Genomic DNA, 53758 nt, shown 5'->3' with positions numbered 1-53758 from the left:
GACGCTAGTACGCATGCGTGCGCTGCGCGAGTGCACGAGGACGCCGCCGACCCCGTTCCAACCGAACCGGTTGGAACGGGGCGAGAAACCAACCGCTGATCACAAGTTATGGCCGTGATGGGCTGGCACCATTTTTGTTCATAACTCAAGGACTACCTGTACCTTAAAATATCACTGCGAGAATTGGATGCCAAGAACCCTGCTTTTGCCTCAGATATCATAACGAAAATGCCCTGAATCCAGGCTGAAAGTTCATATTTCTTCTGCTTTATCTTAATCGCGTCGCCTCCTCTTCATTTTCCCACTTCGGTCCTTTATTGTATCTTGCAAGAAATCAAAGAAGTTTTAACTCTAAACTCTGTTCATTGCTAACCACAAAGAACCAAATGGAAAGAAAACAGGTCACAGAATCAGCAGAGTGGGAGAACCTCCATTTCTCAGAGATTCAATCTAAAGGGTTTGGTTTTTTTTGCCATATATGGAGGTGGGGGAAAAAACAGAGGAAAAACTGATGACATCACACCTGAAGATCTTTTCAACTTTAAAATGAAGAGAGGATATTGTGAAGGAGAGGAAGACAGTTCAGCCACTTTCCATCTCTGTGTGTTTACTTTTCTCTGGCTAGCCATTTTTTTGCTTCGCCTAACTAACTTGATATCTGAATAGATTAATGCACTAATGATGAGAGATCTTTATTTGCGGCTGGACTGATTCAAGACAAAGAGAAAGAACTGGAAAAAATCACAAAATACGAAAACTTGTAAATAGATGTGGAAGGCAAAAAGAAAACCTAATAAAGACACCTTAGATGTAATTCCAAAACATCTGGAGCCCCGCTTGAACATCACTGGCATTGACAAAAATCTCCATCAGTCAATTGCAAAAGGCAGCTTTATTTGGAACGGTTTACATCATATAATGATACCTTTAAGATGATCAAACAAGAGCAACATCTGTCTATCCGAGGTTCTTCAGAAAGATTCAATAGGTGGAGAAAAATGACTAATCAGTCTAAACATCTGGTTGATTTGCAACCAACCCTAATTATAATTATAATTTATTAGCACCCAGGACTGAAAAATCCATAAAAGCAAGTAAAGAGTTGTGGTGGGGTAGTTTCTAAAATACAGAACTGCAGGTTACTTCTGCTAACTGCCAGCTGCCGACAGTTCAATTCTCACTGGTTCAAGGTTAACTCAGCCTCCTGTCTTTCCAAGGATGGTAAAATGAGGAGCCAGATTGTTGGGGGCAATAGGCTGACTCTGTAAATTGCTTAGAGAGGGCTGTAAAGCACTGTGAAACAGTATATGTCTAATTGCTATTGCTATTGCTAAAACATTAAACTAAATGTTTCAGCCCAGACTAAAATAATCTTAAAAACAACACAGAGGTCTCACGGGACTCCACCCTAAAGAGAAAAGGCATCTATTAAAAAGAGCATCAAAATCTCTTTAGCAATCCTTATTTAACTTTTTTTTAAAAAACAAATAAGCGATTTTAACAATTATTTTCTTTTAAATGGAGCTTCCACAAAGGATCTATCAGAGATCCAAAGGTGCTTTTTCAAGAGGCAACTGGACTGATTCATAATTTATAATCCTTCCATTCCCCACTATCCAGTAAGAGCCGAAGAAGCTTCTTGGATGAGAAGCAAAACGTCTTCAAAGAAAAACAGTCCAAGTTGCCTCTTGAAAAAGCATCTTTGGGACATCAATGGCCTAGATGACTGAGAAATCTCCATAGACAGATCTATCAGAGAAGAAAACATAGTTTGGGCTCATCGTTTTATTTTGTACTGAAAGCAGTCCCTTTTGTGTTGAGAGCAGATTTGAATTAGGCAATGCCAATCAGCATAGGCAGCATGTAAAAGCCAGCACTTTTTCTCCTCTCTTCCCTTCCTTCTCTTCGCTTTTCGCTTTCATTCCTCCTTAGCTTTCTCACTTTCCCTTTTTGTTTCTGCTTTGATTTCTGCTCTGTGCATGGAGATAGAAAAACACCGTGTTTATGAGACTGAAGCTGGCCTCTTGGTTAACGTTGCAGCTAAAGTGGAATGACGCAGAGAACTTAAAAAGAACCGAAAAGGGACAAAATGAGGGGGTGCTTCCACAGGGGTCTCCAAAAAATATATCAAAATAGCAATGGATGTTTTGCTGAAAATGGAGAGAGAAAGAAATGAATTGGTGAATTTATGGTTTTGATGATGAGAAAGAAAGAATATGGGAAGAAAGGAGCCATGAGGTAACCTTATAGAGAGAGAGAGACGATAAAGTATAAATGCATCTATAACCCATTAGCACTGATAATGTTACCTAATTGGGTAATGAAATGCCTGCAAACTAACAACAGAGCTCAAAGAACTCTGCAATTATAACTAATGTAAAATGAGATTGGAAGCCACTTTTTATAGCTATTTTTCATCTTCCTGTTTTCTCTTTGTCTTTTTTCTTTAATTTCTTTTCTATTTTACTGATGACTTTTCTTTACTTTCTTGTTTAAATTTGTATGATTTTTGCAAAAAAATTTTTTCATAAAAATTAATTTAAAGAAATCAAAATGGCAGCCAAGATTGCCTCTTCAAAACCCTGCCCACTTTTTAGATGTATTGTAGCTGACATTTTGTATTTTTGAAACCCCTGATCCTTCTGACAAAATGCCCTCGTGTGTGTAATTGTGACTGTAAGACAATATGATTGTTTGCTATGCAGTATGTATATGTTTAAGAGAAATGTTTGTGGCATGGTTAACCATACCTTTGCGTTGCGATTTATGCATGTGATGACTTTGCTTTTAAAATGAGTAAGTGGTGAGTCACAAACATAGAAGAATTAATAAACTCCAGAACAGTAATATCTCGCATTTATCATGCACTTATAAAAAAATAACGATCCACTATAGCATTATAGCATTGCTTTAAAAAAACATTTCCTAGGGACTGTTAATCTTTTCCCTAGCGATAAATACTTTGTGGCTGGGGAATTGTGGGTAGTTGAGCATGGCTGACTGGGGAATTCTGGAAGTTGAAGTCCCTGCTTTATTAAGTAGTGAGGCTTCTTTATGATGAATAGGGAATATCATATATCATGTATTGATTTATAATATGTTGCTTTTGAATTCTACTTTGCAAGATTTTGTGCAAGTTTATTAGTTTCTACATTTTATCAAATCTAGACAGCATACTAAAAAGCAGAGACATCACCCTGCCAACAAAAATGTGTACAGTCAAGACTATGGTTTTTCCAGTTGCAATGTATGGCTGTGATGGTTGGACCATAAGAAAGGCTGAGCGCCAAAGAATGGAGGCCTTTGAACTCTGGTGCTGGAGAAGACTCCTGCGAGGCCCTTGGACTGCAAGGCAATCAAACCGGTCAGTCCTAGAGGAGATCAACCCTGACTGCTCTTTAGAAGGCCAGATCCTGAAGAGGAAACTCAAATACTTTGGCCACCTAATGAGAAGGAAGGACTCACTGGAAAAGAGCCTAATGCTGGGAAAGATTGAGGGCAAAATAAGAAGGGGATGACAGAGAATGAGGTGGCTGGATGGAGTCACTGAAGCAGTCGGCGTGATCTTAAATGGACTCCAGAGGATGGTAGAGGACAGGAAGACCTGGAGGTATGTTGTCCATGGGGTCACAATGGGTCAGACATGACTTCACAACTAATAATAACACATTTTACCACTCTGGGGAGGTGGCTGTTATAATTTTTGGCCTGATGGGTCACAGAAATTATAAACAATTACAAATGTTTTGTTTTTTTTGCAAATATTAGAAACACAGATGTCCTGATTTGGTCTAGTTTAAACTCAGTTCCCATTTTATTAATTGGTCTGACTAGAAAAGGCAGAGACGGAAAAGTTATAACCCATGCTGGGTTATAAGGAGAAACTGTCTCCCTCTTGAGTTATGTTCAAGGTTCAATTGGCAAGACAAGCTGAAAAATCCATGGGATAAATATAGAGCTTTTTGTGAAGCGATACTGATGTCACTTTGGGACAGTGTTCAGAACATAAAACATAGAATTGGAAGAGGTCTTGGAGGTCTTCTAGTCCAACCCCCTGCTCGAGAAGGAGACCCAGTGATACCAGTGGAAGCTAACCTTTTTGCCATTGAGTGCCCAAAGTGGGGGGAGTCTGGGGGCCATGCGTGCATGTGCCCACACCCATAATTCTATGTGCACCCGCACATGCATGTGTGACCCCCCCATGTGCTCCCCCCACCTTTGGCATGCAATGGCACGGTGGACCGTTTTTCGCTCTCCCCAGGCTCCAGACCCTTTCTAGGAGCCTGGGAAGGGCCCACCAGGAGGCTGAAAACAGCCTGTTTCCTGACTTCTGGTGGGCCCAGAAGGCCTGAAAATCAGCTGGCCGGGGTGCGCATGCTTGCCAGAGCTAAGCTCACGTGCCTACCGATATGACTTCACCTGTGGCACGTGTGCCATATGTTCTCCATCATGGCCCTATATCATTTCAGACAAATAGTTGTCCCAACTCCTTCTAAGCCTCCAGTAGTGGAGCACCCACAGCTTCCGAAGTAATGTGGAGACTCTAGAAAGAGTGCAGAGAAGAGCAACAAAGATGATTAGGGGACTGGAGACTAAAACATATGAAAAATGGTTGCAGGAACTGGGTATGTCTAGTTTAATGAAAATAAGGACTAGGGGAGACATGATAGCAGTCTTCCAATATCTCAGGGGTTGCTACAAAGAAGAGGGAGTCAAACTATACTCTAAAGCACCTGAGGGTAGAACAAGAAGCAATGGGTGGAAACTAATCAAGGAGAGAAGCAACTTAGAACTGAAGAGAAATTTCCTAACAGTTAGAACAATTAACCAGTGGAACTGCTTGCCTCCAGAATTTGTGAATGCCCCAACACTGGAAGTCTTTAAGATGTTGGATAGCCATTTGTCTGGAACGGTATAGGGTTTCCTGCTTAGGCAGGGGGTTGGACTAGAAGACCTCCAAGGTCCCTTCCAACTCTGCTATTTGTATTGTATTGTATTGCATTGTATTGTATTATTGTATTGTATTGTATTGTATTGTATTGTATTGTATTGTATTGTATTGTAAATTGTCCACATGTTGATCGCTCTTACTATTAGGAAATTTCTTCTTAACCTTTCTCCTTGACCTCCCCTCTTCTTTGTGGGAACCCCCCAAATATCGGAACAATGCTATTATGTCTCCCGTAGTACTTTTCATTAGACTAGGCATACCCAATTCCTGTAAACATTCCTCATGTGTTTTAGCCTCCAGCCCTCTGGTTATTGTTTTTTTTTTAGAAGGTACCATCAGGCTTCCTTTAATGATCATTTTACCCGAAGAATGAAGATGCCTACTTGAAATTTGCATTTAATCTAGTTCTATGGGCAATTATACAGCAGCAGACTTTTATAGACAAACTATCTCCCACGTTTCTTTCTTAAGGCGAATTTACTGGCAATCCCTTTGCGTTAAACCAGATTACTTTGGAAACAGCCCTCTTGTTGCTGTTCGTGTAGACATTTTATCTATTCAAAAGTGGGAATTAGTAAATTGCCACTCAGGAAGATCAAATGTGTTCTCAAAGTCCTTTTGGACTCCTTATTACCATCACCCTGAGAACCTATTGCTGGATGTGTAATATTAAACCTATTGGTGGAAAGAAGGACTAGGGATGACGTGTTCCAATATTTGAGGGGTTGCCATGAAGAAGTGGGGGTCAACCTATTCTCCAAAGCACCTGAAGGCAGAACAAGAAGCAATGGGTGGAAACCAATCAAAGAGAGAAGCCACCTAGAACTAAGGAGAAATTTCCTGACAGTTAGAAGAATTAATCAGTAGAACAACTTGCCTCCAGAAGTTGTGAATGCCCCAACACTGGAGGTTTTAAAGAAGATGTTGGATAGCCATTTGTCTGAAGTGGTATAGGGTTTCCTGCCTGAGCAGGAGGTTGGATGAGAAGACCTCCAAGGTCCCTTCCAACTCTGTTATTCTAGATCAAGAACAGTGATTCAGTGATAAACTATGTTTGCACAAACATCCATTACCTTTAGACTGAACTAGCCCATTTGCAGAGTGAAAATACAATATACTAAAACATAATTCAACAAATCATGAACTCATCACAGGGGCTTGATTTTTTTCAACACAACACACTACAAAATATTAATCAAGCTAAAAATTAGGTGGTTTCAGAAGGATCTGTACATATAGCTGCAGGACTCCAAGTAATTTGATTCAACGAGGTGAGTGATCATAGCCACTGTCTAAAAACTTAGTTAACACTAGAAAATCCGGTTCCACCACAAAACCGTGTTCGACTAAAGCGCGCTCGACGAAACCGCGTAGCTGACGTCATCACAGCGCGACAACAGCGCGGAGAAAAAAGCACGCTGTGAACGCTAAAGCTAAAATTAACCCCTAAACCTAAACCTAACCCTCCTAAACCTAATCCTAAACCTAATCCTAAACCTAACCCTTAACCTAACCCTTAACCTAACGCTAAATCTAATCCTAACCCTTAACCTAACCCTAAACCTAACCCTAACCCTTAACCTAACCCTAAACCTAACCCTAACCCTTAACCTAACCCTAAACCTAACCCTAACCCTAAACCCTTAACCTAACCCTAAACCTAACCCTAAACCTAACCCTTACCTTAACTTGAATCGGCTTGCTTTTAAAGCGCTATTTAAAGCGCCCTTTTTTCTCCGCAGTCGCTGTTGTCGCCCTGCTGATGACGTCAGCGACGCGGTTTAATCGGGCGCGCTTTAGTGGAGCGCGGTTTTGTCGTGCCACGGAAAATCCTTCCTTCCAGAGCCTATCTGGCTGCAAATTCTAGAAGAAAGTGACTGGTCCAATGCGTCTCGAGAACATCAGGTTGAGGACAACCATTGAACTAAAATGGCTTGAGCAGTGGGTTGGACCAGTGATGGGATTCAGCCAGTTCGGGCAAACCGGTTGTTAAATTGCTGGCTGGCCCCACCCCTTCCAGGAGTCCCCATGCGCTCTGTTTTGGTTCCCAGGAGGCAGAGTGATGCCTGCCACACACCCTGGCCACACCCATCATGGCCATGCCCACCCAGCTGGTCATTAGGGCAGAGAACCGGTTGTTAAATTATTTGAATCCCACCACTGGGTTGGACTAGAAAGCTTCCAAAGTCTCTCCCAATAACAGTCTTATTCTGGGCTGATGTTGAGAGCAGCTTCCTGCTTCTCCGAAGAGAAAATTTAGCTGCCTATCTGGCGGAAGCAGAGGACACATCTGCTAAGGCTTCATGTGTTCAGAGAAGTATAGATGGCTCTCCTTCCCTCCCTCCCCACCTTCTCTCTTGCCTTCTTCTCTGTAAGCCCAACAGAGCTAAAAGAAGGGGGTGGGGGAAACCTCACAGCTTGGATACGGATGTATTTATTAATTTGTTAAATTTATTTGCAACCTATTTGCTACAGGGCTACTCTGGGCAGCTTACAATAAGAAGAAGGGAAGAAAAATGAAGAATAGAAACAGAAGTAAAATAATAGAACAATAAAATAAAGTGTATGATAGCTTTGAATATTTACATGGGTTGTGGTATGTTTCTATGCATGTGGGCACTTCATTTCTATGTGTTTTTTTAAACCGCAGTGTGTGTTTGTGTCTGTGTTACACAAGACATAAAAAACAAGTATTCTTGATAATGCTGTTTGTTCAATTGTGTCCGATTCTCACTGATTCTATGGACTGGTTTTCTGCGCAGTTTCCAATCTTCTATGACGTCTTTCATTTCTTTCTGCGCTCTGCTTTCTTATGCTTTGATGTTGTCTAGCCACTGTGTTTTTTTGACGGTCTCATTTCCTTTTACCGCTGGCTCTTCCGAACTTAACTGCCTTTTCCAACGAGTTTGCTCGATTGACATGGCGAAAATAACTTAAGGTGAAATAAATTTTGTGATTTTGCCTTCCAGAGTTTTTAAAAGACGCATTACTTATATTCTCTGTAAGAGAGATAGGTGGTTCCCAAGTTTGATAAAAATAATAAATAAAATAATAAGTAAAGTATAGTAAAGATAGAATCAAGATCACATGAAGTGTTAATACAACTTGATAGTATAGGTGGTACCTTGCTCAATAGTAGTAACTGTGAGAGGGATCTTGGAGTCCTATTGGCAAACCATTTAAATATGAGCCAGCCGTGTGCAGCAGCTGCCAAAAAAGCCAACACAGTTCTAGGCTGCATAAACAGAGGGATAGAATCAAAATCACATGAAGTGTTAATACCACTTTATAATGCCTTGGTAAGGCCACACTTGGAATACTGCATTCAGTTTCGGTCACCACGATGTAGAAAAGATGTGAAGACTCTAGAAAGAGTGCAGAGAAGAGCAACAAAGATGATTAGGGGACTGGAGGCTAAAACATATGAAGAACGGTTGCAGGAACTGGGTATGTCTAGTTTAATAGAAAGAAGGACTAGGAGAGACATGATAACAGTCTTCCAATATCTCAGGGGTTGCCATAAAGAAGAGGGAGTCCAACTATTCTCCAAGGCACCTGAGGGTAGAACAAGAAGCAATGGGTGGAAACTAATCAAGGAGAAAAGCAACTTAGAACTGAGGAGAAATTTCCTGACAGTTAGAACAATTAATCAGTGGAACAACTTGCCTCCAGAAATTGTGAATGCCCCAACACTGGAAGTCTTTAAGAAGATGTTGGATAGCCATTTGTCTGAAACGGTATAGGGTTTCCTGCCTAGGCAGGGGGTTGGACTAGAAGACCTCCAAGGTCCCTTCCAACTCTGCTATTGTACTTGTATTTGTATTTGTAAAGTGAAATAAAATTAAATTTCTTACAGCATTACAAATACCCCGTTCTTCGTTTTAACACACATTCGGAAATTGGTGTGTGTGTTTTTTAGTGATTTATTTATTTATTTGTTTGTTTGTTAAATTTCTAGGCCATCCAATCCCGGAGGATTTGGTAGCATTTTCTGTTGACAAACATCTCTGCTTTCCATTTAGAGTTTGTTTTGTGAAGAAAAGCTTAATAAATAATTATAAATAAATAGAACAAAGTTAAGTATAGAAAGGGGTTAGTTAGAGTAATCAACAAAATGAACTCCAAACCACAGCTAGAATTGGGTAGAATTCCATTCCCTCATGCACACAAAAAGAACCTGGATGAATGCTTAAAAATTTGGCCTTCTACAAGGATAGAAAAATAAGTGTAAGTACGTCTGGAGAATGAAATGCAAAAATGTCCCACGGGTAACTGGTGCCTCACCCAGGACCATGAACCCTTCAGTCTCCCTAGAGAGGCTGGCGGCAACTAAACTGCATTTGAAGGAAAGGAAACGCTGAGAAACAGGAGACTTTTAGCGGGAATTAAGTGGGAGCATCTTTTAGATCCTGTTACCTCATCACGAGTTTTAAATCTTTTAAAAGCAGACGTGAATTCCATTTGGAACTCAGTTCCTTCCAATAAGTCCATTAAGCAGTTATGAAACAAATTACTCATTTGTTTGCTAGGAAGAGTTGATGGGTCTCTCTATTCACTACACCACCACCACCACCCCGGTGTAAAAAAAAACAAAACCCCTGGTGAACTTCAGGCTGACTCAGAAGTTGAGATCAACTGAAATTCAAAAGAAACGTAAGAGTAAAGGCTGGGTTTTGAACCCCCGTTCCAGAGAATTTTAGCATTGATTAAAGAAGAAGCACAGAATAAATGGGATGGTATTCGCCTTTCAAAATTCTCTAACCAGAGTAATGATGGTAGAGTAATTAGTTATTTCCTTCAATTTCCTGAGGAAAAGGAAAGATTCTCTATCAATCTATTTAAGTAAGTTGCCATTGTTATTATAGTAGTAGTAGTAGTAGTAGCAGTTAGACTTATATACCGCTTCATAGGGCTTTCAGCCCTCTCTAAGCGGTTTACAGAGTCAGCATATTGCCCCCAACAACAATCTGGCTGGGGGATTCTGGGAGTTGAAGTCCACAGGACTTAAAGTCACCAAGGTTGAGAAACACTGCCCTAGGGATTCCATCTGGGGCTTTGGGAGCCTGGCTTGTTTCCAGTCCCACCTCCAGTCCACCCTTGCCAGCCTGTTTGAGACCCTTCCCTGTATCTAGGGACTAGGGCAAGGGAATTCCAGCTCAGCTGCTTTAGGGGTTGATTTCCAAAAGTACTCATCTTTTCTTGCCTCTGCTGCTGGGGAAGACATCGCTGCTTGGCATTGCCGCATACCTCCAGCTGTAATCAGTCTTTTTCTTCAGCCTCCTGTTGCCTGATTTTCCCTCCAAGCACCCCAAATATTGAGTGAGTGTTCAGAAAGCCCAGGATTCAGGAGATCCAGAAATCTTAATAGATTTTAAAAAGTCAGTTTCAGCTCTCTGTGAAGTTTCCAAGAGATGACCTAATTAATTTACGAGCCTTGAGACAAAGTTCAAAAAAACCCCATTCATTTATTAGGACTAACATCTTGGCACGGACTTCTGTGGAGCTGAAACTAAATCACACTTAATGGCGTCTGAATTTTACCCCTGTGTCCCCTCCCCTCTGCCTGAAGTCATCAATCACATTCTCCAACAGGATGTTACGGCAGGGTTCTGGACATGCGCATTCACATCCCAGTTACAGAAATATGAGACTTTTTACTCTGGCCAAAAGTATGCATGGCATTTCCCCCCCTTAAGTTGATAGTAGTCATGGAAACGCTGTGAGCTGTGATGGCGAACCTATGGCATGCATGCCAGAGGTGGCACACAGAACCTTTACTCTGGGCATGTGTGCCAGCCAGCTGCTCTCTTCTGGGTTCCAGCACGCGCATGTACACCGCAACCTGAAAGAAAGCAGCTGGCCGGTGTGCATGTGTGCTGGACCAGCTGTCCAGCATGCGTGCCAGTGGTGGGTTTCAAATTTTTTTAGAACCTCTTCTGTAGGTGTGGCCTGCTTTGTGGGAGTGGCTTGCTGGCCATGTCACTGTGGGCATGGCCAACTTGTACAATGTAATGAAACTCACTTAACAACGCTTTTGCTTAGCAACCAAAACCAAGCAACCAAAAAGTTGGCTCAGAAACTCTGGCATTTGAAGCACACAAGTCTTAAAGCTGTCAAGTTACAAGACCCTTGCACCCTTAACCCTTTAGAAAAAAAAACCCAGGGGTGTTCAAACTTGACAGCTTTAAGATTTGTGGACTTCAACTCCCATAATTCCTCCTCTCGCTCTTCATCTTGATGATGTGTGGACGGGCGGTGGGGGGAGGAAGCTGGAACCGGTTCTAAACGGCACGATCGATTTGTGGAACCTCTTCTATAGAAGAGGTTAGAACTGGCAGTTAACCATCACTGTCTGCCTGCCCTGCAGTTTTTGTGGCAAGATTTTGGAAGGTTTGCCATTGCTTTCTGGATTTAAAGAGGCAATTGCGAAGTGTAAACAATGCCCGCCTCTCAGAACATCAAAGCTGCCATCTCCTCTACAAAGATGGATGCAATTGTCTAGAGAGGTTATCCGTGAAAGTGTATGCAGCATCATTACACTATCGCTGTTTGCGAGTGGTGTTGGTGGAAGCGTTGTCTACACATGCACAACGTAAGATAGATAGCGATGGTCTCTAGAACAATGTGTCAAACTTTCCAGAGGTTGTGGCTGCTTTGATGCTTTGAGGAAATGTGTCCTGATTCTTCGAACATTCTTGTCATGGCCCCATCGGAGCCTGAATCCATGGATGAGCCAGTGCTGGGATTGACGGAGGTCAAGAGGGCGGCCTCGTTGGCTTGGAGGAATGCCAGGAGCAGGACGAGGCAGCCCCAAGGCCCTCAGGTTTGGGACGGCTTGCCAGCAGGAAAGAATGGGGGCAGGACGACCGAGAGAGGGCAGGCAATGGAAATGAGGAACGACGGAGCGACGGAGTTCAGGCAAAGAGCAAGAACCGCCTTCTCCTGATCCCAAGCACAGAGAGAGGAGAGGCAGGAACAGCTCAGTCAGACCTGACAACTCGGGAAGAAAGCTCCCCTCCCACCTGGGGAGTGGGACTTACGGAGACCCTGTGGGGAGGGGTGTTTGAATTTGTGCAGTTTTGTATGCTGTTGCCAACATCTGGAGTTTGCAGGACTGCTTGCCTCATTCCTTGCTTGGTGGCCTCATTGCCTTGTTCCTTGACCTCACTGGACTTCTTGTTTTGAATCCATTGTGCTAACAGTGTTTTGCTAGAGTACTCGCAACCCAGTGGTGGGTTTCAAAAATTTTTCGAACCTACTATGTGGGTGTGGCCTCCTTTGTGGGAATGGCTTGCCAGCCATGTGACCTGGTGGGAGTGGCTTGCCAGCCATATGTTTTCTTTCTCTCTCACACTTTTTCTTTCTTTTTTTATTTCTTTCTCTCTTCCTTTCTTTCTCTTTCTCTCTCTGTGTGAGTGTGTGTGTGTGTGTGTGTGTGTGTGTCTGTCTGTCTGTCTGTCTATCTGTCTGTCAGTGGTGGGTTTCAAAAATTTTTGGAACCTCTTCTGTAGGTGTGGCCTGCTTTCCAGGTCCACTGGTGGAACCTCTTCTAACCGGTTCGGTAGATTTGACGAACCGGTTGTACCGAACTGGTGCGAACCGGCAGGAACCCACCTCTGTCGCAACCAGAGGCTGGTGTGTGTGTGTGTGTGTGTGTGTGTGTGTGAGAGAGAGAGAGAGAGAGAGAGAGAGAGAGCTTTGCTCCAGGACTTGCCATAAACGTGGGAGCGTTTGGGGGAAAGTTGGAGCAATAATGGGGAGTTTAAAGTATCAGCTGGCTGTGTGGCTGTGTTGCCTTGATGCCTTGTCGCACGTCATCACAATTCTTGGCGTAGTTTGAATGCTTTACAAACTGGTCATCATACTAGTAAAACCAAAAATAGATGCAGTCCAGTCTGCCATGTCTATAAGAACTCACCAAGTCTATTTAGAAAACAAAGCTCTTTATACAGTTAATCCTTGACTTACCACTATTTGTTCAGCAACTTTCTGAACGTATAATGGCGCTGAAAAAAAAAAGTCACTTACAATTGATCCTCACAATTACAACCACTGCCTTTCTTGCGATCAAAATTTGGGAGCTTGGCAACCGGCATGTACCGAATTTTTCAGAGTATAAGATGCACCTATTTCCCTAAAAAAAGGTTGATAATCTGGGTGCGTTTTTATATAGCATTTTTAGCCTACTGAAACCCCGCCCCCTTTGCAAAAAAAAATGCATGTGCAGATGGTTTGGGAGGCCTGCAAAGTGCTCCTGAGGGCTGCGGAGGGCAAACAAAAGCAAAAATCGGGCCGTTTTTGCCCCCCCCCAGCCCCCAGGAACACTCTACAATCCTCCCAAAGCCTCTACATGCCTTTTTTTTTTTTTTTTTTTTTGCAAAAAACGAGGCTTGCAGAGGGTTTGGGAGGCCTGCAGAGTGCAAAACCTTTTTTTTTTTAATTTACCTCTTCAAAATCATGGTGCGTCTTATACTCCGGTGGGTCTTATAGTTCGAAAAATACGGTAGTTATGGTGGTTGCAGCATCCTAGAGTCATGTGATCACCATTCGTGAACTTGCCAGATAGGTTCTGACAAACTGGATTCACATAACAATCAGCGGTGGGTTTCACATTTTGTTACAACTGGTTTGCCCCATGCGTGACCACTCGCCCCGCATGAATATGCACCCAGCAATCCATGCATGCGCTTTGCTGGCATGTGCGCCTTCTGCACATGCGCCTGGCCTCAAAAACGTGCCTAAATAGGATGGCATATAGAGCCAGGGCAGGCGGGCAGGCCCACCCACAATTTCTGCTACCGGTTCGAGCGAACCGGTCCGAACCGGCTGAATACCTGATAACAATGATGTGATTCATTTGACTGCAGTGATTCACTGAAGAAGGGTGGCAAAGTAAGTTGTAAAGTCCGGCCCAACTCACTTAAAAACTGCTTTGCTTAGCAACAGAAACTCAATTGTGGCTGCACGTCAAGGACCACCTGTATTACTCCCCCTGCTATGCACGGAATGAGAGTGGATCTAATCACAGGTAATTGACTTACAACCTTTTTGCTGACTGTTTGAAGTTACCACAGCACGGAAAAAAATTACTTATGACCATTTTTTACACTTACGACTGTTGCAGTGTTTTCATGACCATGTGATCAAAATCTGGATGCTTGGAAACTGGCAAGTATTTATGACAGTTGCAATGTCTGGGGGCTCATGCTTTTGGGACTTTCTGACAAGCAAAATCAATGGCGAAGCCAGATTCATTTAACAACCATGTTACTAACTTGACAACTGCAGTAATTCACTTAATAACTGTGGCGAGAAGGGTCATAAAACGAAGCAAAACTCACTTAACAACTGTCTTGCTTAGCAATGGAAATTTGGGGCTCAATTACAGTCGTTAAGTCGAAGACTCCCTGTAACTGCCCCATATAGGAATCCTAGGGCAAGTACCCCTGGCAGATGGTCATTGTTTGTTTCATTGTTAAACAGTTCTGTAAGAAATGGATTTAGTTGATCATGAGTTGTTGTCACCATTGGGAGACCTGAAAATCCAGGTTAGGGATAGATCATTGTGGAAAAAATATCTGTCTGGGGGATCACTAGAACTCAAAGTAATTCAATGACACTTAATCTATTAGAAACTTTTTGGGGATGTCCAACTGGAATCTACTTCTACTGTACACTATGCCAGGGCTTTCCAACTTTGGCAACTTTTAAGACTTGTGGACTTCAACTCCCAGAGTTCCTCAGCCACCTTTGCGTTCAATTGTGGTCGTAAATCAAGGACTACCTTTTTACGTCCAGCCATCCTTGGTCCCCTGGACCAGTGATGGTGAACTCTTTTGCTACGGCGTGCCAAAATTGATCAATCTCCCAACCACCTGTGCATGCACGCAAGATCCCCCCTTGCATGCGTGCAAGACCCCTCCCCAGGCTCCAAAGGCTTTCCTGAAGCCCCAGGAGGGCAAAAATGGCCTAGCCTGGCTCCCCAGAAGCCAGAAACGGATCGTTTCTGAACTTCTGGTTGGCCCATTGGGGCCGTTTTCCGCCCTCCCCAGCCTACGGAGGCTCTCCTGAAGCCTGGGGAGGGTGAAAACGGCCTCTCCTGGCCCTCCAGAAGGGCGGTAAATTAGCTGGCCAGCATGCACATGCACGCCGGAGCTGACAGCTGGCGTGCCAGCAAATATGGCTACGCGTGTCACCTGTGGCAAGCATTCCATAGGTTCGCCATCATGGCCCTAGATCAGGGGTCTCCAACTTTGGCAACTTTAAGCCTGGCGGACTTCAACTTTGTTGGCTGGGAAATTCTGGGAGTTGAAGTGCAGAAGTCTTAAAGTTGCCAAGGTTAAAGACCCCTGCCCTGTGCAATTTATATTCACTATTTTTTACTGTCTTTTGGAACAGCCCCATTTTCTACTTAGCAGCCTTTCAGATCATGTCTCCCTGGGGTCTCCTTTTCTGCAGGCTAAACGTTATCTGTCTCCAAACATTCATCAAAGGGATTTCTTTCTAGGTCTTTATCGTTGCCTCGCCATCATGACTGATTTTAAAGTGTTGTTTTTGTCTATTTATCCCCCTTACCTTGTTTATTGTGGTCCGCCCGGAGTCCTTCGGGAGTGGGCGGCATACAAGACAAATAAACACAAACACACAACACTTGTTTTCCAAGGTTCTTTTTAAAATGCAGAAGAATGTAGAAAAGAGAACGGGGTTCTTGGGGAACCCCATTGGGGAACCCTTATTTCTATTGAATGTTCTATTGAATGCAAATGTGAGCATGTGCACAGCTTTCCGCACATGTGCTTTGCTCACCCATGCGGCTTGCATGCCATGCACGCAGCTTGAAAACATGCTGAAATAGGATGGCATAGAGCCGGGGTGAGAGGGCACGATTTCCACTATCAGTTCAGGTGAACAAGTTTAAACCAGCTGAATACTACCTCTAAACTGAGTTTCAGGAGGCATTAATCCAAACCTTCTGCCTGGCTGGGTGGTTTTCAACACATGAAGTTGGTGTGTGTGTGTGTGTGTGTGTTTCTGTGTGTGTGCGATTTCCTTTTCCTTATGTTCTTTGCCCAGGTGCTCTCACCTGGGCCCTGGATCTCCAATGCAGGTGCATTTTTCTTCACATGTCACTTTCTCCTGCCCTTTTCTTGGTTCATCTTCTTGTGGGAGGGGGCAAACCCAACAGCCTTGAAAGAGGCCATGGGGCGCCCCATGCTTAAGAAGCTCTCTCTGGATCCAGAGGAGCTACACAACTATCTCCTGGCCTCCAAACTTCCTTTTTTTTTAGCAGAGATAAAGTATAATTTTTAATCTGTAGAGATTCTCAAATCATCCAGGACATGGTGGTCCCAAAAGTGTTTTCAGGAGGCAACTGGACTTTTTTCTTTGAAGATGTTTCACTTCTCATCCAAAAAGCTTCTCCAGCTCCAACAAGATAGTGGGGATTCCATTAATACATTTTGTTTTCTATTCCCCACTATCCTGTCAGAGCTGAAGAAGCTTCTTGGATGAGAAGCGAAACATCTTCAGAGAAAAAACAGGCAAGTCCAGTTGGCTCCTGAAAAAGCACCTTTGGGACATAATTTTTAATATTGTATTATTTGTCAAGATATGCTGGCAAATAATGTTGATTTCAAGGACCCCTGAAAGGATTTTGGAGGACCACAATTCAAGAAACACTGATCTGCGAATGACTTTTTTAAAAAAAGATTTTTATCCTACCTTTTTTTCTCCATACACAACTCAAGTAACAAACACAGACTATATTGCCAAAAGTATGTACCTAATATTCCTCTCTCCTTTTAGTTTCCCCACAAAATCAACCCTATGTGATGTGTGTTAGGCTGACAGGCCCAAAGTCACCCAGCCATTTTGTCATGCCGAAGGTGGGACTAGAACTCACAGTCTCCTGGTTTCTAGGCCAGCACCTTCACCACTACACCAAACTCTTTTTGATTATTACAGATCATAACCATGATCCAATGCTGGCTGGGAAATTGTTTCCCAGACTGCAAGCAGATGGAAAGGAGTCAATTTAAGCCATCATTAGCCAAAACTAACCAGCAATGACCGTACTTGTGGTATTATAGAGTGCATCACAGGAATCCAAAGTACAGGTAGTCCTCAACTTACAACAGGGACCGTTCAAAGTTACAATGGCACTGAAAAAAGCGGCTTATGACTGTTTTTCACACTTACGACCACTGTAGTATCCCCATGGCCATGTGATCAAAATTCAGACGTTTCGCAACTGAACTTATAGTTATTGTTCGGAATATAATTCTAACGGTTGGGTTGGCAATATATAAATCATGTAACAATGTTGTACCTGTTTCTATAAATCATACTGTAAAATGTGATTGGTTGCTGTTTTCCTCAATCGGCCATAAGAGGGAGCCAGAATGACTGTTAGCTCTCTCTGTTTGTTAGATGCTGGGCTGATCTGATCTGAGTGTTTTGGAAGCTGGCTGTTAGAAAGTGCCGTGAGCTATTGTAAGTTTTGCAACTGTTAGCAAACTTTGTGTACCAAACTGATTATATTTTACTGGACTATGTTATTTGGATTATCCCTTAACTGAAAGACATTGATGACTGACTGTCTTATCCGTGTATGACTTGGACTGTTTGATGGACTCTGATACCTTTATTTCCACGAAGGTAAAAGCCTATTTAAACTGCAGTGTTTCTGTATGCTGGTTTGTGTGTTCTCTAACACAATTCTCACAATGCTTCGCTGAATGTACTCGCTCTCCCAACGGGGAGCTTACCTAACAGTTAAATAGCAATAGCAATAGCACTTATATACCGCTTCATAGGGCTTTCAGCCCTCTCTAAGCGGTTTACAAAGTCAGCATATTGCCCCCAACAACAATCCGGGTCCTCATTTTACCCACCTCAGAAGGATGGAAGGCTGAGTCAACCCTGAGCCGGTGAGATTTGAACAGCCGAACTGCAGAACTGCAGTCAGCTGAAGTAGCCTGCAGTGCTGCATTTAACCACTGCGCCACCTCGGCTCTGTTATGATGGTTGCAGTGTCCCAGGGCCATGTGGTCAACTTTTGCACGTTTTCTTACCAGCAAAGTCAATGGGGAAGTCAGATTCACTTAACAACCATGACTCTAACTTAACAACTATAATGATTCATTTAAAAACTGTGGCAAGAAGGGTTGTAAAATGGGATAAATTCACTGAACAAATGTTTTCACCTAGCAACAGAAATGTTGGGCTCGATTGTGGTTGTGCGTTGAGGACTACCTGTATTAAGTCAAATAACTTAAAGGCATGGGATACTTTCAGGAAACCTTTAAAGAGCGAACCAAGGCTCCACCCCTCCTCTTTTTTTGTAAGTGCCTGTAGGGGGCAAAAGATATGTCGGATGATGTCAACACAATAAGCCTTATGTCAAATGTGAGAAGGCCAATACGTAATGAAGGCATTTGGGTGATGACCAGATTGTGCAGTTTACCATTTTGGTGTTGTGGCTTGCCCCGCTCCCCGCACAACATCCTTGTTATTTAACTCCCACCCCCTTTAAAAAAAAAAACTACCTCCTGAGCTACCGTCAGGCCTGCAGTCATATTCCTTTCTGGATCTTTCTCTTATTTTACTATGCTGTTTCATTAGTGGGGAATTGGGAGGGGGAATAGTAAGGAGTAGAATGTGATGTTGTCAAAATAAAATTCCTTTCTAGAAAGCCAAGGTCATCCTTTGTCTTTGCACCTCTGCACCTGACTGGAACTGGATGGGTGGAACTGCCAGCATGGCAGTGGGAGACTGGACCATGTGATGGACTTGTGGGTGTGGGGACAAGATCATGAACTTTCAACTGGGTGAGGAAAACTGGAAGCTTTCAGATTTGGGTTTTCACAGATGTGCCAACATGACTCTCTTAATAAATTGGGACTCTGAACAATACTTTGCCTTGGACTCTGATTTAATTTTGGATGTTATTTGGAATGCTGACAGCTACAGCATCCCCACATCTCTTCCACTGATGGAACTATTTTCTTTTGTCACCATTCATTTAATCCACTTTGAAAGCTACCAGTTGCTGCTGTGTCCTTCGGCTTAGTTTATTGATCAGCACTGAACAATCTACACAGCTGGAGAAGACAGTTTGTGGATATACTTGTCTAACTGAGTCCTCTTTAGAATAGATTTATGTTCTCCCACACCGGGGTAAAGAATACCAAGCAAGCAGCAGATATCCAAAATCTTTATCGTAGTTGGACATTTTCTCCCACCCTCCCAAATCTATACATTCTAGAAAACAAGGATCATCTCAATCAAGGTATCAGCCACCTCAATTAGACATTTTAAATTGACCGGACTCAGATGTCACCGCCTAGCAGAGGGAACAGCACCATCTACTGCCAGAGAGACAATTCCCCCAGAGCCGAATTGCTGGTGAATATCAGGGCAGCCCTGAAACATTTTTTAAAAAGACAATTTCTGATAGTAGTAGTTCTATCACACTTTAGAAACGCTGTCCAATACTGAAAGCCGCCATCTTGGTCCACGTTCAAGCAACCAGTTCCCTGCACATTACCTACATTTGTCCCTTCATAAAATCAGCCCACTTCTGGTTCACCTCTTCAGCGCCGATAACGGTAGCGCTTGAAGTGGAACCAGAGCTGGAAGATGCCATTGGCAAACTGGCAGCGGAAGCCATGTCGGTGAGAGTATTCCCACTCCCGGTTGACAATCTTGAAGGCGATGTCTTCGTAGGGAGGTCCAGCGTGGAAGCGCAGGGTGGCGAAGTCCTTATTGTCTGGGCAAGCTTCCAAAAAGTATTCCGGGGTAGAGCGTTTGTTAATCAGGTCCGGGTAGAAGATATTAAACTTGTAACCCTGCACAATCTTGGGCGGAGGGTTGTCGAAATCGTAGTGGGTCTGGTTGTACTTGTTCCACTCAAATCCGGTGTGCACTCGGTTGAAGAAACGCGGCTTGCGGGGACGGTATTTGTCAGCCCACAGGTAGGCCTTGCCGGTCAAGGGCATTTCCACGCTGAATTGGGCCTCATCAGCCCCCATCCCTTCTTTGGCCCGGCGGAAAAAAATATCCTCGGCACTCTCACTGGCATCACCTGTGGAGGAGGAGAACACTGGGGTTGGCATGTGGTCTTGTGCGCGATTGGTCACAGTATGCCTGAACACCTGTTTTATCTTTACAATTTTTTAGCCCCTGTGGCTGGTAAGAAACAGAAGGCACAAATACATCCAGAAACGCCTTCACTATGGGATTCTACAGCAGTAAACTGTTATTACCCAATTGTATTCCACCATTAAAATAGCTGAACGTTAATAACAATAGCACTTAAGACTTATATGCAGTTTCACAGTGCTTTACAGCCCTTTCTAAGCAGTTTACAGAGTCAGCCTGTTGCCCCCAACAATCTGGGTCCTCATTTTACTGACCTCAGAAGGATGGAAGGCGGAGTCAACCTTGAGCCGGTGAGAATTGAACTGCCAAACTGCTGGCAGCTGGCAGCCAGCAGAAGTAGCCTGCAATGCTGTATTCTAACCACTGCACCACACCGGCGCATATTAATATTAATAAATATTTCATATTGATTTGAACTTCTATCCCAACCATAATAAACATATTATGTTGCCTCTAGATGAAATGGGCAGCACACAAATCTAATAAATAAATAAATAAATAAATAAATAAATCAATCAATCAATCAATCAATCAATCAATCAAGTACAATTTTGATTAGGGGACTGGCAGACTATAAGGTATATTTTCAATTTTATAGCCTGCCAGATTTGTGCTGCAGTAATCTAATCAAGCTGGTTTCCAATCTCATTTTTTTTTTAATTAAAGATTTGATTTCAATTGCCCTGAAACGTGAAGGGTGAGAAGAGGTTCAAGTTATGACAGAAACTTGAAGTGACGGCCAAGTCTACCTTCTCATTTTTTTAAAAATATTTTAAAAGCCTGGCATTTAAATAGCAGCAGGAGGCTCCTTAAAACGTACGGCTTATTTTTCTTTAATCATATTTACTTCCCAAATAAGATAAATCTCCACCAAGAGGTTTTTCTATAATTTTTCCACCCAAGATTCTGTAGCAATGGAATACAGGTAGGCCTCACTTAGGCGCTTAGCAACCATTTGAAGCTATGAATCTCCCCAAAGGGTATTTATGACCCAGTTCTGGAGTTCCGACCATGGCAAAATGACTGCATTTTGCAGTCAATCAGCTTACCTTTATGGCAGATTGCAGCATTCCTTAGTCATGTGGTTCAAGTTGTTATTATTATTATTATTATTATTATTATTATTATTATTATTATTTTTCCAGAAACTAGCCTTTTTAACTACTTTCTCGGGGGGGGGGACCCCATAGGAATGCATTCTCACTTAGGGATCATCACAAAAAAGATCGTAAAATCAGTTTGCTCATATGTTGTATTCAACTTATGACTATCATGTTTTATGACAGAAATTCCAGGCTCTATTATGGTCATAAATCAAGGACTATCTGTACTCATTTGTCTCCCTTCTAGATTCAGGGATTATTTGTTTTAATTTCTAATTGTTGCCTAATTTGAACTGTTACTATTTTTTTAAAGAATGTAGAAACCAACTTTGATCTCTTATTCACCTCTAATTGTTTCTCTTTAGAGTCTAAAAAAACCTAGATTTAGGCTTGGAAACTCCTTATGAAAAATGACTAGATGAAGAATTGAATAGGAGAGATTAAAAGGCAGACTATGGAGAGGAAAAAATGGATTCTCAGCCTGGTGAATACTAATTACCGTATTTTTCGGACTACAAGAAGCACCAGAGTATAAGATGCACCAAGATTTCGAAGAGGAAAAAAAGAAAAAAAATAGTTTTTGGCCTCCGCACATCTGGGTTTTGCCCTCCCCGGTCCCCAGGAGCACTCTGTAGGCCTCTCAAACCCACTGTGCATCCCATTTTTGTGAAAAACGAGCCCATTTTTGGCCTCCCAAACCCTTCACACATCCTGTTTTTGCCCTCCCCAGCCTCCAAGAGCATTCTGCAGGCCTCCCAAACCCTCTGCATACCCCGTTTTTGGCAAAAACAGGACACGTGGGGTGGGTTTTTGGGAGGCCAAAATGGCCGTATTCGGTGTGTAAGACGCACCAACATTTCCACCCTCTTTTATGGTGGAAATACTCCAAGAAGTATAGTAATATTAAGAAGATATTTCTGAGATGGGGAGGCTAGCTGGACATTTTGGAAGTGGGAGATTTATTCGTCTCCTTTCTTCTTTCCCCAGGCTATTGCACGTTGCATTTCAGAACATAAATTCCATTTGTGGTACAGTGCCATGTACACAGTGACTGTGTTTCATACACACAAAGCCGTCATGAAACTTAGGTGAAGTCTCCCGCCACCTCTCCACTCCCTTACCTGTGACCTGGAGCTGCTGCCTGGAGAGCTGGAGGCGCTGGAGATCCTCGTCCGCGTCCACCACGTGGGCATCGAAGGGGAGCTCGTGGGAGGTGAGCAGCCGGGGGCTGTACTTGCCGGCATCGTAGTCATCCAAGCTCTGCTGAATCAGGTCCTCCTCAATCAGCACCGCTTCTCCGTCTCCCTCGGCTTTGGCTTCAGCTTCCGGTTCAGCACTAGGCTCAACGGAGGAGGGACCAGGCTGTGCTGGGGCGATTTCCTCTGGCTCTAGCCTGGGTAGAAGATGGTGAAGAGGGTAGGCAAAAAGAGTGCAGCGACGGGGGAGATAAGATCTCTAAATCTTTCTGACTTCGCCCATTGTTCTAACTTTCATTGGCTTTTAATCTCTTTCGGTTAACAAGCTCTTTACTCGGTCGTAATGCTGGGTCACTGAACAATAAACATTAAGCGAGGACTACCTGTGAGCTACTTCTATAAATTTCTAAATCTGCATTTAATCCTTTTGATTTTAATTGTTCTTATATGTATACGTTATTTTTATATTTCTATTTTTACCAGTATTGTAAGCTGTCCAGGGTTGCTTTGGATGGTGAGATGGGCAGCATATAATAAAAAACAAACAAATACAATCCAAAACACACTTACTAGGGCAGCTTTTCTCAAATTGGGTAACTGTACATATATATATATGGACTTCAACTCCCAGAACTCTCAGTAATGGCCACAGGGAATTTTGGGAAATGAAGTCCATGTATCTGGAGGGAGCCCAGATTGAGCAGCATGCTAGATAATATATAAAACAGCAAGGCTTCTCCTTGCATAGGAAGGATAATGCTGCTCCTCTAATGATAATGCTATTTATGTCACATAAGAGCAGCTATGCATATAAACAGAAAAAGCACATGAGTCTTTATGCACTGGAATGAAAACCTGAAGTGTTAAGGATGAAGGAAGCAGGTAACAGCATCCCAACCCTACTTACCTGTGACTGCAACTGGCAGCTTCCGGGGAGGGCGACTCTTTTTTCATGATGGGGAAAAGGGGTTCGCTTTCCACGCCTTGTTCTTGTTTGAGCTTGTACAGCTTCTGGCGCAGGACGTCCTGATGCCGTTCTCGCAACCTGTGACCCGGGAGGGAGAGAGCACAGAATTAGTTCCTGTGGCTAGGTGTGTGTGGAGAGAGAGAGAGAGAGAGAGAGAGAGAGAGAGAGAGAGAGAGAGAGAGAGAGAGAGGAGACAGACAGACAGTGTCAGGCCTGCAGCCATCTTTTCTTATGGATCTTTGGCCTGCCACACTTTCTATTATTCTACTATGCATTTTCTATTGTGGGAAAATGGGAGGGAGGATTGTAAGGAGTTACATACTATGTAGCCATAACAAAATTCCTTTCTAGAAAGCCAAGGTCATCCTTTGTCTCTGCACCTCTGCACCTGACCGGAATTGGATGGGTGGAACTGCCAGCATGGCAGTGGGAGATTGGACTACGTAATGGACTTGTGAGTGTGGGGGCAAGATCTTGAACTTTCAACTACGTGGGGAAAACCTGGAAGCTTTCAGATTCAGGTTTTCCCAGATGTGCCAACATGGCTCTCTTAATAAATTGGAACTTTGAGCAATACTTTACCTTGGATTCTGATTTAATTTTGGATGCTATTTGGAACCCTGACACAGAGAGAGACAGAGTATGTAGCAGGAAATGGCAGCCAAACCTCATGCATTTTCCATTAAATCTATTCAGTCTGAGTCCAACTCCCTAAATAAGGGCCATATGCCAATGGCGCTCAGGTGATAGGCACAGTATTGGAACAGCACAGCCCTCTTACAATTGTTCACTATTCTTTGGCAATATGCCCATTTCTAATGTCATTCTCTCCTCCTCCTCCTTCCCATCCCTGCATTTATAACCCCAATATGGTTTAGCTCTTCTGTGGCTGTCCCGATACAATGAATGCTTCAAAATATATATCAAACCCTCTAAAACACCCTTTTTAAGTTAATTTTGAGAGGTACCTCTCCATCTCCAACCCGCACCTTCCAGCTGGATTAAAAATCTCTTTTGAACTAAGCTTATCTTCCTGAAGACAACATGGACAAATCCATGTGGTTTTCCTGGTAGCAACATGGATGGGGTTGGCCAATGCTTTCTTTTGGGACATGTGTGCAATTTTCCTATCAGGTTTGCATATCTGATTTCATGGTGGTCCCCAGAGGGAGCCCTAACCCTGCCTGATGCTGCTTAGCCTTCTGAGATCAGGTAAGAACAGCAATTGGTAAAGCCAATTATTTCCACCAAATCCAGACAGCCGGGATGCTAGCCAGTCATTTGGGAAAGTCTTGACTCCTTGGTAATGGAAGATACATGGTATAATCCAGTCCCCCTCTGGATGGAGTTGGGTATAAATCAGATACGTGCATATTTACCTGGCCCGCGCCATGTATGCCTTTAGCTGCTGGAGCAGGCTCTCCCAGTAGCCAATGTCCAAGTTGGGTCCCCCAGCCAGGATCTTGCCCTCGATTCCCTGGTAGATCACTTGCAACTGGTTGTAGGTCTTCCCCTTGAAGACAGATTGCACATCAGAACTAACTGAGGCATTGACCCCTTCACGACGCTCTCCTGCAAGGCACAAAAAGAGGAATATACAATTGGAGAAACATACTCCTTAAATCCATAGGCCAGAAGAGGACATGGAGACAATTGTTTCCAGTGGCCAGGAAGAGTTTGTCTTGATGGCAGATAAATAGGACAGGACTTATTTTTTTACATGAGATTTTCAAGGAATATGTGGGGATGGGGTGATCAGATGCTCATTTTAACTGCACTAAAGGTAAAGGTTCCTCTCGCACATATGTGCTAATCATTCCTGACTCTAGGTTGTGGTGCTCATCTCGGTTTCAAAGCCGAAGAGCCAGTGCTGTCCAAAGACATCTCCGTGGTCATGTGGCGGGCACAACTAAACGTCGAAGGAGCACCGAATGCTATTACCTTCCCACCAAAGTGGTCCCTATTTTTCTACTTGTATTTTTAACTGCTTTCGAACTGCTAGGTTGGCAGAAGCTGGGACAAGTAACTAGAGTTCACTCCGTTATGCGGCGCTAGGGATTTGAAACTTCAAACTGCTGACCTTTCTGATTGATAAGCTCAGCATCTTTGCCCCTAAGCCACCTTGTTTAACTGCACTAGGTCTATTCAAAGAACTAGCAAGCCATATTTCCTGACCTTTTCCATTATAAAACAGCAAAATTGCCTAGATTCTAAGGCAGTCTTCTTCAGTTCAGTGCCCACAGCAGTAATGGACTTCAATTCCAAGAATCCTTAGGTACGTGGCAGGGAATTCTAGGATCCAAAGTTCAACAGTAATAGGATGATTCATCCAATTAGGATATACCATATTCTTCAGAGTATAAGACGCACCGGAGTGTGAGACGCACCAGAGTGTAAGGCGCACCAAGGTTTTGAAGAGGCAAATTAATTTTAAAAAGTTTTTGCACTCTGCAGACCTCCCCCAAAAAGGGCATGAATAGCCTTTAGGAGGCTTGCAGTGTGCTCCTGGGGGCTGGGGGAGCAACATTGAGCAAAAAATGGCCCATTTTTCACTCATTTCTGCCCTCCCCAGCCCCCAGGAGCTCTCTGGAAGCCTCCTAGAGGTCTGCACAGCCATTTTTGCAAAGGGGGCGGGGTTTCAGGAAGCAAAAAATGCTGCATTCAGTGTATAAGACGCACCCAGATTTTCAGCCTCTTTTTTGCGGGAAAAAGGTGCGTCTTATACTCCGAAAAATACAATAATGAATAAGGGAAGTGTTTTGATTGTTCAAATGGAACAGAAGTAACAGAAAAGAAAGAATTGCCCCTACATTACAGTAGCCACGTCTGCTCAGATATTCAAGGAAATGAACTTGGCAATCATGTGAAGAGTGCCTGGTTGAAACAAATAAAGGAACAAATAACAGCCATATTGTTGGTGGTGTCTGCTATGCTCTGCCCAATCTAGAAGAAGAAGATGCTTTCCAGAAGCAAAGTAGGGATCTATCAAAGAGGCATGATAGTGACTCTGATCACCCTGATCTCCGTTGGGAAAAAAAATCTGCCAAGTATGATCCTTCCAAAAATGTTGTAGAAGTTCAATTAGTTGTCAATGTAAAATTCCCCAGCTGGCCAGGACTGGGGAGAGGAGTAAATTCATTCTGTTTTAAATTCTGTTTTGAATTTTATTCCTTTTATATGGTTTTATGGCTTTTATCTGTAAAAATGCCCAGAGACATTTGGACAGTGAGATGGGTGATTTCTAAATTTCATTAAACAAACAAACAAAATATATAAATAAGTAGGTATGGATGAGAAGGTGAAGAGGAATTTGGAGTTAGAGGAATTGGGTAATATCAAATGCCCTATTTTGCTGAAAACCAGCAGTGGGTAAGGAGGTATTATTAGACTGGAATTAACCGAGTTCTAATTTTTGTCTTTCTGCCCCTACCTGGTCCTTTCCCAGAAGCCTCCAGTTTCCGGAGTTTGGATATTTCATCTTCAGTGATGATGGTCATGTCTCTCCAGAAATCCACATTCTTCCCTTGCTCCAACTCCATGTAAACCTGAAACAAGAGGAAAAAGATATGAGAAGTGGGAGAAAAGAAGAAAGAAAGCATGCAGGGGGGCGGGGTGCATCCCCCACGCACGCCCCAACCCTTGTGCATGTGACCCCCCCCATACTCCCCCACACATGCGCGCACAACCCCCTGCCCTGTTTTGAGCCTAGCAGACCTCCCTGAAGCCTCCTGGGACCAAAAATGGGGCGTGGTGGGAGCACTACATGTACCCCCATGCTATCCCCTGCCCCCCCACATGTGCGAGACCCCCCACCTCTGCGCATGCATGTGCATCTTCCGCATGCACCCCACCCCCCAAGCATTCGCAACAGAGACCCCAAAATCAGCTGACTAGTGGGAGGCGTGCACGCATGCACAGTAGAGCTGAGCTGGGGTGACAATCCGTGTGCCCGCAGAGAGGGCTCTGTGTGCCACGCGTGGCACAGATTCGCCATCACGGTTCTAGATGGTTGGGAATTTGAGCGTTGATATATTTTCAAGCCACCAAGTAGAGGAAGGCTGAACTAGATGAACTTCGGATCAGTATCAGGAAGAGCCTTCTCTCCCTCCTGAGAGAACAGTGCAGCCACCATTGGATGGATACCTGGATGTCTTCTAGTAGATCTTCCATGTCGGAAACAGTGAGTCCATTTAGAAATGTGTACGGTTCATGCATCTCCACTGCCAAGTCATCATCTTCAGCACTGATGTATTTTGCCAAGAGATCAATTGGCTTGGCCCGCCCATCTCGTATCCGGATTTTGGAACTGCCAGAAAAGAGACATCCAAGAAAAAGGGTTAAGAGCAAGGCTTCTTGACTAAAGGAAACCATTTCCAAACATCCTAGCTGTTAGGGTTCAAAATAGCATCTAAAAATAAATCGGAGTCCAAGGCAAAGTATTGCTCAAAGTTCCAATTTATTAAGAGAGCCATGTTGGCACATCTGGGAAAACCTGAACCTGAAAGCTTCCCGGTTTTCCCCACCCAGTTGAAAGTTCAAGATGTTGCCCCCACACCCACAAGTCCATCACATGGTCCAATCTCCCACTGCCATGCTGGCAGTTCCACCCATCCAGTTTCGGTCAGGTGCAGAGGTGCAGAGACAAAGGATGACCTTGGCTTTCTAGAAATAATTTTGTTATGGCTACATAACTCCGTACAATCCCCTCTCCCATTTTCCCACAATAGAAAATGCATAGTAGAATAATAGAAAGGGTGGCAGGCCAAAGATCCAAAAGAAAAGATGGCTGCAGGCTTGACACTAGCAGTTGGAGAACCTAAGAAATTCCAAACTAAATGTTTCCCCCTTAGGCTATCAATTCTTCCCTATTCTTCATCTGATCATATTGGAAGGTTTTTGTCCTTCCTTGGACTCCAAAGAAATATATTGGCAGATCATGTCTGAGAATTATGCTGTGGACTAGTAAATTCAAGTTATGGTTTTATTATTATTTTATATTTGGGAACTTAATTTCTCCCTCCCCTGAAGACCTGGGTTCCATCCATTGCCCCTGTTTACCGTAGCTTGGCTTGCTGAAGATGGAAATTGTCCTCTTGCTCCTCCCACGTCTTGAAATGCTCCGCCTCTTTCTCCCGCTGCAGCATCTCCAGCTCTTGCTCTCTCATGGCTTTTTCCCGCTCCCGCTCCAAGCGGAGCTGCTTCACCTGGTATACGTGGGGAAGGGAGGGTTTAACAGAGGTACGCAACACACTGGCACTCATTTAACAGATTAACAGACCTCGTAGGTCATCTAGTCCAACCCCTCACCCAAGCAGGAGACCCAACCCTCCTTTCTCACTCCAGAAGAGTGATTCTCAGCCTCAGCAACTTTAAGATGTGCGACTTCAACATTGGAGTCCAGATATTTGAAGGCTGTCCTGAGCTTGAGAAACATGGATCCAGAGGCCCAGAGCAGAGCAGTAGCAGATGCTACTCCTACTCTTAAAGTTCAGCCTCAGAGTTCATGGATGATATTCTAGGTTCAACTCAGAGGTGTGGGTTTTTTGAAAAACCTGGAACCACAAAAATTTGTTATGCAAATGAGCAAGGCCCCCTAGCAATACAGGTAGTCTTAGACTTACAACAGTTTGTTTAGTGACCAAAGTTACAACAGCACTGAAAAAAGTGACATATAACAGTTTTCAAACTTAAGACCATTGAAGCACCCCCCATGGTCACGTGATCAAAATTCAAATTCTTGGCGAATGGCTCATAATGTGCCTGGGTCATGTGATCACCTTTTGCGACCTTCTGACAAGTCAATGGGGAAGCCAGATTCACTTAACAATGGTGTTATTAACTTAACTGCAGTAACTTAACAACTATGGCAAGAAATCATAAAATGTGGCAAAACTCACTTAACAAATGTTTAGAGGTTTAGAGGTTTATTGGGATTTATATGCCGCCCTTTTCCCTGAGGGGACTCAGGGCGGCTTACAACCACAGGGGAGGGGAAGTGCAAGGTCAAAACAAACAATTAGTGAACAAAAGAAAAATGATAAAACACAACTTTCATTCAGCAATCAAACACTCGGGCGGGTGATTGGAAACCTATTCCCAGGCCTGCTGGGAGAGCCAGATCTTGAGGGCTGCGCGGAAGGTCTGGATCGTGGTGAGGGTGCGGATCTCCATGGGGAGCTCGTTCCATAGGGTCGGGGCAGCAACAGAGAAGGCTCTCCTCCGTGTGGTCGCCAGTCGGCATTGACCGGCTGATGGAATTCGGAGGAGGCCTAGTCTGTGCGATCTAATTGGTCGGTTTAGGGAGGTAATCGGCAGAAGGCGGTCTCTCAAGTACCCAGATCCACTACCATGGAGTGCTTTAAAGGTGGTCATTAGTATCCTGAAGCGCACCCGGAGACCAACAGGTAGCCAGTGCAGCTCGCGGAGGACAGGTGTAACGTGGGCGAACCGAGGTGCGCCCACTATCACTCGCGCGGCTGCATTTTGGACTAGCTGTAGTCGCCGGATGCACTTCAGGGGCAGCCCCATGTAGAGCCCATTGCAGTATTCCAGTCTGGAGATCACAAGGGCTCGAGTGACTGTTGTGAGGGCCCCCCGATCTAGGTAGGGCCGCAACTGGCGGACCAGGCGAACCTGGGCAAATGCCCCCCTGGTCACAGCTGACAGCTGGTGGTCAAAAGTCAGCTGTGGATCCAGGAGGACTCCTAAGTTGCGGACCCTATCTGAGGGGTATAAAATTTGACCCCCCAGCCTAAGCGTTGGTGTATTAGCCAAATTATTGGGGGGGAAACACAACAGCCACTCGGTTTTATCCGGGTTGAGCACCAGTTTGTTAGCACTCATCCAGTCCTTAACGGCCTCCAGACCCTGGTTCATCACGTCCACCGCTTCATTGAGTTGGCACGGGGCGGACAGATACAATTGCGTATCGTCCGCATATTGATGGTATTTTATCCCGTGCCTCCGAATGATCTCGCCCAGCGGTTTCATGTATATGTTAAATAGTAGGGGGGATAAGACCGAACCCTGGGGTACCCCACATGTTAGGGGCCTCAGGGACGATCTCTGCCCCCCGACTAACACCGACTGCGACCTGTCCGAGAGGTAGGAGGAGAACCACCGCAGAACAGTGCCTCCCACTCCCACCTCCCGCAGTCGTCGCAGAAGGATACCATGGTCGATGGTATCGAAAGCCGCTGAGAGGTCAAGGAGAACCAGGATGGACGCATAGCCTCCATCTCTGGCCCTCCAGAGATCATCGGTCAATGCGACCAAAGCGGTTTCTGTGCTGTAACCAGGTCTGAAGCCGGACTGGAAGGGGTCAAGATAGCTAGCTTCCTCCAAGGCCCGTCGAAGCTGAAAGGCCACCACCTTCTCAACCACCTTCCCGATAAAGGGAAGGTTGGAGACAGGACGAAAGTTGTTTAAGATGGCTGGATCTAACGATGGTTTCTTTAGGAGGGGTCTCATCACCGCCGTTTTGAGTACGGCGGGGAAGTGCCCCTCCCGAAGGGAGGCGGTGACAACCGCCTGGATCCAGCCATGTGTCACCTCCCTGCTGTTAGCCACCAGCCAGGAGGGACACGGGTCCAGAATACAAGTGGAGGCACTTACAGCTCGGATGGCCTTGTCCACATCCCCAGAGGCAACTTCCTGGAAATGTCTCACGCAACATAAATTTTGGGCTCAATTATGGTCATAAGTCGAGAACTACCTGCACTCACCGTTTGTGCAAATATTTAGAGTGCATTGATATGGAAAAAAATAAGACTAGGCCCCTCTGTTAAGTCTGAAAACTACATTCAAAGAAATTACAGAACAATGGTAGTTGTACAGTACAGAATAACAGAATTGGAAGGGACCTTGGAGGCCTTCTACTCCATCCCACTACTCAAGGGGGAGACCCTATATAATTTTAGACAAATGGCTGTCTAATCTCTTCTTAAAAGCCTCCAGTGTTTGAGTACCCAAGGCAGTATTCCAAGTGTGGTCTTACCAAGGAATTATAAAGCGGTAGTATCACTTCTCTCAATCTTGATTCTATCCCTCTGTTAATACTGGCTTGGATTGCATTGCCAAGGTGGCGCAGTGGTTAAATGCAGCACTGCAGGCTACTGCTAGATCAGCAGGTCAGCGGTTCAAATCTCACCGGCTCAGGGTTGACTCAGCCTTCCATCCTTCCGAGGTGGGTAAAATGAGGACCCAGATTGTTGGGGGCAATATGCTGACACTCTGTAAACCGCTTAGAGAGGCCTGAAAGGCCTATGAAGCGGTATATAAGTCTACTGCTATTGCTATTGCCGATTTTGGCAGCTGCTGCACACTGCTGGATCATATTTTAGTAATTGTCCACTAGGATTCCAACATCCCTCTCGCAGTTACTGCTGTTGAGCCAAATTTCACCTAGTCTGCACCTGTACTTTGGTTTTTCTTGCCTAAGTTGCCAAATTAAAAGCCTTGAAGTGTGCAGAAAATGATGTTTACTGGAAATACAAATGTTACCTTTCTGAAACTGCAATTTGCCCAAGGTGAAAAATGCTGACCCGCCCGATAAAAATTTCTGATCAATATCTCTAGTTTAACTTCTGGCATTTTAGGAAAGGATAGGAAAATATGAAGGGATAGGTGTTACCAATCCTTTAGGTTGAATTTGACAAAACGGCAATTTTATTGTGTACAACACAGCTTCTTCTGTTCAATCCAACAACATGCAATCAGAATTTCTCTGCTGTTGCTGATAATTTTCCCTGATGGAAATTTTTATAGAGAAGTATCTGCAGTTCCCTAGGTCCCTATCTGTTTCAGCCTTTCTCAATCAAGACTTCAGCTCTCAGAATTCTTTGCAATGGCTAAAAGTCAGGCATCTTGTCCAGATAAGAGAAGCACTGATCTGATTAGAAAAGAATATATACTTTGTCTTGGATATCACTCCTGGACCATTTTGTATGAAAATGTATGTCTTAAGAAATGTGGTACCTTAAATTCAGAACTGGCCTGCTATCTGAATGATCTTAAATATCGAAGAATAACTTTGTGTCCAAACATTAGACTCAGTTCACCATCATACTTTACAAGTTTACATCCTGGAATTAAACAACTGGTTCTGGATTAGTGCGAAACTCAAAAGGATTCTCTCCATTTATTTTGTTTTGATTCTTACCTTCTGCAATTCAAGTCGATTTTCTTCTTGGATCCTCTTGTTACGATCTTTCAGTTCTTTTTCCTCCAAGTGTCCAATTCCCTTTTTTTCCAAAGCCTAAAAAATAAATATAACCCACCAAACCCTAAATAAAGCCAAATAAAAATTTCCTAGAAACATGTTCACTTAAGTTGCAACAGCCCACGGCATTTTAAAAGGAGATAGTGGAGGTGGGTTTTTGGTCAGTCTTGCCTCCTAGCATCAAGGAGTCTCTGTAGGTTTTATTTTGGGACAACACGATATCTTCTTCTTCCCAGAGTTGTAAGGGAGCAAGACTGGCCCAAAGGCTCCCCCCTGGCTTTGTGGCTAAGGTAAAACTCAGTCTCTTGATTTCTATCCAAGCCTTTAACCTCTACACCAAAGGTGTCCAACTGGCGGCCTGTGGGTCAGATGTGTCATACACAGCCATGCCCACCCTGGCTCCACAAAGGCAAAAAAGTCACGATACATCATGTGACATGATCGAGTTTGACACTCGTGCTCTACACCAAATTGGCTTTCTCATATATCTATAGCTCAGTTTACGTATGGAGCGCTGATCATGTTATCTAGTTTGGGCAATGAAACATCTGCAAGAAAACAACCAAGCTCAGGGAGCACCAAGAACCCTTGGTTTATGCATTATATACATTGTTTCTGTGTGCCTTCAGTTCAGTGTTGACTCCTAGGATTAGTCCCTGCAGTTTTCTAGGTAAGATTTTGAAAGAGAGTGACTGGCCCAAGGTTGTCTTTGTGCATAAGATAGGACTAGAATTCTCCACCTCCTGCTTTCTAGTCTGGTGTTTTAACCACTACACCAAATACAATCTCTATGTACGTTTTAGTCAATAATAATAATCTTATAATATTGATTAACTTTGCACCTGGATAGAACGTTATTGAAGAAATGTAAGAAACATTTTAAATGATGTGGTCTATGTGTACTTATGGTAAGCTATAGTGAATATTACTTTAAGGCAGTATTTACCCTCTGTAATTTTCATAGGGACCTAAATAAACATTTTGAGATTATGTACACATTCTTTGCACCAGATAACAGCAGTCTACCTGGGTAAAATAACTGACTTGAGATTTGCCCCAAACATATACTTCACATCTGTCCAACCCTTCCATGTTTCCAGCAATCAATTTCATCTATTTCTTCTGGAATACACCCATACCAGTGGTGGGTTTCAAAAAATTTTGGAATCTCTTCTGTAAATGTGGCCTGCTTTGTGGGAGTGGCTTGCCAGCCATGTGACAGAAAAAAAAAACCAGGGGTGTTCGAACTTGACAGCTTTAAGACTTGTGGACTTCAACTCCCAGAATTCCTCCTCTCGCTTTTCATCTTGATGATGTGTGGACGGGTGGGGGGAGGGAGCTGGAACCGGTTCTAAACGGCACAGTAGATTTGTGGAACCTCTTCTATAGAAGAGGTTAGAACTGGCAGGAACCCACCCCTGACCCATACTAATTGGAAGTTTTATTGTACTTGTGATTCTCGATAATCTTCCACAGCTTGGTGTTTGGCAGATATTTTGAACTTAAACTTCCATCATTCTTCAATCACAGCCATCGGGTGCAGCTGATAGATTATGGGAACTGAAATGAATCACTTTGGAAGAGCATCATCAGGCTGAGGAAGATTATCCTAAGAAAGGAGGCCAGTCTATCTGCCTATCTAATCTTCACCATTGAAGTCTGGATTAGATTATGAGCAAGGAAGTGCATTTTAAAGAGGTGGTTCTCTCAAGCTGTTTCACTGTTACCCTGCACCACCTGTCTTGGATTGTAGACATGAATTCAGGACTTACCTTGCCCCAGATGAAAGCTCCTAGCAGGTTGTTGTCTCCGAAAGGGTTGTCAGTATTGGTGTAACCCATATACTCTTCTCCCCATCCCATCTTCTCCCGTTTTTTTCGTTCCTTGGCCTCCTTCTTGGCTAGACGTCTGGCCCGTTTCTCTTCAGGGGTTTCAAGAGCCTTCATCAACTCCTTTTGGTTCTTTTGGTCTTCTTTCAATTTCAAGCGTTCCTGGAGGCTTAGCTGCTCACCCAAGTCACCCTTGGAGCTCTGTGAGCGGGAAGGTGACGGGGATGACATGGAAGACACCGAGGACCTGGATTCAGAACGCTTCTGGTACTTGTTCTTCCACTTCCTCTCACTTTTATGGCCCCTTTTTTCTGAAGAGGAATCCGAGTTGGAGGACCGTTCCCAGTGACGTGAAGAATGACTCTTGTGCCTCTTGTGATGCTGGTCCCTCCTTTTTTCTTTTTTCTTTCCCCATTTCTGGTTGTCTTCCCCCGAGCTTAAAAAGAAAAACTCTGGTGTTAGTTTAAAACAGGTAAGAAACAAGTGGCCTGTGGGACCTGTCTCTGTGGTCCTTACAGCCTCCTCCGAGCATAACTGTTGCAAACCAAAAATGAAAAGAAGAAAACTGTATTCTAAGTTTTAAAATAAGCAAATAGGCAAAACTGTTAAGAGCAGCCTTGGCACTCAAATGTTCCCCACGCTTGTTATATATCTACATTTCTGCATTCAACTTAAAGATCTAATTGGGTTAGCTAAATCAGCATTCATCAATATATTACTCCCACCAACCCGAATTGCCAAAAATTCTGGCTCTGAATTTATCTCCACAAAATCTACTGTAAAACAATGAAGTACCTCTGATGCAGACAAAGTCTGTACTGAGGTGATTTGAACTGAAAATGCTGATATCTTTCTCTGGCTTTTTCATATGCCCTTAAGGTTGACATGAGGGTGAATTTCAGCAGATTATCTGCTTTGTTTGTCATAGAGAAATAAGAGAATCCATTAAATCCTGAATACAATGAGTTGCTGGACACTTCTCAGAGAGCTTTCTCTCTTTGTGACAAGTAGCTTACAGTGAAATGGGATTACAATCATTTATTCCCGAAATCCAATTGTTCTGAAAATAATCCTCAATATGTATAACTCTTTCCATATGTTTTAATTTATTAAGCTTCCACTTCCCTTTGCTTTTTGTTACCTAATTCATGCAGCAAAATAGACTCATGCTCTATTAATGAAGACCAATATTCTGTAAGATTCCAGTGGGGAAAAAAAATTGGTTATACAGATAGTCCTCAATTAGCAGCTATCTCATGTAGCGACCACAGTTACAATGGTGATGAAAAAGTTAACTTCACAACCATTTCTTGCATGTTCAACTTTTGCGTATCCATAAAGCAAAGAAAAGCACAAGATCTTAATCATATTCGCAGTTTCATTTAGCAACAGATTTCCTTAACAACAATGTACCAATTGGGATTGCTAAATGAGGATTATCTGTATTGTATTACATTCTACATTCTACTTCTCTTTCTAAAAAATCACGTACCTGGATAGTGTAGCAGTAACAACAGTGGGTACTGTTATTATTGTTATTGAGACTACTGGGTTTTGAGCTCTAGCACGTTGGTTCTCAATTTTGGCAAGTTTAAGATGGACTTCAACTTCCAGAATTTCCCAGCCTGCATACTGGGGAGTTGGAAGTCCATACATCTTAAACTTGTCAAGATTGAAAAGCACTGGCCTAAAGGTAGAACTTATGGAGTTCTACCATGAAATATGGAGTTTCATACTTTCACTTCCAAGACTGCTTGGGATGGAAGGCAGCAGACACTACTTCAGAAAGCTTCGCTACCTTCAAAGTTATCTCTGAATGAACTGAATGAAAAATTGCTGGTGACCATCTACCGCTGTACCATAGACAATATTTTAACTTACTGCACCTGTGTATGGTTTGCCAATTGCACCATGGCAGATAGGACAGCACTCAAGATAGTTAATGTCATTGCCCAAAGGATCATTGGTTGTCCTCTCCCCTCCTTGGAAGAGCTTTATAGCTCCCGCTGCCTTACGTTCAAAATATTCTTAAAGATCCATCTCATCCTGGGCACCCCTTTTTTTAAACTATTACCATCTGGCAGACGGTACAGGATAATAAAAAACAAGGACAAATAGGCTGAAAAACAGGGCAGTAACTATGTTGAATTCTACTGTATAATGCAATATCAATGCAGTATCAGGGGTTTTCAATTCAATTGTATAGAATGCGAAGGATTTGTGTGTTTTATTTTTTTTTAAATAATTTTCTTATGTATGATGTACACTGAAGATGGCATTTAATTTTGCTGCACGACGTGCAATGACAATAAAGTAAACTTAAACTTAAGTTATCTCTATGTACTCAGAGGGATTTGCTCCCCAGTTCATTACCCGTTAAAAACTGATCCGCTGCTTATCCAATTTTCACAGGATAGGAAACGGGGCTTGGGGTTTTAAATCCTCAACTGGTAAACTCTTTATCTGTATCCAGCTCCCCAAATATACGCCATTCACTCTAAGGAAGAAGCATCCATGAGCAGCTTATTCCTAACCCCTTTCTACTACCGAGTAACTCTATGATCCTGAACTCTATGATCATAAATCTCGGAGCTGCTTTCGTTCGTCTCACCTCCCTTCCCGATTTCTTCTTCTCCTCCCCCGACTTTCTCGTTCTTCAGACCTAGACCGACTTCTACGCCGATGCCGTTCCCTAGACCTGGACCTGGACCCCATGGCCACTCGAGGCCTGGCTCCACGGGTACTTCCTGCTTTTCCAAGAGGTCCTTCTTTTCTCTCGTCGCGGTGAAGGGTGCCCGTCGCTTTGCCTGACAAGAGTTCGACCCTAGTTCAATTCGCTACCGTAATTTTTGCTGTTTTTTTTTTAAAGAGTGGAACGGGGAATGTGAAAAACAGATGCTTGTGTCGAGAAAAAAAATGAATAACCGTTGAAGCAGCGTCTTAAATTTCTTTCTTGCCTCTCAATCCCGCCTATTTAACAGACTTAACAAGAGTTGGAAGGGACCTTGGAGGTCTTCTAGTCCAACCCCCTGCTCAAGCAGGAGGTGGTACTCCATGTGTCTCTTTTCAACAGAACGCCAACATTTAAACAAGCGTCAGGCTCATCATTATTGAGACCATTGGCACTAAATTCATGAAAGATCTGGAGAAGAGAATGGATGATTCAAAGAACTTTTGGTTGCAGATAGCTTTGCAAAAGTCACTATTATTGTCCTGGGACTGATATAGGAAGATTATGCATTACTCCCCTTAGACGGATTAGGGAGAAACAAGCATTTTCAATTAGTCAGAACTTTCTTAGAACATAGAATAATAGGGTTCGAGGTCTTCCAGTCCAACATCCTGCTCAAGGAGGAGATTTTATACCATTCTGGACGAATGGCTGTCCAGTCTATTTATGAAAACCTCCAGTGATGGAGCATATGCAACAACTGGAGGTAAGCTATTCCACTGATTAATAGTTCTCACTGTCAGGACTTTTCTCCTTAATTCTAGGTTGGATCTCTCTTTAATGATCTTCCTTCTGTCCATTGCTGCTTGTTCTGCCTTCAGGTGCTTTGGAGACTAAGTCTATCCCCTGTTCTCTGTGACAGCCCCTCAAATACTGGAAGACTGTTACCCTTTTCCTCATTAGACTGGACATATCTAATTTCCTCAATCGTTCATCGTATGGTTTAGTCTCCACACCTCTTATCTTAATTGAAGTTTCATCAATCAATCAATCAATCAATCAGAATAGAACTGGAAGGGACTTTGAAGGCCTTCTAGTCCAACCCCCTGCACGTCACAGTTCATGTTTCGTGACTGAACTAATCCTGTTTTTTTCATTTTGCACAGTATATTTAACTCTGTATCAGTCAAGGAGGCAGTTTATGCAACACCCTAAGCCACAAATATAGTGACCAAGTTTAGTGTGTTGAATAAGTGCAGGTGGCTAACACAGAATGCTTACGCAGGTCAAAGATCTTGCAATTTCAAGCTTGGTTAATGTTAACCATATAGTAAAGGTAATCTGTAACTTACCTTGAGTCCAGCATCTCTGTTGCTAAGTAAGACAGTTGTTAAGTGAATTTTGCTCCATTTTATAACCTTTCTTAACCACAGTTGTTAAGTGAACTACTGCAGTTGCTAAGTTGCTAACATGGTTGTTAAGTGACTCTGTCTTCTCTATTGACTTTGCTTGTCAGAAGATTGTAAAAGGGGATCGCATGACACACACACACCCCAGGACACTGCAGCCAGGATAAATTCCTTGTATGTCCAATCACACTTGGACAATAAAGAATTAATCATATATCACATAAATACACGCCAATTTGCCAAGCATCCGAATTTTGATCACATGACTATGAGGATGCTTAAACATGTCATAAATGTGAAAAATGGTCATGTGAATAGTTTCAGTACTGTTTAACTTCAAAGGATCTCTAAATGAATGGTTGTAAGTCGAGGACGGTCTATAGTTGAGATTGTTTACAGCTTAACACGCTATTCTGAGCAAGCTGATTACATTGCTACATTGATCCTAAAAATGTACACCAGTGGGGTAAATACATTCACTCTTCTGCCCCAATTTCTCGTTCATTGCGGTGTTAAAGATACAGGTATGGTAATAGCCTAAATCCTAAGGCTGTTTCTTTAACCTGCAGAGGTGGAAGTACGTAGCTTCCTTACAAATTCAAAGAACTCCTTAGGTATGGTATTAAAAAACACATAGCTGCCTAGAATTGTCAAAGATCTGGTGGAATACAAGTTTAATAAATTATTATTATTATTATTATACAATTGTATCACAGCGGCCAGTTGTTTCTCCGGATTTGGCATTGGTTACTAGTCGGGCCCCACCCAGGGGCCTAGGACGTCGTAACGTATTTTCGTAATATGCGTGCAGATCCAAGCAGTGCGGCTTTTTGCATTTGACTGATGGTGATTTTGTCAATTTTTAACTGTTTTAAATGTAATTCCAGTGCTTTTGGAATAGCACCCAGTGTGCCAATTACCACTGGAATTACCACTGCTGGTTTGTGCCATAGTCGTTGAATTTCGATTTTTAAGTCCTGGTATTTTGCAATTTTTTCATGTTCCTTCCCGGCGACCCTGCTATCACCTGGTATTGCGATGTCTATGATTGTGACCTTATTTTTCTCAACCAGTGTGATGTCTGGTGTAATATGCGCCAGTAATTTGTCGGTTTGTATACGGAAATCCCACAAGATCTTGACCATCTGATTTTCGGTGACTTTTTCAGGCTGATGTTCCCACCAGTTTGTTGCTGTTTTAATATAATTTTTGCACAAATTCCAATGGATCATTTGTGCTACTGAATTGTGCCGCAATTTATAATCAGTCTGCGTGATTTTTTTACAGCAGCTGAGTATGTGATCAACAGTTTCATCAGCTTCTTTGCAAAGTCTGCATTTGGCATCATCAGAGGATTCAAAATGCAGATTATTATTATTATTATTATTATTATTATTATTATTATTATTAATGACATAGCAAATTTAATAATATTGTAAAATATATTTCCTGGGCAAAGAACAATGGAAAACAGCACAGACATTACCGTCTCCAAATGGGAGCTCACAATTCTGGCCAATACTGCCATATCAGATCGATGCTTGGAACAGATGGAGCCAAGGTGGCGCAGTGGTTAAATGCAGCACTGCAGGCTACCGCTAGATCAGCAGGTCAGCGGTTCAAATCTCACCGGCTCAGGGTTGACTCAGCGTTCCATCCTTCCGAGGTGGGTAAAATGAGGACCCAGATTGTTGGGGGCAATATGCTGACTCTCTGTAAACCGCTTAGAGAGGCCTGAAAGGCCTATGAAGCAGTATATAAGTCTACTGCTATTACCTCTCTCCACTCAAAAAAAAGAGGTGAGCAATGATTAGAATAGAAGAGAACAGAACAATAACTTTATTGTCTCTTTGAATGTGATGATGTTCATCCATCGTGTTCAAAGAGGACCTTGACATCTAACAGGTCATGGGCTGCCCATGATGTGTCCACGGGTGGCTGGTAAGGCCTATACTGGCACAAAATGTTTTGCCACATGTTGGGCAGACATGTGTGGGCACCATTGCTGCAGCATTTGCAGCTCTGGCTTTGCGGAGTGCTCGCTTCTCTTGTGCTGTGGTTGTTCTTCTGACCTCAGATGCCTGACAGCCTTGGTGGATCAGCATGCGCCATGTTGATCGATCTTGTGCCAGGGTTTCCCAGGAGGTGGTGTCAATATCCAGGGACTTGAAGGAGGCTTTCAACCTGTCTCTGTATCGCTTCCTTTGTCCTCCATGCGATCGCTTTCCTTGAGACAGCTCACTATAGAGGAGCTGTTTGGGGATGCAGTGGTCTGGCATCCTTGCAACGTGGTCTGCCCAGCGTGTCTGGGCTTTCATCAGCAGGGTGTGGACTAATGGCAGGCCTGCTCTGGAGAGGACTTCTATGTCTGACACCTTATCCTGCCTCCGGATCCTCAGAATCCTACAGAGGCAGGTCATGTGGAAGTGGTTCAATTGTCTAGTGTGCCTCCTGTATACAGTCCAAGTCTCATTGGCATACATCAGGGTAGTTAGCACTACTGCTCAGTAGACTTTGAGCTTTGTAGCAAATGTATGTACACTTTGAATGTATGCTAATTGGCATACATTAAAATGAAATTTTGTTGCATACAGCTCTCAAAGTGTCACCACCTCCAATATACACTACATAAACATGATGAAATAAATACATAAATAAATGCATAAAGGACACCAGATTTTACCTTGCTCCATTTCCACTTAAACCAAGAATCTAAGAAGCAATAATAGCCACTCTAAACAGCAAATGATGATCTGGCCAATGATACCCTAGCTTTCTACTACCCAAGTAATATGCTGGTATGATTGCAGTTGCACTAGCCTGCTTTACAATTCCCTGCAAATATTACCTTAAAAGTACAGTTCATTCTACTGTTTATATAAATAATCTCTTCATAAAATTATTTAATAGCAGATGTTGCAAAGGATTGCCCTGGCAATTTCACAGTTTCCCTTTTTCTTGGCAATGTAATCCGTGTAAAGTTGTCCCCCACCCACCATCACTTTCCCATACAGTAGTATATATTGTTAAACTAAGTTTTCTATGTACGCTGTAGTTGGGCTGCAAAAATCACATTGTCCACTTGATGGCAGCCACAACATAACATTCTGCCACGTGTCTCTGGCCATCTAGTGGTCAGATGGAGGTTTGCAGGATAGACATGGAAGCAGGATTATAAATCTCTTTCAGAAGGAGTTAAGTACTCTCTTTCTTTATTGGAGTATTTTTGCTCTCTGGGGTGAACAGAATTGGTCAAAAGAAACACTACAGGAGAGCCATGTTAGTCTATGGCAGGGGTGTCAAACTCAATTTTATTGTGGGCCGCATCAGGGTTGTGTTTGACCTCAGGGGGCAGGAGTGGGAGTGGCCAGGATGCGCACGGCCAGCTTGACATCATTCGTGTTGGGGGCGCCTGTGCTGGCGAACTCCGTTTTTGGCTGCAACAGCCTCCTGCAATCCTCTGCCAGTGAAAATGGAGTTCAGGAGGGCTGTCCATAGCTCTCCCGAGCTCCGTTTTCGCTAGCAGAGGCACTACGGCAGGGGTGGATTGCTAATCCCATTCCAACTGGTTCGGTTCCTCGTGCACGCGCGCAGTTCATGCATGTGTCTTAGCGCCTGCGCGATGCTCCAGCTGCTCGCGGAGACTCGCGCAGGCGCTGTATGTGCCATGCGCCTGCGTGGAAGCGCAGAAGCCTTCAAAGACCGGTAAGGAGCGCGGGCGGGCGGGTGGGCCCTTCGCCGTTCCCGGAAGTTACTTTCTTCCGGGTTCGCCGACCAACCCGTTCACGGGGACCGCTGCGAACCGGTTGAAACCCACCCCTGCACTATGGGCTGGTACTTTGCTGTTTCCAGGGCGGCCCTAAGCATCCTGCGGGCCAGATCTGGCTCCCGGGCCTTGAGTTTGACACCCCTGGTGTCAACATTAGAAGAAGTTTTGCCATACCTTTTCTGACTAAAAGATTATATTAAAGGCATACGTTTTTGTGAAGCGTAACATTGGATGAAGTGATACCACTGAATCTTCGACATATAAAATACGGACTCAGTTGGTTATTTCCCTCTTAGCAACTTCTACCTTCTTCTGGAACAATCCAACCATCTTTGTGCCAAAAAAACATCAACATCAATAGGATTTAAATCACTTTAAATGATGCTACGAAAACACCAGCAAGTTTCTCTAGGTCTTAATCCCTTCCTAGGAGAAAGCAAAGAGGGAAGAATGCAGAAGAAATATTTCTAAACTCACTGGAGAAATATGCCTTCTATCTTCACACTCAGAAATATTTTAGCCAGAGATGGACTTCACATCTGTTCAAATCAAAATACCAGCCTCAGGCTTATATTCCTGATTTTGCAATTTTCGGTGGGTGCATCGAAGGTCACTGAGGCATGATGGAAGAGTTGCTTTTGGGAGCTAAAATGTCTAGTTGGGTTCCTTCTTCTGGAAAACTGCGATTGGATGCAAAATGGTTGATTCTGTCCCTATTTATATTAGGAATCTGATCTCTGGCTGATCTAACCTATGGTGGAATGAAAACAGTGTTATTATTATTTTTTTATTGAAGGAATTGAGCATGGAAGCGCCAAGCTGAAATTCTGGAATAAATCATGATATTGTATTTTAATTCATTATTGTTGCTGCCTTGAATAAAATGTATTCAGCCAGCTGCACTGACACATGTACAGTGTCAACTCTGAAGTGAACCTGGCCGAGGCCATCTCGACATGGTGGGGGGAATAGTTATCTGGGGTTATGCTGTCAAAACAAAAGGTTTTCCTGTGGGACCCAAGGCCATTCCAGCAGGTGGCTGGGAGAGGAGGAGTGGGGTTACCAAGCAACCGGCCACCACCTCTATTGGACAATGTGACTGATGTATTGGGGGAAGGGGAAAGGTTTCGCTTTTTAATTAGGTGAAAACCACAGGAACTTTCAGTGACTGTTTTCACCAGTTGTGCCAATATCATTAAGTCAATAAATTGTTCTATCAGGAATCTACCTGCCTCAGAGTTCTGTTCTGAATGGGTGCATTACAGGGGTGGGCTTCAAAAATTTCAGCAACGAGTTCTCTGCCCGGTTGCTGGGTGGACGTGGCCATGCTGGGCGTAGCTTAGTCGACTTCCTGCACCACGGCGGGGTGTGTTTGTTTGCCTTCCCCAGGCTCCGGATGCTTTCCTTGAGCCTCTGGGAGGACAAAAACTGCTTCCCCCAGGCTCGGGAGGCCCTCCGGAGACCAGAAACAGGCCTGTCTCCGGCCTTCCGGGACTTCCAGGAGGCCCGTTTTTTCCCCTGTCCGAGCCTCCACGCGGGCCCTGCACTTACCTCGCATCCAAAATGGGCTAGACTCCTGGGAGGGGTGGGGTGGGATGGGCCAACCAGGGGTGGGATTTGGAGGTTCTCTGAACCATCCATAACATTAGCTACGGATACTCCCGAACCCGTTGCTTGGAATGCTGACATACAGGAAGTCCTTGACTTACAACCACAATTGAGCCCAAAATTTCTGTTGCTAAGTGAGATATTTTGTTAACTTTTTTAAACAAATTCTACCACCTTTTTTGCCACAGTTGTTAAGTGAATCACTGCAGTCAATAAGTTAGTAATCCGATTGTTAATTGAATCTGGCTTTCACATTGACTTTACTTGTCAGAAGACCTAGATGGAGATATGGAGGAACTGTTTCCTGGACCAAAGGTGCTGAAGTAGTTTTAAGTCCAGAACTATGCAATAATATTCAGAAGCAGCTCAAGCAAATAACTCCCTGATTCCCTGGGTTATAAGAAGGAGGGGAAAGCACAATCAGAAGGGGATGCTTGCAAGATTCGGTAATTTTGTTGTTGTTAGTTGCGAAGTCGTGTCTGATCCATCGCGACCCCATGGACAACGTTTCTCCAGGCCTTCCTGTCCTCTACCATCCTCTGGAGTCCATTTTAGCTCACGCCTGATGCTTCAGTGAGTCCATCCAGCCACCTCATTCTCTGCCATCCCCGTCTTCTTTCGCCTTCAGTCATTCCCAGCATTAGGCTCTTCTCCAATGAGTCCTTCCTTCTCATTAGGTGGCCAAAGTATTGGAGTTTCCTCTTCAGGATCTGGCCTTCTAAAGAGCAGTCAGGGTTGATCTCTAGGACTGACCTGTTGGATTGCCTTGCAGTCCAAGGGACTCGCAGGAGTCTTCTCCAGTACCATAGTTCAAATGCCTCAGTTCTTTGACGCTCAGCCTTTCTTATGTACCGTAACTTTCCTAGGTATTTATAGTCTATTACAATAAAAGTAGTTTTAACTTTCTGTGTGGTTGATTTCCTGGTCTGGTTTGGCCTGGCTAAAGGGATGATACTATCTACTTAGAGTGAGTAATTGTTAGAATCTTGTTTATTTCGAACTCCTCTCTACAGAGAATTAATAGTACTGTCACTGTCAATAGAACAGCATTGTGGGAGTATAAAACATATAGAATATTAATCAAAGGGAAATGGCACTGGTTTCCTATCCCTGAACATCAAACAAAAATGTACCTTAAAATTCTTTCCTTCCTTGAAGCCCCATTCTTTAAGAAAACATCTGGAGAACCTGAACGTTTACAAATGGCTGACCTGCTAACATCAAAGCATTTTTGAAAGCAATGCCATTTTTAGTATTTATTATACAAATATTGGGATGGTTAAAGATGCCAGGGAATCTTGAAAAAAACCAAGATACGTTCTCTTTTCCTGGAACCAGGCTTGTGGCTATAAATGATATACCCCCAGAGGGGCAATTATGAGGCAGCCTGATTTATACACATCTTGAAAAGAACATCTAAAAACCAACTGTGAGTGGAATTTGGTTGTCCTTGGAACAAGTCAGAATCAATTTTGGAACCTGAAGGGTGTTTGAGGCATGCCCGGTTATTATTGTTAAAGTTGGGGGAGAAATTAGATTTTCATTTTAACACATGCCCTGTTTTGCATTTTCCTGATCGAAATGTAGCTGTATTTTAAAATCAATGGGTTTTTTTACATTTAATTGTTTCTCCAGTCCACTGGATATGCACCAGAGGTATAAGAAAACATGGACCCATGTGCAAATGGGCGTATGTTTGGGAAAGTTCAAAGAAAATGTTATAAAAATAGGATAAACATGAAGAAAAATAAGTATAAGAATTTTGATAAGGATAAACACAAGTAGTCCTCGACTTATGACCACAATTGAGTCCAACATTTATGTTGCTAAGTGAAACATTTGTTAAGTGAGTTTTGTCCCCTTTTATGATGCCTCTTGCCACAGTTGTTAAGTGAAACAATTCAGTTAAGTTAGTGACACGGTCATTAAGTGAATCCAGCTTCACATATTGACTTTGCTTGCCAGAAGGTCACAAAAGTGATCACATGACCCCAGGACACTGCAACCGTCATAAATATGAACCAGTTGCCAGACCTGTGAATTTTGATCATGTGACTATGGGGACACTGAAATAATTGTAAGTGTAAAAAATGGTAATAAGTCACTTTTTTTCGGTGCCATTGTAACTTTGAACGGTCACTAAGTGAACTGTTTTAAGTTGAGGACTGCTTGTATTTGCAAATTGTTGCTGAAATGAAATGAAAAGAAGGAACCCATTTGGTTAAGTGTTTTTCCGGTGAGACTGGTCTATCAGGGCAACTTGGTCTGCCCAAATATGGGATGGAGCATAGTGCTTCCGCTTGGGGTAGATTTAAATTTAACCCATTTGGTTGTTTCCTGGGGTCTTTGATTTTTTTTTTAAATGGCAAAACATAAGAGATTGAATAATATCAATGATCAGTTTTTCCATCCTTAATTATTTATTACAAGCTGATTTTTAAAAAGGGGTATTTTGTTTTGTTCATCCTGCATAATCTGATTTTTAGGGAAATGAGGGGGAATCTTGCCATATGAATTCTCTTTATACCGTATAGGACTCCTTTATGGATGACTAGCTGATAATGTAGCATCGTCCTGGTATTTATTTATAGGGGGGAAATGTCAGGACCAAACGTAATTTCTAATGTTGGATTTTCCCTCTTATCAATGGGAGACCCCTTGTGGAGTGCTGTGAAGCCATTACCATGGCAACTCCACTGCGCTGTACAGTAGAAACCAGTACGGCAGTACAGCACAACAGGATGTATCTTAACAGAACACAAACACCGAGGGGTGTTAGGGGTGTCTTACCCCCACAGTATTTTTCTCCAGAGAGTAAGTGTCATCTGTGTAACAAGTTTGGTTGAAATTGCTCAAGGCATTCCAGATTTATGCTGGAACACACGCACACGTACACAGACAGATATAGATATAGATATAATAGATATAGATAGATATTAAAGGCCTGGCACTTCCAGCAAGATACTATATACCCAAGAAGAAACTTCAGTTTCCCAAAGTTGACTTTTACCAGTACTTTTCTGTACTTGTGAATCCTGAAGACTGCATCAACACTGCATCTATGAGCCTTTTTTAAAACTCAGGGTGAAATGGAAAAACTGGATAAGGAGAAAGTTCTTTGCAGGCTGACCCAGGAGTGGTCAAAGAAGTCAAGATGGCAGCCACAACAGTGTGACTGAAACTACAACTGTTTTAGGGGCAACTTAGTCTATCTCCAGGACAGTGGTGGGATTCAAAAATTTTTACTACCAGTTCTGTGGGTGTGGCTTGGTGGGCGTGGCAGGGGAAGGATACTGCAAAATCCCCATTCCTTCCTGATCATCTGGGACTTGGGAGGCAGAGAATAGATGTGGGTGGAGCCAGTCAGAAATTTGCCAGTTCTACTCAAAATTTCCATTACCGGTTCTCCAGATCTGGTCAAAACCTGCTGAATACCCCCTCTGTTCCAGGATCGTATTAAAATAAGGGGAGGGGAGGGCTTAGATGATATTCCACCACCTTGATTGTTTTTTCCGCCTTCCTGTAGTGTAGATGCCTAACTGTGTCTCATTTGACCAATTGTTAAATGGGTGTGTACTTAAGAAGCAAAATCTTCTCTTTCTCCTCTTTCCCTTCTTTGTATTTAAGAGGCAAAAGGCCTCCTCCTCCTCCTCCCTTCTGATTTCTTCTCTTCATGTGTTTCTGCTGATGGGCAGCTGGCCATCGACCATACTCCGCATCCAAGACAGTTACCGTATATTACAAGCTATTTCCTTTTTGACAGGATCTTCTGCTACCGAATTTTCCAGTGTTCTTTCACCACTTTGAATATGATCAGGAGTATGTCCTCCGCTAACAAAGCCACTGCTGAATTCAGTCTTCCAATAATGAATATGGTAGTTGGGGGAAATAATGAGAGATTCTGTGACTAATTGGATAACTGGACCATGAATTTCATAAGCCGAGGGCAGGGGTTGGAAATGGTTTGGAAAATTTGAAAAGTCAGAGTCCTGATTGGAGGAAACAGTCATTTAATTCAACTCCATTCCAAGCTTGGCAGCAAAACCAAAAGATTGGTAGCCAGGGCTGGAAAAGCCATCTCTCCACTGAGATTTATGAGGTGCATTGCCAATTAAACCAGAGAAGATTTCACCGGCTTGGAAAGACCAATCGTCTGATGCAATCTTCCCCAGCCTACACTAGTACATAATTGGTTCCAGAACATCCATTGCTAAGTGAGGTGATCATTAAGAGAGTTGTGCCCAATTTTATAAACTATTTTTGCCACGGTTGTAAAGTGAATCACATTGTTGTTAAGCAAATCTGGCTTCTCTCATCTGTCAGCTGGGAAAGGGCAAATAACAAACGCATTATAGCAATAGCAATAGCAGTTAGACTTATATACCGCTTCATAGGGCTTTCAGCCCTCTCTAAGCGGTTTACAGAGTCAGCATATCGCCCCCACAATCTGGGTCCTCATTTTACCCACCTCGGAAGGATGGAAGGCTGAGTCAACCCTGAGCCGGTGAGATTTGAATCGCTGAACTGCAGATAGCAGTCAGCTGAAGTGGCCTGCAGTACTGCACTCTAACCACTGCGCCACCTCGGCGCATGGGTAGAGTGCTTATGTTGCGATGTTGTGCAATCAGGGATGTTGCAGCCATCGTAAACGCATGCTGGTTTCCCAGCGCCCAAATTCAGCTCATATCACTGCAGGGATGCTGCAACATTTGTGAGTTGCACCTGAAGGCAGCAGAAGAACCAATGGATGGAAATTAATCAGGGAAAAACCCAACTAAGAACTGAGGAGAAATTTCCTGACAGGGAGAACAATCAGTGGAATGGCTCGCCTCCAGAAATTGTGGTGTTCCATCACTGGAAGTTTTTAAAAAGAGATCAGACAGGCATTTTTCTAAAGTGACATAGAGCTGTGATAGTGAACCGATGGCCTTCTCAGGCATGCGAGTCATTGCCCCAGTTCAGCTCTACCGCGCATGCGCACACGCCTCCCGGCAGCCAGATGATTTTCAGGTCTTTTGTGCATGCGCGGGGGGCAGGGCATATGTGGAGATGAGGGGGTGGTGCATCCTTTGTTCCCAGGAGGCTTTAGGAAGGCTTATTAGGCCGAAAAATGGGGCACGGGGGGGGAGTGCGTCATGCCCCCCCACAGCCCATTTTTGCTCCCAGGAGGCTGCAAGGAGGCCTACTAGGCCAAAAATCAGGCACATGGGGTTGCGTGCACATCCGTAGGGGGCAGGGGGAGCGCAGGAGGGTGTGTGCGCATCCGTGGGGGGAGCACTGGCTGCAGGGAGGGCGCACCTTGACGCACACGTACACACTTTCGGCACACAACAACGATAGTCTGATATAGTCTCCTACTTGAGCAGGGGGGGTTGGACTAGAAGACCTCCAAGGTCCCTTCCAACTCTTGTTAGTCTGTTAAATAGGCAAAGACCAGTCATAAATTACTGTTTTCAGTGCTATCATAAGTTTGAACACACACTAAACAAATGGTCATAAATCGAAGACTACATGTACAAAGCCACCAGAGCAGGGAAGGCATACAATTATAAGAAAATACCAACATTGTTTTAAAAACAAGGGGTATGGGCATTAGATGGATCTGCTTTTGAGAACTTTCAAAGAACATTTCTGGAAGTGGATCTTATCTCCTAGTCTGTCTTGACACAAATCTTATTTATTTATTTATTTATTTATTTATGTATGTATGTATGTATGTATGTATGTATGTATGTATTTATTTATTAAATTTTGTATGCCGCCCACTCTCAAAAGAGACTCAGGGCGGCTTACAATAAAAGGGAGGGGGGATATAAAAAAAATAAACAACAGTTTAAAATTACACAACAGTCACAAATCTGAAGTGGGGCTGGACAACTCAACAGCCCCAGGCCTGCCGGAACAGCCAGGTCTTAGTCGCTTTGTGGAAGGCCGGAAGGGTAGTGAGGGTCCGGATCTCAATGGGGAGCTCGTTCCAGAGGGCCGGAGCTGCAACAGAGAAGGCTCTCCCCTGGGGAGTCGCCAGCCGACATTGGCTGGCAGATGGAATCCGGAGAAGGCTTAGTCTGTGCGATCTAATCGGTCTTTGGGAGGTAATTAGCAGGAGGCAGTCTCTCAGGTAACCAGGTCCGATGCCATGTAGGGCTTTAAAAGTAACGACTAGCACTTTGAAGTGTGTTCTGAGACCAATGGGAAGCCAGTGCAGCTCGCGGAGGATAGGTGTAACGTGGATGTACCTAGGTGCACCCACAATCGCTCGCGCGGCTGCATTCTGGACTAACTGAAGTCTTCGAACACTCTTCAAGGGCAGCCCCATGTAGAGCGCTCACCAGGGGTGGGTTTCTCGCCCCGTTCCAACCAGTTCGGTTGGAACGGGGCCGGCGGCGTCCTCGTGCACGCGCGCAGCGCACACATGCATACTAGCTTACTCCTGGAGGATCGCGCAGGCACTGTATGCGTCCTGTGCATGCGTGGAAGCGCTGAACTCATCAAAACCGGGTAAGGAACGCAGGCGGGCGGGTGGGCCCTTCGCCGTTCCCGGAAGTTACTTACTTCCGGGTTCGCTGACCAACCGGTTCGCGGGGACCGCCGCGAACCAGTTGAAACCCACCCCTGGCGCTCACTCATCCTCACTGCATTCTTGTTGGCCATGTATAAATTATTTTTCAACTTTGGCAACCTTAAGATACGTGCAGGGGTGGGTTGCTGTGGGTTAGCAAGTGTTCGGGCAATCCTCTAGCTAAGGATCTGCCTAGTTGGGTGAACCCGCAAATCCCACTCCTGGCTGGGCCACTCCTTGCTGGCCCACCACACCCACCCACCCTGCCCCTCCTAGGAGTCTCCACACAGCCCGCTTGGGATGCCAGGTAAGTACAGGGCCTGCGTGGAGACTTGGGGATGGCGAAAATGGGCTCGTTTCCGGCCTCAGGAGGGCCTCCGGAGCCTGTGGGAGGCCATTTTTTCCCTCCCAGAGCTCAAAGAAAGCCTCCGGAGCCTAGGGAGGGGAAAAATGGGCCTCCCAGAAGTTCCGGAAGGCTAGAAACGGGCCAGTTTCCGGCCTTGAGAGGACCCCCTGGAGCCCAGGGAGCCTTTTTTTGCCCTCCCGGAGGCTTGAGCAAAGCCCAGGGAAGGTGAAAATGCCCCCCTCCCATTGTGGTTCAGGAGGCCAACTAGGTCATGTCCACCTTGGTCACGCCCACCCAGCAACCGGACAGAGAACCCTGTTACATCATCATGGCTACGGCCAGCAATGTCAGTCAAGCCGTTTGTGAGCACCGATTGGTCCAGACGCGACTGCAGTCTGGCGGTAAGATTTCAGGCTTCTCATTGGTTAACTGTTTTGACAGCTCAACTATGTAAGAGCTGTCAGGTTAAAAGTTGTTCGTTCCACAGTTTGTGTTAACTAAATCATTGTTGCAGTAAAACTGTCTCTGCGCCTTCTCTCAGGGCTCAGGCTATAGCAAACTGTTCAAGCCCACCCCTGGCAGTGGTGGGTTTCAAAAATTGTTCAAACCTACTCTGTGAGTATGGCCTCCTTTGTGGGAGTGGCTTGCTGCCCATGTGACCAGATATGAAGATGCCGACAACACTTGTCAAAACCACCTTAAATTACCTCGCACACAGCACTGGCACGCATAAGAATATGATGTAAACTTGTTTTTTAAAAGGCATCTTTGGTTTGCATTAAAACAACTTCAACACACGGAATGTTCTGATTGCACCACAAACGCAGTAGTCATCCTTACCTTTCACAGAGGCACTGAGTTTTATAAATATGAGCATGATAGGGTAGAATAATCATATCCAAGGACCAGTGGTGGGTTTCAAAAAGATTTGGAACCTCTTCTGTAGGTGTGGCCTGCTTTCCGGGTCCACTGGTGGAACCTCTTCTAACCGGTTCGGTAGATTTGACGAACCGGTTCTACCGAATAGGTGCGAACTAGTAGGAACCCACCTCTGACCTCTGGATATGTGGACTTCAAGTCGTAGAATTTCCCAGCCAGTCGGCAGACTAAGGAATTCTGGGAGTTGAAATCTACACAACTTAAAAATACCAAGGTTGAAAAAACAACAACATTTTTCTATATCCTGTCCAGAAATCTTTTAGATTAAGGAGGAATGCATCTAATGACTTCCTAGGGTTTTAAAAGCCTCTTGACTAGTCAAGGACAGGATGTTCATTCGTCTTCTTCTAGTCTCCGTTTCTGTCAATTTAATTATCTATTTAATTATATTGGGTTTTTAGTCAAGTTAAAACAGAAATCCAGAAAAGGTGTGGAAAAAACTCAATATTCCTTTACTCCAATGGCAATAGGTATTCTCCATTTTTTTCTTCATTGAAACCCAAAAGACTTAAATAAATATGGAGATTCTGTTCCCACTTATTCATTTTACTTCTTGTTCTGATCTGTTTGATTATGGCAACTGCAGAAACCTACTTCGTAAGGACTTACACCAGTGATGGCGAACCTATGACACGCGTGTCAGTGCTGACACGCATAGCCATTTGGGGTGACACGCACAGGATTTCATGCGATTCATCCTCGGCTCCTGCACGGCCGCCGAGGATGAAAGAATCTGTGTGATCTCCCCCGCCCACACTCACTTACTGTATCGTCGCCGCCCCTTTCTGAGCGCAGGGGCTGCTGGTAAGGCGTGCGTGCCGTGCGCACACACGTCATCAGCGCGGCGAGGGAGGACCCGCAGGAGAGGAGCGCAGGAACAGTGCGCGCCTCTCTCCAGTCAGGCTGGCACAGAGAGTCTACTCCTGGGACTGTCGGTTACGACCGCACCACACTTATCTCAGTTCATGGCAGGGCTGTGGAGTCTGCTGCTTCCAGCTCCACGTCCTCATCAACATGCCGCTCCGGCCCGCCCCTGCTATGAATATTCATATTCTTCGCCCTCGTGTCACTAGGAATATTCATAGCAGGGGCGGGCTGGAGCGGCATGTTGATGAGGACGTGGAGCTGGAAGCAGCCGACTCCACAGCCCTGGTTCACGGCACCCCAAACAAGTTCAATAATATCAAGGGCAACATACGAAATCGACTGATGAACAAAGAAGTTACTAAGCAGGTATGTTAAATAATTTGTTTTTGATTTATTAAATACAATTATATATTGCAATTATACATTTTTGTAGTTTAAACTATAAATTGTGCAAAATTATGTTTTTGTCGAAGTGACACACAACGCGAGTTATGCTCGATGTTTTGCCTATTTTTGACACACTACGCCAAAAAGGTTGCCCATCACTGACTTACACACACACACACACACACACAGAGTGTGCCTGAGCCAATTGCCTGCCCCTCCCCTGGGTCTGTTCTCTTCCTCCCCAAGGACTTCCTCTTCTAATAAAGTGAAGCCGAATCACAAACTGAAATATCAGCCTGTCTGAACATCCATCCATTTAAATTCAAATCACGTCCCTCGGGAGAAGAAAGAACGTTCAGCGTTTCCCACTTTATTCCATCCTGAAGGGCTTCTTTGTCTTTCGTTGTGCAATATCCTTTGTCCAGAGGTGACAGACGGGGGTTTTACTGTCAGGTTTTAGCCAGACAACTGCATGGAATTCATACGCAACAGAGCAAAGGCTGGGTCCATTTTAATGGTGGACGGGAAATGCAATGCATTCCCAAAGCATGGTGACACAGCTCCGTTCGAAATCTTCCAGAGTAGCCTTCTCACTTCTATTTATTTTTATGTAATCCGGCTGTTGGAAAAAAATGCCCATCTGGGTTCATGTCCAAGTGGGGAGAAAGACACTGGGAAACAATGGTGGCTGTTTGGAAAGATGGTTTTAATGGTGGACAGGACCACATGGTTTGAGATCCTGGGCAAAAATGGCACATGGGTGTGTGTGAGAGAG

General features: G+C 43.9%; 1 protein-coding gene across 1 annotated transcript; it reads right to left on the bottom strand.

Annotated features, from left to right (window-relative positions):
- Positions 1-19005: 19005 nt before the first annotated feature.
- Positions 19006-37179, bottom strand: CACTIN (cactin, spliceosome C complex subunit). The gene is made up of 10 exons (XM_032210256.1): positions 37040-37179; positions 34372-34864; positions 32540-32635; positions 28438-28583; positions 27523-27685; positions 26810-26924; positions 24759-24951; positions 23320-23457; positions 22338-22609; positions 19006-20036 (listed from the first exon to the last, which is right to left on the bottom strand). Exons 1-10 carry the CDS (start codon positions 37141-37143, stop codon positions 19546-19548), a joined length of 2211 nt encoding a protein of 736 aa, XP_032066147.1. The 5' UTR covers positions 37144-37179; the 3' UTR covers positions 19006-19545.
- Positions 37180-53758: the final 16579 nt, after the last annotated feature.

Source organism: Thamnophis elegans, chromosome 1 (genome assembly GCF_009769535.1).
Source record: "Thamnophis elegans isolate rThaEle1 chromosome 1, rThaEle1.pri, whole genome shotgun sequence".
Taxonomy (NCBI): domain Eukaryota; kingdom Metazoa; phylum Chordata; class Lepidosauria; order Squamata; family Colubridae; genus Thamnophis; species Thamnophis elegans.
Note: the sequence above shows the minus strand (reverse complement) of the source record. Positions and strands in the feature narration are given on the sequence as shown.

Coding starts and splice junctions, on each gene's coding strand:
- CACTIN (XM_032210256.1), bottom strand. CDS start 37,143: ATGGGGTCCAGGTCCAGGTCTAGGGAACGGCATCGGCGTAGAAGTCGG. Junction 32,636..34,371: donor GAGCTTTCATCTGGGGCAAG/GTAAGTCCTGAA, acceptor TTTATTTTTTAG/GCTTTGGAAAAAAAGGGAAT. Junction 20,037..22,337: donor GCAGCAGCTCCAGGTCACAG/GTAAGGGAGTGG, acceptor CCTCCTCCACAG/GTGATGCCAGTGAGAGTGCC.